This window comes from Phyllobates terribilis, unplaced genomic scaffold (assembly GCF_046119375.1).
Source record: "Phyllobates terribilis strain yellow unplaced genomic scaffold, ASM4611937v1 Scaffold_12__6_contigs__length_324123572, whole genome shotgun sequence".
Lineage (NCBI taxonomy): Eukaryota > Metazoa > Chordata > Amphibia > Anura > Dendrobatidae > Phyllobates > Phyllobates terribilis.
This window is the reverse complement of record NW_027362772.1, coordinates 31,763,953-31,836,041: the sequence shown is the minus strand read 5'-3', so window position 1 is coordinate 31,836,041 and position 72,089 is coordinate 31,763,953.

Genomic DNA, 72,089 nt, shown 5'->3' with positions numbered 1-72,089 from the left:
TTTTATTGCATCAAAAAATTCCATGCAAATCAAATTTCTCTTCCAATTTTGAGTAGTGATGAGCGAGCACTAAAATGCTCGGGTACTCGTTGCTCGGGTCGAGCAAATTGGAATACTCGGGTGCTCGACCCGAGCCACGAGCCCAATGTAAGTCTATGGGAAACTCGAGCATTTTTCAGGTGGCTCCCCCCGGCGGTCTGCAGAGCGCCTAAAAATTGGCCAAATCGATGGGAACAGTGCTCAAATGACATGGGAACAGCATGGGGAAGACTCCTGGAAGCATCTCTGACACCCAGATCACTGCTATCTGCAACGTGGTCAGAGTATTACACCAATTTTACGGACTCACAATAAAACATACAAAAACGAAACCAAAATGGATTTTCCTGGGAAATATGTTAAGGAACATCCTTTCCTGGGTAATGACTTGCATATAAGGCAAAATAAATGACCAAAACCAAAAATACTCCTCCACAACTTGGGCTATGTTCACACGTAGCGTTTTTGATGCATTTTTGCACTTTTGAATTGCTTTCAACTAAGACAAATGCATTCACCAGGAAATGTCATTTTAACATTTTACAACCTTATCTGGCCATATGGTGTGTGACACATCATCAGACACATGCATACAGTGCTGAAAAGACATGGGAACAGCATGGGGAAGACCTCTGGAAGCATCTCTGACTCCCTGGTCACTTCCTAAAAGTGTGCCCATCATAAGTGATCCTTGGCGCATGCAAAGATGCCTCCCGCCATGCACCTGTCGTTGCAGACTTGCAACAATCACCATCCACGTCCTTGTCCCACTGCAGCGTTCAGTTGTTCCTACCACATTCCTTGGAATGCAAGCACAAGTATCCAGGCAGCCACCCACCCACCATCAGGCTGCAATACTATATTGCCAAATTTTTGACAGCTGCTTGCACTTGAAATGTGGCCTTTTAGACTCGAGGAGGCGGAAGCTTTTCACAACCTTATGCCGGCGGCGGCCGAGTGTCCATACTCGGTCCCCAGCCGCCACTGTATTTCCCGGTAACGCCTCCGCCTTCCAAAAGCACGGGTCCCACAACATTTCCCGTGCCCTCCGCAGTGCACTTACTGGGAAGGACCGCCTAACCACAAACACGTGGACAAGTGAATGTGGCCAGGGACGGTGCGGAGCCAGTACACAACTTTTTTTGCTAAGAGTTGTATTTAGCTTGGTGAAAGGACTGTCATAGAGGGAATCCGTATGTACCCTGTATGTCATTTCTCCCAGGAAGTCCTGTAATTGAGCTTGTTGCAGAAGCAATGGCAGCCTGTCCAACATCAACTCGCACTTGTCGGTGGTGCTTTGACACACACACACACATCTTTCTTTGCGCATTTAATTTCTTGAATACAGAGTTGGACAATGGCCTGATCTGTAATACGTTTTGAGAAATAACATGCATAAGCATGGCCGATCCACATTAAAAAAGCAGCCATAGAGTGTCGGGGAACCTTCCCCCACACTTTTCTTAGCCAGGGCTGCTTTCCGGCAGGGTTGGACGGGCTCATCAGAGAACCAGAGACTCCTCCGGCGGGCCCTGGCTTCTCCTTCAGGAGAGTACATAGTGCCGAGGTGAGGCCATGATGATGATAGAGGCCACCATCTGCTTAGTTTTCTGTTACTTGGACTGCAAGTGCAAGTATGCAGCCAGCCACTCATCCACAGGCCACAACACTAAACTTCCAGATTTCTGGGCAGCTCTTTGCACTTGAAATATGGCCTTTTAAGCTCGTGGAGGCGGAAGCTTTTCTCAACCTCATGCCGGCGGCGGCCGGGTGTCCATACTCGGTCCCCAGCCGCCACTATATTTCCCGGTATCGCCTCCGTCTTCCACAAGCACGGGTCCCACAACATTACCCGTGCCCTCCTCAGTGCACTTACTGGGAAGGACCGCCTAACCACAAACACGTGGACAGGTGAATGTGGCCAGGGACGGTATGGAGCCAGTCCACAACTTTTTTTGCTAAGAGTTGTATTTAGCTCGTTGAAAGGACTGGCATAGAGGGAAACCGCATGTACCTTGCGTGTCATTTCTCCCAGGAATTCCTGTAATTGAGCTTGTTGCAGAAGCAATGGCAGCCCGTCCAACATCAACTCGCACTTGTCGGTGGTGCTTTGACACACAAACACATCTTTCTTTGCGCATTTAATTTATTGAATACAGAGTTGGACAATGGCCTGATCTGGAATGCGTTTTGAGAAATAACATGCATAAGCATGGCCGATTCACATTAAAAAAGCAGCCATAGAGTGTCGGGGAACCTTCCCCCTCACTTTTCTTAGCCAGGGTTGGTTTCCGGCAGGGTTGGACGGGCTCACCAGAGAACCGGAGATTCCTCTGGCGGGCCCTGGCTTCTCCTTCAGGAGAGTTCATAGTGCTGAGGTGAGGCCATGATGATGATAGAGGCCACCATCTGCTTAGTTTTCTGTTACTTGGAATGTAATTGCAAGTATGCAGCCAGCCACCCACCCACAGGCAGTAACATTTAACTGCCATATTTCTGGGCAGCTCTTTGCACTTCAAATATTTCCTTTTAAGCTCATGGAGGCGGAAGCTTTTCACAACCTCATGCCGGCGGCGGCCAGGTGACCATACTCGGTCCCCAGCCACCACTATATTTCCCGGTATCGCCTCCGCCTTCCACAAGCATGGGTCCCACAACATTACCCATGCCCTCCTCAGTGCACTTACTGGGAAGGACCGCCTAACCACAAACACGTGGACAGGTGAATGTGGCCAAGGACGGTACGGAGCCAGTCCACAACTTTTTTGGCTGAGAGTTGTATTTAGCTTGGTGAAAGAACTGGCATAGAGGGAAACCATATGTACCCTGTATGTCATTTTTCCCAGGAAGTCCTCTAAAGCTGCTTGCACTTGAAATGTGGACTGAACATTACTGCTGGTACTTTTCTGTGGGAATTTGCTTGCCTCCTACCAGCCTGGAATATTTCCAGCAAATTATGGTACGACGCCATGGTATTAGCACTGCCCCCAGGACCAGTAGCGAAGCCATCCCCAATTTCCTTCTCAGGAATTTTATTTGGTAGACTGAGTGGCAACCCAAATGCATTTTCTCACAAAGGAGCTGAAGATAGACTGGCAGTAGGTGCAAGTTTCTCCAGCCTGTTAGATATTAGAGGGTGAACGGCAGCACATTGGACCAGTGGTTAGCACTGGAATCCTGGGTTCAAATCCCAGCAAGAACAACATCTGCAAGTACTTTGTATGTTCTCCCCATGTTTGCGTATGTTTCCTCCTCAGTAAAAAAGAAGCCACAGAGTGTCCAGGAACCTTCCCACACACTTTTCTTAGCCAGGATTGCTTCTCAGCAGGGTTGAACGGTCCCACCAGAGAATCCTCTGGTGTGCCTTGGCTTCTACCTCAGGAGAGTTCATGATAGCTCTAACTTTGCAGCTGCTATGGGGCTCTTGAGCGTGTGAGAAAGGTTAGCCCTGAGAATCAAATCCTCTGGTGGGCACAATGTTTTTCAATCTGAAACAGCTTCTCAGTGGGAGTTGTATTTCACCACAGCCATATTCTTTAGCTTGGTGAAAGGGCTGGCATAGAGGGAAACCGTATCTACCCCGGCTGTCATTTCTCCATCACCAGGTTCTGCCCATTGTCACACACGACCATGCCTGGCTGTATGTTCAGCGGTAAGAGCCACAGATCAGACTGCTGTGTTAAAGTTTTCAACAACTCTGCAGCACTGGGCGGTTTGTCAATTAAGCATTAGGAATGTTATCTTCAGCACAGCCTGCTGCCGCTTGGCCAAGGCAGTGCTGCAGTGCTGTCATCTTGTGACTGATGAGATCATGTCGGAGATGGAGGAGGAGGTGCATGAGCTGAACAATGATTACATTGAGGTTAAATTGGTGACGCTGTTTTTTATACTAAAGAAAGATCCTATTGTTTTGTTTTTTTTACGTTATTTTTTAAGACAAATGCATTCACCTGGAAATGTCATTTTAACATTTTACAACCTCATCTGGCAATGTGGTGTGTGACACCTCATCAGACACATCCTTTTTTATTTATGATGGAGGGACTCTGAAAGTCATAAAGCCTATTTTTACAGGGATATTAGACGGCCCTTACTATTCTTAAAAGGCCAGCAGTCGGCCCTAGCTATTGTTAGAGAGCCAACAGCCGGCTATTCTTTGTTGTTCCCATTATTAACAAGTGGGTCTCCTATACTGTTATTATGTATCCAGTGACTGCAAGGGCTTCCAAAAATTTGGACGCAACCCAATACCCCTTTAAAGAGACATAGAGGAGGGTCTCAGTAAAAAAAATGTTCCCATTATAAAGGAGCGGGTCTCCTATAGTGGTAATGCCCATGCTGTGACTGCAAGGGCTGCCAAAATTTGGGAAAAACCCCACTAAGAGTTTAAGGACACATAGAGCAGGGCCACAGTAACAAGGTACGACATGTTCCCATTAGAAAGGAGAGGGTCTGCTATACAGTTATAGGGTTTGCAGTGAGTCCAATGGCTGACCAATTTTAGGAAAAACTCCACTAAGAATTTAAAGACACATAGAGCAGGGTCACAGCAACAAGGTACGACATGTTCCCATTAGAAAGGAGAGGATCTGCTATACAGTTATAGGGTATGTAGTGAGTCCAACGGCTGACCAATTTTATGAAAAACCCCACTAAGAATTTAAAGACACACAGAGCAGGGCCACAGTAACAAGTACGACATGTTCCCATTAGAAAGGAGAGGGTCTACTATACAGTTATAGGGTATGCAGTGAGTCCAATGGCTGACCAATTTGAGGAAAACCCCACTAACAATTTAAAGACACACAGAGCAGGGCCACAGTAACGACAAATTCCCATTAGAAAGGATAGAGTCTCCCATAGTGTTGGTCTATGCAGTGAATGCAAGGGCTGCCAAAAATTTGGAGGCACTTCAATGCCCCTTGGAAGATATGTGGAGCAGGGCCTCATAAAAAAATGTTCCCATTAGAAATGAGCGGGCCTCCTATACTTTTAATGCCCATGCACTAACAAGTGGGGGGTATAAATGAACATACTGTATAAAAATTTTTTTACACGGTCATCATAAACACCCTTTAAAAAAATGATGAGGGTGTTACATCACGGACCACGGTCACCCTGGTGATATGGTGGTGGAGGATGAGGAGAAGGAGGAGGACAAGAGCAAATAGACAAAGTCAGGAAATGTATACCCATGTATGGGTGTAAAAAGATGCATGCGAATACACCTCCCAAGAAAAGACACTGGATTTGAGTTTATGTTACACTGCTATTATTTGGTGGTGTTGAGAAGTCTGGCACAATCCAGCCCTTGTTCATTTTTATAAGAGTCAGCCTGTCAGCATTTTCAGCTGACAGGCGGTTGCGCTTATCAGTTATAATTCCACCAGCGGCAATAAAAACCCGCTCTGATAAAACGCTGGTGACAGGGCAGGCCAGGACCTCAAAGGCATAGAGAGCCAGTTCATTCCATGTATCCAGCTTGGATACCCAATAATTATAAGACACAAAGGAATCACAGAGGACGTTGGTACGGTCGGCAAGGTACTCCCTCTGCATCTTCCCAAACTTTGCACTCCTTGTGAGAGTACACCGCACCTCAGGGCCTGTGAGATGGGAGGGTCTGAGTAAACTCTCCCAGAACTTTGACAGTGTTCCCCTGCCTCTGCTGGATTGAAGTTGTCTCTCTCGCCTGTTGTCATTGGTTGTCCAACGAAGTGTGCCCTCTGCTGCCAGCATTTTCAGATGGGAATTTTTTTAATAGTTCCGCAACAAGGTCCTTCTGGTACTGCCCCATTTTTGTAGACCTGTCCGCCTCAGGAATAAGAGATATAAAGTTCTCCTTGTAGCGTGGGTCTAGAAGTGTCATCAAACAGTAATGACTGTCACCCAAAATTTTGAGAACGCCAGGGTCATGGGAAAGGCAGCGTAATATAAACTCAGCCATGCGTGCCAGACTACTAACAAGCAAGACTTCTGTGTCTTCACCAAGAGGATGACTGACCATGCTCTCTTCCTCCTCCTCTCTGTCCTCTGGCCATCCACGCTGAACAGACGGTATGACAGCTGTGCAGGTAGTACCGCCTATAGTGCATGAAACTAGCTCCTGTCCTTCCTCCTCCTCTTCCTCATTGTCACCCAATCCACATTGGGATGAAATGAGGCTTGGCTGTGTGTAATCACCCGGTATGGTTCCTTGCTTCATCTCATCGTGCTCGGCCTGCAATTCATACTCTTTGATTGTGAGCAGAGAGCGTTTCAGAAGACAGAGAAGTGGGATGGAGACGATAACCATCTTGGTGGAGTCCTCAAAGTTTTGGTGAATGGTACATATGTCTGACATCCATGTCCACTCCTGATGTCTTATGTGTGGAGTCTGAACTGCACACCGACGGCCTTGTTGATGCTGGTACTCAACAACTGCCCTCTTTTGCTCACAAATCCTTCCCAACATCTGCAGTGTAGAGTTCCAATGTGTGGGGACATCACACACCAGTCTGTGAGCCGGAAGCTGCAAATGCTGCTGAAACACTGCAAGGGCGGCGGAATCTGTAGCTGACCTTCTAATATGGGCACACAGGCGGCGTACTTTAACAAGCAGATCCGACAGCTCCAGGTAGGATTTGAGAAACAGCTGAACCACGAGGTTAAGTACATGGGCCAGGCATGGTACTTGTGTGAGCTCGCCTCGCCTCAGAGCCGCCACCAGGTTCCGGCCATTGTTACCCACGACCATGCCTGGCTGTAGGTTCAGGGGTGTGAGCCACAGATCTGCCTGCTCTTTCAGAGCTGTCCACAACTCTTCAGCATTGTGCGGTTTTTTAGCTAAGCATATTAGCTTCAGCACAGCCTGTTGCTCCTTGGCCGAGGCAGTGCTGCAGTGCTTCCAGCTTGTGACAGATGTGGTCATTTCAGAGATGGAGGCTGAAGAGGAGGAGGAGGCTGAGTAGGATGAGGTGCAGTATCTGTAGACCATGGGGGATACCCTGATTGACCTAGGGCCCGCAATCCTTTGCGTCTGGAGGACGTGTTCCGTCCCAAGGTCCGACTGGGTCCCAGCTTCTACTATGTTAACCCAGTTTGCCTTCACCGAGATGTACCATCCCTGCCAACAAGCAATTATCCACGTATCCGTGGTTAGGTGGACTTTACCGGTAACTGCGTTGTTGAGAGCACGGCTAATGTTTTGGGACACGTGCTTTTGTAATGCGGGGACGGCACACCGGGAGAAATAGTGGCAGCTGGGGACCGAGGGACGGCCACCGCCATCAGGTTGTGGAATGCTTCCATCTCCACGAGCCTAAAAGGCAACATTTTGAGCACAAGCAGTCGTGAAATGTGAGAATTTAGCAGTGTGGCCTGTGGGGTGCTGGCTGCATATTTGCGCTTGCGTTCCAAGGACTGGGGTATGGACAACTGAACGCTGCACTGGGACAAGGACATGGACGTGCTTCCTGATGCTGCTACTTCAGAGTGGGCAACGACAGGTGCAGGGCAGGAGGCGTCTTCGCATGCACCATGGACAGGGGATTGGCTTGCATGCACAACAGCTTAAGAAGCAATGGTGCCACCAGCAGACACTGTATCTGGACACTGGGGTTCGGCCCACAAAGTCGGGTGCTTTGGTTCCATGTGCTTGATCATGCTGGTGGTGGTCAGGCAGGTCGTTTTGCCACCCCTGCTGATGCTGGCCTGGCAGGTGGTGCAAATGGCCATTTTGGGGTTATCGGAAGAGCCTTTAAAAAACAACCAGACTCGGGAAGACCTAACACTTGTACTGGCAACTTCCATCGTGTTGGTGTTACGGGGAATGATTGCCTGCCTTTTGTCTGCGGCCACCACACTGCTTCTTCTTGCCTATTGGGGTACTCTGCCTCCCTCCCCCTGTGTGCTGCTATCCTCGCTCCGCATGTCCTCCTGCCAAGTTAGGTCAGTAACTATATCATCCACCACCTCGTCTTCCACTTCCGCACCCTGGTCCTCCTCCTGACTTTCTGGCAATTGTGTCTCATCATCGTCCACCTCTTGTGACACTTTCCCACCGTCGCCTTCGTGTCACCGTGGCTGCTCAAATATTTGGGCATCGCTACACGCGATCTCCTTTTGCCCCGCTTCAAGTGGACCGGGCGAGAAACCCGAATCTATAAATGGAAAAGTGAACAGATCTTTAGAGTGTCGAAGTGTGGGATCAGTTGTCTGTAGGTACTCGGCATGGTGGGAGGAAGGAGGATCAGGGTGAGGAATATGCGGTCCAGATTCACGGCTACTGAGACTTGACTGTGTGGAAGACAGTGTGGTGGTGGTGGTGGCTAAGTGACTGGAAGCATTATCCGCTATCCAACCAACAACCTTTTGACACTGCTCTGGGTTCAATAGTGGTTGTTACACACACGCCCGGACTGACTGGTGTGAGCGTGGTTAGTGATCCCACTGGACCATGAACCGAGGAGTGCCTGGAGGGGCGTGACTAAGTATCAACTCGGTCCGGCTAAGGTCACACAGCGGCTCAGTCAACTCCGTGAACCAGGGAGAAACTGAGCAGAGAAACCAGGTGCTACTCCAGGTCAGACCCCGGTCACAGCTGTTGACCCACACCGGGGAATACAGGAACAGGCCGGTTAGGCTGGCATACTGACATATGGGCACTGGCAGACACGGCTGGTATGCAGACAGGTGGGTACTGGCAGGCCCGGCTGGTATACAGACAAGTGGGTACTGGCAGATAGGAACGCAGGCAAGATAAGGGCCAGTACAGACTGGGATACAGGAACAGAGCCACAGGTGCGGCAGACAAGAAAATCAGAGCAAAACCCGCAGGTGCGGCAGACAAGCAGAGCAGAGCAAAACCCACAAGTGCGGTAGACAAGCAGAACAGAGCAAAACGCGCAAGTGCGGTAGACAAGCAGAGCAGAGCAAAACCCGCAAGTGCGGTAGACAAGCAGAACAGAGCAAAACCCGCAAGTGCGGTAGAGAAGCAGAGCAGAGCAAAACCCACAGATGCGGTTGACAAGCAGAGGAGAGCAAAACCCGCAGGTGCGGTAGACAAGCAGAGCAGATACACACAAGTTACTTACAATGAAGTAGCGAGTGGACACTAAACTCACTTACAGAAGTACAGAGACAATGTGTTAGAGTAAGGTGCAGGTTCAGACACTGCAGGAAAAGGGAAGATACGAACATAGAGACAAACAAGTAACGGGCTAGGACACTGTTCAAACAGAAACTGAACCAGGAACAAGATACAGGAACGAACCTGGGAACTCAGCCCCCAGGTGGCGGAAACAGACTAAAAGTCACAGATACAGGTAATGGGCCTGGGTATACAGCCCCCAGGGTGGCGGATCAGACTAGAAGTCAAAGATACAGGAAACAGGCCTGGATACTCAGCCCCCAGGGTGGTGGAAACAAACAAGATGCAGGACAGGACCTGGCAACTCAGTTGCACAGAACACATTGAAAGAAAGTGTTGCTCAGGCCCCACCTACTGGGTGGAGGGGGTTTAAGCATCCAGTGACTCACAACAATAGGCTGGGGACGCATTAGGAGTGCGCACACAGTAACTATAAGAATCAGACAGTAACCGCGCCGCCGCCCTAAGCAATCAGACAAGAGACATGCAAACAGCTGGTATTGGAGCAAAGTGTGCAGCCAGTCCTGATAGGTAAGGTGGCGGTCTTGCATGGTGGGAGGTGGTAAGCCATGCCAGCACACCGCCAGGGATGTTACAGTGGTGTGCTGCGGTCCCCTAGAAATTGGGACAGGAAGGTCAGGCGAGAAGATGTTGATGTTTGCTGTGGCACAATTTCGGCTTGCCCACGGCCTTATCCTCGGCCTCTGCATGCATCATCACCATCACGTCCAGTTCCCCATCCCTTGCCACGTGTTTTGCCCATTTTAAATGGAGGACAGTATCTTCCACGCTCACCACAAATGACTGAGTTTGGAGCGAACTTATATGTGATCCGTGTGATAGAGAAAACAGAGTTTTAAATACCTGGCCTGTAGGTAAGTAGTTTGAACAGCAAACTGCGGTGAATTGCTTCAATGACACACTAAAGGAAATTTTTAATGGAGGCCAGAAATGGCAGTATTTTCTGACAACGTACAGTGCCTACAAGTAGTATTCAACCCCCTGCAGATTTAGCTGGTTGACACATGCGGAATTAACTTGGCATTGTGACATTTGTACTGTAGATCAGCCTGGAAGTGGGAAATGCACTGCAGCAAATTTTGTTTTTGTGTTTTTTTTTTGTTTTTTTTTAAAACATTAAAAGTTAATTCAGAGTGTCATTTATTATTCAACCCCTCAAACCACAAGAATTCTGTTTGGTCCCCCTAAAGTATTAAGAAGTAGTTCAGGCACCAAGAATAATGAGCTTCACATGTGTGGATTAAAGATCTCTTTTGCCAGCCTTTTCTGACTATTTAAGATCCTCCCCAAACTTGTGAACAGCACTGAGACATGGTCAACATGGGAAAGACAAAGGAGCATTCCAAGGCCATCAGAGACAAGATCGTGGAGGGTCACAAGGCTGGCAAGGGGTACAAAACCCTTTCCAAGGAGTTGGGCCTACCTGTCTCCACTGTTGGGAGCATCATCCGTAAGTGGAAGGCTTATGGAACTACTGTTAGCCTTCCACGGCCTGGACAGCCTTTGAAAGTGTCCTCCCGTGCCGAGGCCAGGCTTGTCCGAAGAGTTAAGGCTAACCCAAGGACAACAAGGAAGGAGCTCCGGGAAGATCTCATGGCAGTGGGGACATTGGTTTCAGTCAATACCATAAGTAACGTACTCCACCGCAATGGTCTCCGTTCCAGACGAGCCCGTAAGGTACCTTTACTTTCAAAGCGTCATGTCAAGGCTCGTCTACAGTTTGCCCATGATCACTTGGAGGACTCTGAGACAGACTGGTTCAAGGTTCTATGGTCTGATGAGACCAAGATCGAGATCTTTGGTGCCAACCACACACGTGACGTTTGGAGACTGGATGGCACTGCATACGACCCCAAGAATACCATCCCTACAGTCAAGCATGGTGGTGGCAGCATCATGCTGTGGGGCTGTTTCTCAGCCAAGGGGCCTGGCCATCTGGTCCGCATCCATGGGAAGATGGATAGCACGGCCTACCTGGAGATTTTGGCCAAGAACCTCCGCTCCTCCATCAAGGATCTTAAGATGGGTCGTAATTTCATCTTCCAACAAGACAACGACCCAAAGCACACAGCCAAGAAAACCAAGGCCTGGTTCAAGAGGGAAAAAGTCAAGGTGTTGGAGTGGCCTAGTCAGTCTCCTGACCTTAATCCAATTGAAAACTTGTGGAAGGAGCTCAAGAATAAAGTCCACATGAGACACCCAAAGAACCTAGATAACTTGGAGAAGATCTGCATGGAGGAGTGGGCCAAGATAACTCCACAGACCTGTGCCGGCCTGATCAGGTCTTATAAAAGACGATTATTAGCTGTAATTGCAAACAAGGGTTATTCCACAAAATATTAAACATAGGGGTTGAATAATAATTGACCCACACTTTTATGTTTAAAATTTAATAAAATTCAACTGAGCAACATAACTTTTTGATTTGTAAGATTTATGCTTCTGTTCATAAATCCTACTCTCGTTTGCAGTTTGAAGGCTCTAACTTATTTGCATCTTATCAAACCAGCTAAATCTGCAGGGGGTTGAATACTACTTGTAGGCACTGTATATGTGATCCGTTTGATGGAGAAAACACAGTTTTAAATAGCTGGATTTCTTGCGCTCTAATATGGAAAGGACCTGGCTGTATTCTGCAGTGCCAACAAGCAATTGGCTCAGAAAAATGGAGTTCTCTGAATTGCTTTTTAAGCAAATAATGAGGATTAAGATCCAAAGAAAAGTATTCCTGGCCCCTGAGACCTGGGCCTTTATATAGAAATATCTAACAGCAGCAGAAGGCAGAATTGGAATGGAGCCTCTTGTGCTATATGCACTGCAGTCTGCTATATACACTGCCTGAGAAAAGAATGTATGAAAAAAATAAACAGCGTAAAATCCCACAATATGAATCAAAAAGTATAAAAATAGAAATCTTTATTGAATTTGTATATAAGTAAAAATTCATAAAATTACATACAGAGTATGAAGACACAAAATGATCATGTGCACCATTGAAAGAGAACAAGGGACACCACAAAATCCACGGCAAATACAGCAATAATTGCTTAAGGTTCAAAAATATGATAAACAGTTTATATGTAATTATTAGTATAAACTGGGTCAATAGCCAAGGAGGACTGCCATAGGTAGAGATGTGCAAAAGGTAATTTAGAACAAGGCTCATATATACATACAATGTGAGTAGTATAACTACACTGTGTTCCAAATTATTATGCAAATAATATTTTCTCAGATTTTCCCAAATTACCTATATGAATTGCAGTCATTGTAATTTTATAGTCAAATAACTATTAGAGTACAATTGAAAGGTTTTTGTACAAACTGCCTATGATAACAGTATATTTTTTAAAAAATAAAACACTCAAACTGCACTCAAAATGCATGTTCCAAATTATTGTGCACCGCAGAGTTTTCAACCTTTTCATTTTAATAAAGAACAAAAAAATGGTCATTTTTGAAATTATAAGCATTAGCAGGTTATTACAAACTGAAATCAAACAGTTTTCAACTCAAAACTTTATTCTAGGTGATGTAACATTTGCACATAGGACCCCTTGTTCGAAAGGAGCTTCTGAACTCTCTCATTCATTGAATTTGTCAGGTTTTGGATGGTTTCTGCTTCAATTGTTTTGCAAGAGGACAGAATACCCTCCCAGAGCTGTGGCTTATATGTGAACTGCCTCCTGCCATCATAGACACTCCTTTTGATGATGCTCCAGAGGTTCTCAATGGGGTTGAGGTCAGGGGAGCATGGGGGCCACACAATAAGTTTGTCCCCTTTTATGCCCACAGCAGCCAGAGATGCAGATGTGTTATGTGCAGCATGAGACGGGGCATTATCATGCATGAAAATGATCTTTCTGCGGAATGCACGGTTCTTCTTCTTGAACCATGGCAGGAAGTGCTGTTTGAGAATCTCAACATACATTATGGAGTTCATCTTTACCCCTTCAGGAATACTAAAAGGGCTGACAATCTCTCTCCCCATGATTCCAGCCCAAAACATTACTCCACCTCCTCCTTGTTGGCGCCGTATTGTGGTACTGTGGTGTGCTATTTGAATATGCCTTACATATGCTTTGTTACATGGTGCTATACATGATTTAGTAGCCCACTTTAAATTGGAACATGTGCTCTGTCTAAATTTACACTATATATACTGCCTTACTTGGCGGTTTTTTATACACTGTGTTCCAAATTATTATGCAAATAATATTTTCTCAGATTTTCCCAAATTACCTACAGTCATGGCCAAAAGTTTTGAGAATGACACCAAAATTATATTTTCACATGATCTGCTGGCCTCTGGTTTTTATTAGTGTTTGTCTGATGTTTATATCACATACAGAAATATAATTGCAATCATATTATGAGTACCAATAGGTTATATTGACAGTTAGAATGAGTTAATGCAGCAAGTCAATATTTGCAGTGTTACCACTTCTTCTTCAAGACCTCTGTAATTCTCCCTGGCATGCTCTCAATCAACTTTTGGACCAAATCCTGACTGATAGCAGTCCATTCTTGCATAATCAATGCTTGCATTTTGCCAGAATTTGTTGGTTTTTGTTTGTCCACCCGTCTCTTGATGATTGACCACAAGTTCTCAATGGGATTAAGATCTGGGGAGTTTCCAGGCCATGGACCCAAAATCTCTATGTTTTGTTCCATGAGCCATTTAGTTATCACCTTTGCTTTATGGCAAGGTGCTCCATCATGCTGGAAAAGGCATTGTTGGGCGCCAAACTGCTCTTGGACGGTTGGGAGAAGTTGCTCTTGGAGGACATTCTGGTACAATTCTTTATTCATGGCTGTGTTTTTAGGCTAGACTGTGAGTGAGCCGATTCCCTTGGCTGAGAAGCAACCCCACACATGAATGGTTTCAGGATGCTTTACAGTTGGCATGAGACAAGACTGGTGGTAGCGCTCACCTCTTCTTCTCCGAATAAGCTGTTTTCCAGATGTCCCAAACAATCGAAAAGGGGATTCATCAGAGAAAATGACTTTGCCCCAGTCCTCAGCAGTCCACTCCCTGTACCTTTTGCAGAATATCAGTCGGTCCCTGATGTTTTTTCTGGAGAGAAGTGGCTTCTTTGCTGCCCTCCTTGAAACCAGCCCTTGCTCAAAGAGTCTCCGCCTCACAGTGCGTGCAGAAGCACTCACACCGGCCTGCTGCCATTCCTGAGCAAGCTCGGCACTGCTGGTAGTCCGATCCCGCAGCTGAAACAGTTTTAAGATGCGGTCCTGGCGCTTGCTGGTCTTTCTTGGGCGCCCTGGAGCCTTTTTGACAACAATGGAAGCTCTCTCCTTGAAGTTCTTGATGAGGCGATAGATTGTTGACTGAGGTGCAATCTTTGTAGCTGCGATATTCTTCCCTGTTAGGCCATTTTTGTGCAGTGCAATGATGGCTGCACGTGTTTCTTTAGAGATAACCATGGTTAACTGAAGAGAAACAATGATACCAAGAACCAGCCTCCTTTTAAAGTGTCCAGTGATGTCATTCTTACTTAATCATGACTGATTGATCGCTAGCCCTGTCCTCATCAACACCCACACCTGTGTTAATGGATCAATCACTAAAACGATGTTAGCTGCTCCTTTTAAGGCAGGACTGCAATGATGTTGAAATGTGTTTTGGGGGTTAAAGTTCATTTTCTGGGCAAATATTGACTTTGCAAGTACAGAAATTGCTGTTAAGCTGATCACTCTTTGACATTCAGGAGTATATGCAAATTGCCATTACAAAAAATGAAGCAGTAAACTTTGGAAAAATTACTATTTGTCTCATTCTCAATACTTTTGGCCATGACTGTATATGAATTGCAGTCATTGTAATTTTCCTGTCAAATAACTATTAGAGTACAATTGAAAGGTTTTTGTACAAACTGCCTATGATAACAGTATATTTTTAAAAAAATAAAACACTCAAACTGCACTCAAAATGCATGTTCCAAATTATTATGCACAGCAGAGTTTTCAACCTTTTCATTTTAATAAAGAACAAAAAAATGGTCATTTTTGAAATTATAAGCATTAGCAGGTTATTACAAACTGAAATCAAACAGTTTTCAACTCAAAACTTTATTCTAGGTGATGTAACATTTGCACATAGGACCTCTTGTTCGAAAGGAGCTTCTGAACTCTCTCATTCATTGAATTTGTCAGGTTTTGGATGGTTTCTGCTTCAATTGTTTTGCATGAGGACAGAATACCCTCCCAGAGCTGTGGCTTAGATGTGAACTGCCTCCCGCCATCATAGACACTCCTTTTGATGTTGCTCCAGAGGTTCTCAATGGGGTTGAGGTCAGGGGAGAATGGGGGCCACACCATAAGTTTGTCCCCTTTTATGCCCACAGCAGCCAGAGATGCTATGTGCAGCATGAGATGGGGCATTATCATGCATGAAATGATCTCGATGGTCCAGATGGATGGAGTGGAGGATGGCTGGTTGATGGACACCCCATGCAAACACGGCTACGGTGCCAACAAGGAGGAGGTGGAGTAATGTTTTGGGCTGGAATCATGGGAAGAGAGATTGTCGTCCCCGTTAGGATCCCTGAAGGGGTAAAGATGAACTTCATAATGTATATGTAGTTTCTCAAACAGCACTTCCTGCCATGGTTCAAGAAGAAGAACCGTGTATTCCGCAGCAAGATCATTTTCATGCATGATAATGCACCATCTCATGCTGCACATAACACATCTGCATCTCTGGCTGATATGTGCATAAAAGGGGACAAACTTATGGTGTGACTCCAATGCTCCCCTGATCTCAACCCCATTGAGAACCTCTGGAGCATCATCAAAAGGAGTGTCTATGATGGCGGAAGGCAGTTCACATCTAAGCAACAGCTCTGGGAGGGTATTCTGTCCTCATGCAAAACAATTGAAGCAGAAACCATCCAAAACCTGACAAATTCAATGGACGAGAGAGTTCAGAAGCTCCTTTCGAACAAGGGGTCCTATGTGCAAATGTAACATCACCTAGAATAAAGTTTTGAGTTGAAAACTGTTTGATTTCAGTTTCTAATAACCTGCTAATGCTTAGAATTTCAAAAATGACCATTTTTTTTTTCTTTATTAAAATGAAAAGGTTGATCGAAGAGTGTGGGGGATCTAAGTGTGTGGGGGATCTAAGAGTGTGGCAACCCAGTAGTCAGGATTATTTCGAATTCTGACAATCTGAGGGTCATGTTGCAGGTAGTGCAGCAAGAAGGCACTCATGTGTCTTGCGCATCTAGGAGCCCCAAAATTATTTTCTGGGCTAGATGCAGCTAAAAATTATTATTAATTTTAAATCTGGTGGAGCTAAGTATAGATGGCCTAATAGAATCAGTACTGCAAACTGCTACAAGGCCCAAATTATTTTCCAGCCAAGATACAGATAAACATGATTAGTAATTTTAAATCTGGAGGAGTTTAGCATAGATGGCCTAATAGAATCAGTACAGCACACTTCTATAAGGCCCAAATTATTTTCCAGCCAAGATACAGATAAACATGATTAGTAATTTGAAAGCTTAAAATGGTTGGTTAGATGATTTTAACAAATCATCAAGCTTTTACTCTCCTCAGGATGACACAGGGGTAGAAAAGTCGTTTCGGATCCATGATTTGTTCATCTTTATGAACGTGATTCTGTCTACATTATCAGTGGAGAGGCGCGTGCGCTTATCTGTCAGCACACCACCAGCAGCACTGAACACACGTTCAGACAGAACGCTAGCTGCGGGGCATGACAAGATCTCCAAGGCGTAAGTGGCGAGCTCCGGCCATTTATAAAAATTGGAAGCACAAAAAGAGCAAGGGTCCAGTGATACAGTCATGGCTTCAATGTTTGCTTGGATATACTCCTGTACCATTGTCTCTAGGCGTTGACTATGTGTCAGACTTCTTGTCTCCTGTGGCCTTGGAAAGGATGGGCTAAAAAAGTGGTGAAATGATTCCGCAAAATTGATGTTACCAGCAGATACTGTGTTTCTGTTACCTTTTGAGTGCAGAACACCCGACGGTCCCACGATTGGCAAGTTGGAACTGTGAGATTCACTACGTGCACCACTAGTGTTTTGTGGAAAAACACATGTAAGATTCTGCAACAGTCTCTGCTGATACTCCTGCATGCATGCATCTCTTTCTATGGCAGGAATAATTTCTGCAAATTTTCTTTTGTACCGGGGATCTAAGAGTGTGGCAACCCAGTAGTCAGGATTATTTCTAATTCACACAATTTGAGGGTCATGTTGCAGGTAGTGTAGCAAGACTGCACTCATGTGTCTTGCGCATCCAGGAGCACCAAGTCCCTGTTGTGTTGGTGGCGAGGTAACAATCATGCATCCTTACTCTGCCCTCTCCCCCCAACCTCGCACAACAGAAATGTGATCAAGGTCTCCCTCATCTGATGAGTCTTCCATCAGTTCGTCCTCCATTTCTTCCCCGGCTCCTGCACCTTCCTCACTAGTTTTGCCTCTACCATGCACCCTGGTAAAACCATTTCCCCCACCCTCACATGCCTGCCGCCTTGGTGCTGCCGACCGTCTGGACCTTGCAGATGTTAGCCCTTCCGCATACAACTCCTCCTCCTCTACTTCCTCCACCTCCTCTTGTGCCACCAACTGACTCCGAATTCTATTTAACATGTGCTCCAGCATGTAAATCACAAGAATAGTCATGCGGATAATGGCATCGTCACCACTAAATATCTTCGTCGCCATTTCAAAACTGTTCAGAAGGGTGCATAGGTCTCTGATCTGAGACCACTCCTCCAGCGTGATTTGCCCCACCTCTGAATCTCGCTGGCCCCAGCTATACATCAGAACGTATTGCACCAGGGCTTGTCGGTGCTGCCACAGTTGCTGCAACATGTGCAGAGTTGAATTCCACCGGGTAGGCACATCGCATTTTAGCCGGTGAAGTGGCAGCCCAACGACTTCTGTAGAGATTAGTGTTGAGCCACCGCCGTAGTGTTCGAGTTTGGTTCGGTTCGTCGAACACCCGTGTGTTCGCCGAACTGTTCATCGAACTGTTCGTCGAACACCTTCGAACACCGTTAAAACCAAAGGCAGGCAAACAAAAACACATAGAAACATATAGAAAACACCTTCAAAGGTGTCCAAAAGCTGACAAACTGCTCAGAAGACACAACTAACACATGGAAAAGTGACAACTACATATAGTCATGCGAAAAGAAAAGAGGTGGAGGAGTAAAAGGAGGGGGAGACACAGATATAGGCATGTCATGCCCTTCTAAAATCCAAAAAGTGAGAAGCCGACACGTTCAGTCCGCTCCTGTCCGTGCCACCTCCGTGTCGCCAGGTTTGTGCCAGAGCCGCGGTGAACCCTGACGGCCAGCCCCCCTCTCCCAATACTTGTGCCTGTCCGCTGGTGGGTCGAGCGAGCCCCCCTGTGGTGGAGGCAGCTCTAACCTTTTTAATTTAAATTGTCTCTCTAATTTGAATAAATACACTTTAAATCCATTTACAAGGATCTATTGGAGGGCAAGTCTCATGCTAGCAGCCGCGTAATTCCAGCTCCAGTAGCGTCCACTAAAGCTGCTGCAGTTAAAAAGCTTTTATAAGGATCGAGCTCGGCTGTCCACCGCAAGGCATCCTACTGCCAGTCCAAGCCCCTATGCCTTGGGGTGCCTCCTGATGCTCTTCACTGAGTATCCCGTGGTCCCGAAGCATTTCCTTTGAAAAAATGAAGTGTCCAAACTACAGGTGGTGTAGCTTGCTTAACAGCCGGGATAATCCGCTGACTAGCAGACCCTGCTACTAGGCACAAAGTATTTCCTGGGCTAGATGCAGTTAAAAATTTGTAATTAGATACTCTCGTTGGATGCTGAGAAAGCATTCCATAGAGTCTCCTGGCACGCCATATATGATTCTATTAAAAAGCTTGGGGTAGGGGTCTAGGGGACCCTTTTATAGCCAAAATCACGGCCCTGTATCGCAATACGTCACCTAGGCTGAAGATAAATGGAACTGTAGCAACCTGAGGGCTCGGTTGCTACAGAGGTATTGCACCTCACCCAGAGGTGTGATATCTCACTCTCAGGTAAGGATGTAGTGTGGATCAGGACCCGACACCTGCATGCATTACACCACATTGCCGTGGGGCAGGGCGACCAATATGCCCCTGAGATGGGCACGACAGTCCCTGTCCCTGGCTGGAGTGGGGGGAGGGAACACTGAGGAAGGGGAACCCTGTAGTGCAGGAGCAGGGAGGAAGCAGTTCCTGGGTGCATTGAGAAGGGAGTATAAATGGTGGGCACCATCTTAGTTCAGTGCAGAGAAGTCTGAGCAGAAGTGGCAGGGAGTAGGGGCTCTGCATGAGCTCTGCTCCGGAGGCGGGCCTAGTAACAGAGGCCCAGGCCTGGAAGAGGGAGAAGGAAGGAAGAGGAGCGGAGAAGGCTCCAGGAACGAGGAACGAAGGGATCTCAGGGGTGCGGACGGGCGAGTCGCCACCGCACGCCCGAATCCACCTGCGTGGAGGGGTCAGGCCAAAGGGGGAGACCGGTCCCCGAAACTAGTGGAGGAAGGAAACGACCCTCAGCTAGAAACAGGAGGCTGTGACATTTTATGTGGCGCAGCCCCTCGCTACACCCGCTAGGAAGGCACCACATAGGGTCAGGGAAACTGGCGCCAAGTTTACCAAGAGGAGGCCCGAGGCAGCCGGACAGAAGGGTTGGTAAGAAAGGCCAGACAAAGGACACACAAAGGGGGTCCTGTGAAGCACTCCAAAGTTATCTGGGAGTTGTCTGAGCCCCTCACCTGGTGAGCACAGTACGACGTGGGCAGCCATTACCTGCAGACGTGGTCTGGATAATAAGAACTGTGAGTAAAGGCCCTGGACTGCATCACTGACTCCGTGTCATTACTGCTGCTGCCCTGCACCATCACCCCCATCCTCCGCATACACTGCCCTGAGGCTATACTCCTCCCGTGGGGAGTTATGCTACGCTCTGCTGCACCCACAACACCAGCCTCAGCGGTCTGCCCTGGAGCGGCGGTTCACTCTGACCGCAATCCACGGGTGGCGTAGTCGGACATTTAAACATCAAAACCACATAAATAGTTCCGCCACTGGTTTGACCGCCCTGAGCCACGGAACCGGGTTGCCGCCACGGAGACTACAACCACCAGCATCCACCAAAAAGGGTCCGGCTGCGGGTGTCCCAAGGCCCAGGGGGCGCGTCAGAACATTTTCATCACCTTTCACAATCACCAATGGGACAAGGCAGGGATGTTCTCTTTCCCCTCTCTTATACATCCTAGTGACCGAGCACCTGCTCTCATCAATTCGCCATAACCCCAATATTAGGTGGATTGAGGTGGGAGGCACCGAGTACAAGTGCTCTCTATTTGCTGATGATGTCCTAGTATATATCACTCAATCACATATATCCATCCATGCTGTTATGGCTGAAATAGATCACTTTGTTACATGGTCAAATTTTAAAATCAATGCAGCGAAGTCTGAGGCCCTCGATGTCTCCCTCCCCAAATCCATATAGGATTCCATCTAGTCCAACTTTCCCTTTGCCTGGCCCTCACAGGGTATCAAATACTTAGGAATTCCTATTCATAGAGACCTCTCCCATCTATGTTATCTTAATTTTGGGCCCTTTATTGAACAACTCCATACAAACCACGGTTGGCAAGTTAGAACTGTAAGATTCACTTCGTGAACCACTGGTGTTTTGTGGAAAAGCACATGTACACTGTGTTCCAAATTATTATGCAAAAAGTGTTTAGGAGTGATAAGGGAAGAATTTGTTTGTTTGTCAGTTAAACTCATTGATGGTGATGTGTGTCAGGGCTCTTTATATCACTGTAAGCAATTGCAGACACCTGTGCTAATTAGTTTGGCAGGTGTGTCCAATGAAAGGCAAGACTACTTAAGAAGGCTGTCCCACATTATTAAGCAGCCTACATTTTCTGCCAAAATGGGAAAGAAAAAGGATGTGTCGGCTGCTGAGAAGCAACAAATTGTGGAGTGTTTAGGTCAAAGCATGACTACAATCAACATTGTGCGATGATCAGGATGAAGTGTCTTGGCAATCAAGAAGTATGTAGCTGATTCACAGTACACACGTGTGCGTGCTGATAAGGGCAAATTGAGGACTCTTTCCTACAGGCAATTACGTCAGGTTGAAAGAGCAGCGGCAAAAAAGCCTTGTCATAGCAGCAGACAAGTTTTTGAAGCTGCTTGTGCCTCCAACGTCCCCCGAACAACAAGATGCAGGGTCCTTCAGAGGTTTGCAGCTGTGCATACGCCATCCTGTCGACCTCCTCTATCCACTTCACACAAGCAGAAACGGCTCCAGTGGGCCAAACATTACATGAAGACTGATTTCAAAGCTGTTTTGTTCACGGATGAGTGCCGTGCAGCGCTCGATGGTCCAGATGGATGGAGTGGAGGATGGCTGGTTGATGGACACCCCACGCAAACACGGCTACAGCGCCAACAAGGAGGAGGTGGAGGAATGTTTTGGGCTGGAATCATGGGGAGAGAGATTGTCGGCCCCTTTAGGATCCCTGAAGGTGCTAAAGATGAACTTTATAATGTATGTGGATTTTCTCAAACAGCACTTCCTGCCATGGTTCAAGAAGAAGAACCGTGTATTTCACAGCAAGATCATTTTTCTGCATGATAATGCACCATCTCATGCTGCACATAAAACATCTGCATCTCTGGCTGATATGGGCATAAAAGGGGACAAACTTATGGTGTGACCCCCATGCTCCCCTGACCTCTACCCGATTCAGAACCTTTGGAGCATCATTAAAAGGAGTGTCTATGATGGCGGGAGGCAGTTCACATCTAAGCAACAGCTCTGGGAGGGTATTCTGTCCTCATGCAAAACAATTGAAGCAGAAACCATCCAAAACCTGACAAATTCAATGGACGAGAGAGTTCAGAAGCTCCTTTCGAACAAGGGGTCCTATGTGAAAATGTAACATCACCTAGAATAAAGTTTTGAGTTGAAAACTGTTTGATTTCAGTTTCTAACAACCTGCTAATGCTTATAATTTCAAAAATGACCATTTTTTTGGTCTTTATTAAAATGAAAAGGTTGATCGAAAAGTTTGGGGGATCTAAGAGTGTGGCAACCCAGTAGTCATGATTACTTCGAATTCTGACAATATGAGGGTCATGCTGCAGGTAGTGCAGCAAGAAGGCACTTATGTGTCTTGCGCATCTCGGAGCCCCAAAATTATTTTCCGGGCTAGATGCAGCTAAAAATTATTATTAATTTTAAATCTGGTGAAGCTTTAGTATAGATGGCCTAATAGGATCAGTGCTGCACACTGCTACAAAGCCCAAATTATTTTCCAGTCAAGATACAGATAAACATGATTAGTAATTTTAAATCTGGTGGAGCTTATTATAGATGGCCTAATAGAATCAGTGCTGCACACTGCTACAAAGCCCAAACTATTTTCCAGCCAAGATACAGATAAACATGATTAGTAATTTGAAAGCTTAAAACGGTTGGTAGGGTGATTTTAACCAATCATCAAACTTTTACTCTCCCCAGGATGACACAGGGGTTGAAAAGTTGTTTCAGATCCATGATTTGTTCATCTTTATGAACGTGAGTCTGTCTACATTATCAGTGGAGAGCCGCGTGCGCTTATCTGTCAGCACACCACCAGCAGCGCTGAACACACGTTCAGACAGAACACTGGCTGCGGGGCATGACAAGATCTCCAAGGCGTAAGTGGCTAGCTCCGGCCATTTATCCAGATTGGAAGCCCAAAAAGAGCAAGGGTCCAGTGACACAGTCGTGGCTTCAATGTTTACTTGGAGATACTCCTGTACCATCGTCTCTAGGCGTTGACTATGTGTCAGACTTCTTGTCTCCTGTGGCCTTGCAAAGGATGGGCTAAAAAAGTGGTGAAATGATTCCGCAAAATTGATGTTACCAGCAGATACTGTGGTTCTGTTACCGTTTGAGTGCTGAACACTTGACGGTCCCACGGTTGGCAAGTTGGAACTGTGAGATTCACTACGTGCACCACTGGTATTTTGTGGAAAAGCACATGTAAGATTCTGCAACAGTCTCTGCTGATACTCCTGCATGCGTGCATCCCTTTCTATGGCAGGAATAATTTCTGCAAATTTACTTTTGTACCGGGGATCTAACAGTGTGGCAACCCAGTAGTCAGGATTATTTCTAATTCTCACAATTCGAGGGTCATGTTGCAGGTAGTGCAGCAAGAAGGCACTCATGTGTGTTGCGCATCCAGGAGCACCAAGTCCCTGTTGTGTTGGTGGCGAGGTAACAATCATGCTTCCTTCCTCTGTCCTCTCCCCCCAACCTCGCACAACAGAAATGTGATCAAGGTCTCCCTCATCTGATGAGTCTTCCATCAGTTCGTCCTCCACTTCTTCCTGGGCTCCTGCACCTTCCTCACTAGTTTGGCTGCTACCATGCGCCCTGGTTAAACCATCTCCCCCACCCTCACATGCCTGCCGCCTTGGTGCTGCCGACCGTCTGGACCTTGCAGATGTTAGCCCTTCCGCATACAACTCCTCCTCCTCTACTTCCTCCACCTCCTCTTGTGCCACCACCTGACTCCGAATTCTGTTTAACATGTGCTCCAGCATGTAAATCACCGGAATAGTCATGCTGATAATGGCATCGTCAGCACTAAACATCTTCGTCGCCATTTCAAAACTGTGCAGAAGGGTGCATAGGTCCCTGATCTGAGACCACTCCTCCAGCGTGATTTGCCCCACCTCTGGATCTCGTTGGCCCAGGCTATACGTCAGAACGTATTGCACCAGGGCTTGTCGGTGCTGCCACAGTCGCTGCAACATGTGCAGAGTTGAATTCCACCGGGTAGGTACATCGCATTTTAGCCGGTGAAGTGGCAGGCCCAACGACTTCTGTAGAGATGTAAGTCGCTGAGCTGCGGGATGCGAACGGCGAAAGTGAGCACACAGCGACCGTGCCCTCTGCAGAAGGCCATCTAGTCTGGGATAGTGGGCTAAAAATTGCTGGACAACCAGGTTCAACACGTGAGCCATACAAGGCACGTGTGTGACATTGCCCCGGCGAAGGGCCGCACCCAGGTTTGCAGCATTGTCGCAACGGGCTTCCCTGGTTTCAGGTCCAGTGGGGACAACCATTCATGAAATTGGTTCTCCAGAGCTGACCACAACTCCTCAGCTGTGTGACTCACATTTCCCAGACATTTCAATGTAAAAACCGCCTGATGACGTTGAGCCCTACTGCCAGCATAGTAAGGAGGTGTGCAGGATCCCTTCTGCGCAGTTAGAAAGCTTGTGGCATGACCAGACAGGCTTTGGGTGCAGGTGGAAAACCGAGAGGAGGTTGAGGAGGCAGAAGCAGTGGAGGAACTTTGACATAAAGAGGATTGACGCACAACTCGTGGGGACGGCAAGACTTGGACAGCAGCCCCTTGTCCTGCTGTCACCATAGTTACCCAGTGCCCAGTCAGCGACATGTAACGCCCCTGTCCATGCCTACTCGTCCAAGTGTCTGTGGTGAAATGCACCCTGTCACACACAGAGCTTCTCAAAGAAGCGGTGATGTTGTGCGCGACATGCTGGTGGAGCGCAGGCACACCTTTCTTTGAGAAGTAGTGCCGACTGGGCATCTGGTACTGGGGCACTGCGACGGACATAAGGTCTCGAAAATCCTCTGTGTATACCAGGCGGAAAGGCAGCATTTCTGTAGCCAAGAACTTGCAGATGGTGAAATTCAACCTCTTCGCTTTCTCATGGCTAGGAGGAAATGGTCTTTTACTTGTCCACATCTGAGGGACTGAGGGCTGGCTATTGTGCTTAGACGGGGTTGATAAGGGTGTCCCCGGCAAACTGCCGGTCTGTGAGGAAGATGCAGGCGGACATGTTAGGTTGCCTTGATCCAAAGGTGGTGCTATCGATGTCGGACAGCGCTCAACACCAGCTGGTGTTACCACCTCCAAAGAAAATGATGACCTGCCAATCACGCTGGCTGTTGCGGGTAAAGAGGTGGCAGGTCTGTGCCCCAAAACAGGTGTGACTGCTGTCCCCCAAGTCACAGAGGATGAAGAGGCCGCGGATGCACAAGATATGGTAGACGGTGGTTGGCCCGGCCGGCTAGGCCGCATTGTAGCACACTGAGCTTCCCACTGCAACTTATGTTTCATGTCCATGTGCCGGTTCATGCATGAAGTACTCAAACTATGTATTTTTTTGCCTCTACTTAGCTTTTGCTGACAAATGTTACAGATAACACGAGTTGGGTCATCTTTATCGATCTGAAAAAATGCCCAGGCTATGCAAGGCTTAGCACCCATGCGATCTGAAGAGCCACCACGACTTTTGGTGAGAGGCAGAGTTGTGTTTGAGGATGCAGTTGTTGACGTGCTTCCAGTACTACGTCTCTGTCCAGGAAGGCGCAACCTGACCTCGTCGTCACTAGCATCTTCCTCCACCTCCTCTGCTGACCTCATCTCTTGGCTGACTGTTGGTTGACAGTAAGTGGTATCTCCAACCTCATCATCATCACCCTGTGCCTTATCACACCCGTCGTCCTCAGAGCCAACCTGTTCCTGCCCTGACAAAAAACTAAAGTTGTCGCTCCAATCAGGTATTTGAGTCTTATCATCATCTTCCTCATTGTCTCCACCAACAGGAGTTACAGTTTGGGAATGAGGGTCTACATTATGGTCAGAACCTTCTGCGTCTGTTCCTGGATCCGACTCATAAAGATTCTGGGCATCAGTGCAGATCATTTCCTCGTCTGGATTCACAGAAGCGCTGGAGTCGACCTCTGATTCCCAGGCTATAGTATGAGTAAACAGCTCTGCAGACTCAACCATCTGTTCTACCTCATACTCAGACGGGCAGCTGGAGATTTGGGATCTGTGAGGAAGCAAGTGCGATTGGGGTGACACCTTTGAGGACTGGAGTATTTGTGATGTTGAAGTTGATGTGGAGGAGAGCCCACTTAAAGGAGCACTTGATATCCGTTGAAGCACCTGCTGTTTTTGTGCCTCATCTGGAATTTGTAGCGATTGGCGTGGCCGTAAGAAAGGGATCTTATCACATTGTCCGCTAAAAGAAGTAGACATTTTAGTTTGGCTGGAAGATGGTCTTTCTTCTGCAGATGTTACTGTTGCTTTAACACCTACCCCACGGACACAACCTTTTTTCCCCTTCCCAACACGCCTATTCCCCTTTCCACCAGCAGCAGGCCTTTTTCCACTCATTTTGGTGGTTAACTAATTAACAACTCTGGAGTTGTTTGCACAAAAAAACAATGGATGGGAACCGAGCAGAGCTGAGTGGCCAAACTGTGGTATTAGGCCAAAACTATTGGCTGGGTTAGATGCAGAAAAAAATTATATTCAATTTGCAACCTGATGGAGGTCAGTATAGATGGACTAATAGAGAAAGTCCCACACACTGCTAGAAGGCCAAATATTTTTTCAGAGCTAGATGCAGAAAAAATATATATTCAGTTTGCAACCTGATGGAGGTCTGTATAGATGGATTAATAGAACAAGTCCCACACACAGCTAGAAGCCCAATATTTTTTCAGAGGTAGATGCAGAAAAAAATATATTCAGTTTGCAACCTGATGGAGGTCAGTATAGATGGACTAATACAACAAGTTCCACACACAGCTAGAAGCCCAATATTTTTTCAGAGGTAGATGCAGAAAAAAATATATTCAGTTTGCAACCTGATGGAGGTCTGTATAGATGGATTAATAGAACAAGTCCCACACACAGCTAGAAGCCCAATATTTTTTCAGAGGTAGATGCAGAAAAAAATATATTCAGTTTGCAACCTGATGGAGGTCAGTATAGATGGACTAATACATCAAGTCCCACACACAGCTAGAAGCCCAATATTTTTTCAGAGGTAGATGCAGAAAAAATATATTCAGTTTGCAACCTGATGGATGTCTGTATAGATGGATTAATAGAACAAGTCCCACACACAGCTAGAAGCCCAATATTTTTTCAGAGGTAGATGCAGAAAAAAATATATTCAGTTTGCAACCTGATGGAGGTCAGTATAGATGGACTAATACAACAAGTCCCACACACAGCTAGAAGCCCAATATTTTTTCAGAGGTAGATGCAGAAAAAAATATATTCAGTTTGCAACCTGATGGAGGTCAGTATAGATGGACTAATACAACAAGTCCCACACATAGCTAGAAGCCCAATATTTTTTCAGAGGTAGATGCAGAAAAAAATATATTCAGTTTGCAACCTGATGGAGGTCTGTATAGATGGATTAATAGAACAAGTCCCACACACAGCTAGAAGCCCAATATTTTTTCAGAGGTAGATGCAGAAAAAAATATATTCAGTTTGCAACCTGATGGAGGTCTGTATAGATGGATTAATAGAGCAAGTCCCACACACAGCTAGAAGCCCAATATTTTTTCAGAGGTAGATGAAGAAAAAAATATATGCAGTTTGCAACCTGACGGAGGTCAGTATAGATGGACTAATACAACAAGTCCCACACACAGCTAGAAGCCCAATATTTTTACAGAGCTAGATGCAGAAAAAAATTATATTCAATTTGCAACCTGATGGAGGTCAGTATACATGGACTAATAGAATGATGCTATGCCCAAAAGATTTTACTTCACTAGGTGCAGTAAAAAAATTGGTATTCTATACACAGGTGGTATATCTTGCAACACAGATAGGCTACTCCACTGACTAACACACTCTGCAATAGGCCAAAAAGGATTAGCTTTGCTAGATTCAGCCAAATGCTGTGAAAAAAACTTGCACAGCACTGGCACAGACCTGCCTGGCAAAAACTGATAGGAACTGATGTAACCTAGTCCTGAAAAGGACTCCAATTACAATTAGTCTTTACTCCCACAATCTATCTATTTAAGAGCACAGACCTGCCTGATAAAAGTCGTAGGAAATGCTGTAACCTAGTCCTTAAAAGGACTGCAATCACAACTATTCCCTACTCCCAAGCTATCTGTAGATTTGTGCGAAAATTGGCTTGAAATTAACAAGGTATAGCGCACACAGCAACAGCGGTGCCGTCTAACACGCAGCTGCAGCAGTGAGAAAATGGTGGCGACGGGGAAAATGGCTTGGTCTTATAGGGCAAGGACATGTGACATACACTGCCAATGACACATGCCCTTGCTTGTGTGAAAAAAAGCACTTCGCTCCGTGTGTGCGCTGCTGATAGGCTGACAGATTGCACCTCCCCACTGTAAATGCGGGAAAGAGAAAAAAAAAATGGAGATCTTCATTGTTCCTGCAGAGATCCATCCCCTGCCCCTCCCCCCACCCCGCTGTACACTCAAACTGCGTATTAACATTAATTATCATCATTACTGAGAAAAAATCCAGTTATGATTTTGGTGCACGAACAGTTATCGAACACAAGCTCGAACAGCCGAATTTTTCTCAAATTGTTCGTGTTTGCCGAACGGCTCGAACACCGCCCAAAACAGCTCGAATTTGAAATTGGCGAACAGTTCGAGTAGAACAACGCTCATCTCTAGTAGAGATGTAAGTCGCTGAGCTGCTGGATGCAAACGTCAGAAGTGAGCACACAGCAACCGTGCCCTCTGCAGAAGGCCATCTAGTCCGGGATAGTGGGCTAAAAATTGCTGGACAACCAGGTTCAACACGTGAGCCATACAAGGCACGTGTGTGACATTGCCCCGGCCAAGGGCCGCACCCAGGTTTGCAGCATTGTCGCACACGGCCTTCCCTGGTTTCAGGTCCAGTGGAGACAACCATTCATGAAACTCGTTCTCCAGAGCTGACCACAACTCCTCAGCTGTGTGACTCTCATTTCCCAGAAATGTCAAAGTAAATACCGCCTGATGACGTTGAGCCCTGCTGCCAGCATAGTAAAGAGGTGTTCAGGATCCCTTCTGCACAGTTAGAAAGCTTGTGGCATGACCAGACAGGCTTTGGGTGCAGGTGGAGGACCGAGAGGAGGTTGAGGAGGCAGAAGCAGTGGAGGAACTTCGAGATAAAGAGGATTGACGCACAACTCGTGGGGATGGCAAGACTTGGACAGCAGCCCCTTGTACTGCTGTCACCATAGTTACCCAGTGTCCTGTTAGCGACATGTAACGCCCCTGTCCATGCCTACTCGTCCAAGTGTCTGTGGTGAAATGCACCCTGTCACACATAGAGTTTCTCAAAGAAGTGGTGATGTTTTGTGCGACATGCTGGTGGAGCGCAGGCACACCTTTCTTTGAGAAGTAGTGCCGACTGGGCATCTGGTAATGGGGCTCTGCGACGGACATAAGGTCTCGAAAATCCTGTGTCCACCAGGCGGAAAGGCAGGATTTCTGTAGCCAAGAGCTTGCAGATGGTGAAATTCAACCTCTTAGCTTTCTCATGGCTAGCAGGAAATGGTCTTTTACTTGTCCACATCTGAGGGACCGAGAGCTGGCTGTTGTGCTTAGACGGGGTTGATAAGGGTGTCCCCGGCAAACTGCTGGTCTGTGAGGAAGATGCAGGCAGACATGTTAGGTTGCCTTGATCCAAAGGTGGTGCTATCGATGTCGGACAGCGCTGAACACCATCTGGTGTTTCTACCTCCAATGAAAATGATGAAATGCCAATCACGCTGGCTGTTGCGGGTAAAGAGGTGGCAGGTCTGCGTCCCAAAAAAGGTGTGACTGCTGTCCCCCCAGTCACAGAGGATGAAGAGGCCGCGGATGCACAAGATGTGGCAGACGGTGGTTGGCCCGGCCGGCTAGGCTGCATTGTAGCACAGTGAGCTTCCCACTGCAACTTATGCTTCATATCCATGTGCCGGTTCATGCATGAAGTACTCAAACTATGTATTTTTTTGCCTCTACTTAGCTTTTGCTGACAAATGCTATAGATAACACGAGTTGGGTCATCCTTATCGATCTGAAAAAATGCCCAGGCTATGCAAGGCTGAGCACCCATGCGACCTGAAGAGCCACCACGACTTGTGGTCAGAGGCAGAGTTGTGTTTGAGGATGCAGTTGTTGACGTGCTTCCAGTACTACTTCTCTGTCCAGGAAGGCGCAACCTGAACTCGTCGTCACTAGCATCCTTCTGCACCTCCTCTGCTGACCTCATCGACTCTCTGACTGTGGGTTGACAGTAAGTGGGACCTCCAACCTCGTCATCATCACCCTGTGTGTTATCACACCCGTCGTCCTCAGAGCCAACCTGTTCCTGTCCTGACAAAAAATGAAAGTTGTCACTCCAATCAGGTATTTGAGCATCATCATCGTCTTCCTCATTGTCTCCACCAACAGGAGTTACAGTTTGGGAACGAGGGTCTACATTATGGTCAGAACCTTCTGCGTCTGGTCCTGGATCCGACTCATAAAGATTCTGGGCATCAGTGCAGATCATTTCCTCGTCTGGATTCACTGAAGCTCTGGAGCCGACCTCTGATTCCCAGGCTATAGTTTGAGTAAGCAGCTCTACAGACTCAACCATCTGTTCTACCGCATACTCAGACGGGCAACTGGAGACTTGGGAGCTGTGAGGAAGCAAGTGCGATTGGAGTGATGACTCAGAGGACTGGAGTATTTGTGATGTTGAAGTTGAGGTGGAGGAGAGCCCACTTAAAGGAGCACTAGATATCCGTTGAAGCACCTGCTGTTTTTGTGCCTCATCTGGAATTTGTAGCGATTGGCGTGGCCGTTAGAAAGGGATCTTATCAAATTGTCCGCTAAAAGAAGTAGACATCTTAGTTTGGCTGGAAGATGGTCTTTCTTCTTCAGATGTTACTGTTGCTTTAACACCTACCCCATGGACACAACCTTTTTTTACCTTCCCAACACCCTATTCCCCTTTCCACCAGCAGCAGGCCTTTTTCCATTCATTTTGGTGGTTAACTAATTGACAATTCTGGAGTTGTTTGCACAAAAAAACAATGGATGGGAATCGAGCAGAGCTGAGTGGCCAAACTGAGGTATTAGCCCAAAAGTATAGGCTGGGCTAGATGCAGATAAACATTATTTTGAATTTGCAACCTGGTGGAGGTTAGTATAGATGAACTAATAGAATGATGCTATGCCCAAAAGGTCTTACTTCACTAGGTGCAGTAAAAAAATTTGCATTCTATACACAGGTGCTGTAGCTTGCAACACAGATAAGCTACTGTTATGATCTGCTACAAGCACTAAGGAAAGACAGGAGATCTGTCCCAACAATAGAACTTAGCTGGATCCCTACTATGTAACGGGGAACCTGATCCTGCGATCAGACCCGCTAAAGTCCTCGGCTAGTCTGAACGAAGACCTATAGATGTGAGGAAGGGATCCCTACAAGAACTAGGGACTGGGAGAAAGATGGACACCTCCTAGCAGAAATTGTAGCAAAAATAAGACAAACAAACAACATAGAACATAGAGGTCCGAAGACCTAGCAAAACTGACTAAGAAAGGAAACAGAGTACCAAGCTAGCTCAAGAGTAGAAATTACAATGCAGTCCAGCAAGGCCAGGAGGGCGGAGCCGGATTAAATAGGCAAAAAAGGTCATGTGACCAGCAAACTAGAAAAAACCTAACAGGAGAGTTCTAACAGTACCCCCTCTTCTAAGAGGATCCTCCAGATCCCCTAGGCCCGGGATTATCAGGAAACCTCCTGTGAAACGCTCTAACAAGTCTGGAAGCAGAAACATCATCCGCCCTCACCCATGAGTTATCCTCGGGTCCGAAAACCTTCCAAGCGACGAGATACTGCAAACTCCCTCTATACCGTCTAGAATTTAGGATGCGGGAAATTTCATATTCCCCGTCCTCCACCACCGGAGGAACAGTGGCAGAGGCGTCACCATCCGACACATCAGCTCTTTTGAACAAAGAAACATGAAACACCGGATTAATCTTCCAGGAGGTAGGAACCTCCAACCTAACAGCAGATTGGTTAACTACCTGAAGCACCTTAAAGGGCCCTACAAACTTGGGACCCAATTTTTTAGAAGGAATCCTCAATCGTAGATTCTTAGAGGACAACCAAACCATGTCACCAATAGCAAACGAAACCTCTTGCCGTTTCCTATCAAAGTACCTCTTAGATTTTTTGTTAGCCTCCTGAAGATTACCATGCACATCCGTCCAAACTCTCTCCAAATCACCGGAAAAACTCTCCTCCTCAGGCACAGCCGATACCACTTTGGAGAATGACCCAAAACACGGATGTCTCCCAGAACAACAAAAAAATGGCGAACACCCAGCAGAAGAGGATGTATGGTTGTTAAGAGCAAATTCAGCAAGTGGCAGAAACTCAGACCACACCTCTTGATTGTCTGCCACAAAACAACGCAAGAACTGCTCAACATCCTGGTTCTTTCTTTCTGTCTGGCCATTAGACTCAGGATGATATCCGGATGAAAAAGACAAATGAACTCCCAACCTGTCACAAAAGGCACGCCAAAAACGAGCCACGAACTGAGGTCCCCCATCAGAAACAATGTCAGTAGGAACGCCATGTAGTCTCAGAATTTCCTTGACAAAGGCCTTAGCGAGTGTCTTAGCGCAAGGCAGTTTGAAGAAGGGAACCAAGGGACACATCTTGCTAAAAAGGTCCACGACCACCCAGATGACTGTGAAACCCTCAGAGGGGGGAAGGTCAGTAATAAAGTCCATAGCCAGATGTGTCCAAGGTGCACTAGGAACCTCCAGAGGGCAAAGCAACCCCGCTGCAGGAGTATGAGAAGACTTAGATCTAGCACACACAGTACATTGACGCATCCACTTAATGACTTCCTTCTGCCATCGAGGCCACCAAAAACTGCGACCCACAAGTCTCTTGGTCTCAGAAATTCCTGGATGACCGGCCAACCGAGACTCATGACACTCAACAAACAAATCTCTCCTAAAGGTCCTAGGCACAAACAACCTCCCATGGGGAGTGTTAGATGGGGCATTCTCCTGAGCTTTAAGAATCTCATCCTCCAAAACGGAGTCCAAAGCAGCAATCACAACACCTTCTTGTAAAATGCTCTCCTCCTCCTCAGCACCGACCATGGGAGAAAAGCTGCGAGACAAAGCATCAGCTTTAACATTCTTGGTACCCGGGATGTAAGTAACGGAAAAATTAAACCGCGAGAAAAAAAGTGCCCATCTAGCCTGACGGGCATTCAAGCGCTTGGCAGCATCAAGATAGATCAGATTTTTTTGATCAGTGAAAACCTGAATGGGAAATTCAGCACCTTCCAAGAGATGACGCCAGTGTTCAAATGCGAGTTTAATAGCCAGCAATTCCCGATTACCAATATCGTAATTAAGTTCAGACTCAGAAAAATTTTTTGAAAAAAAGGCACAGGGATGTACTCCATCCTTGTTTTCCTGAGACAACACCGCACCGACCCCCACCGAAGAAGCATCAACCTCTACCAAAAACGACTTAGTCACATCAGGCTGCATAAGGATGGGAGCAGAGGTGAACCTCTCCTTTAGAAACACAAAAGCTTCAATGGCCTCAGAAGTCCACTGAACCGCATTAGCACCTTTCCTGGTGAGATAGGTCAGTGGTTTGACAATAATAGAAATTTTTTTTATGAATTTACTGTAATAATTGGCGAAACCCAAAAACCTCTGTATCGATTTCAAACCAATAGGCCTAGGCCATTCCTGCACAGCTTGAACTTTAACCGGATCCATCTCATAACCTTCACTCGAGATAATGTAACCCAAAAAACTAATTCTCTGTACAGCGAACTCACATTTCTCCAGCTTAGCAAAAAGCGAATTGTCAATCAATAACTGCAATACCTCACGTACGCTCCCCCATTGATACTCCAGGTCAGGCGAATAAATCAAAATGTCATCCAAATACACAACCACATTTTTGCCGATAAAAGGTCTAAGGATGTCATTAATAAGATTCTGAAAAAATGCTGGAGCATTGGTAAGACCAAAAGGCATAACCAGATTCTCAAAATGACCCACAGGAGTGTTAAAAGCAGTCTTCCATTCATCACCCTCCTTCATGTGCAACAAATTGTATGCCCCCTTAAGGTCAATTTTAGAGAACCACTTGGCCCCCATTAACTGGTTAAACAAATCAGGAATCAATGGCAGTGGGTAAGGATTGCGTACAGTAATTTAATTGATCTCACGAAAGTCCAGACAAGGACGTAAACCGCCGTCCTTTTTTTTAACAAAAAAAAATCCAGCAGCCACAGGAGACTTGGAAGGCCTAATGTGACCGGCGGCCAAGCTTGTCTGTATGTATTCCTGCAAAGCCTTTCTCTCAGGAATAGTAAGATTAAATAAACGACTTTTAGGAAGAGTCACTCCAGGGACAAATTCAATGGTACAATCATAGTCTCTATGGGGAGTCAAAATTTGCGATTCTTTCTCAGAAAAAACTTTCCTAAAATCCTGAATAGGTACCGGTAATTCCCCTTTATCCACAGCAGCAATGCGCCCGTTACAACACTTGTCATAACACTTAGGGCTCCTGGACTTAATTTCATTGGTAGACCAATCCAGTACAGGATTGTGCAATTTTAACCAGGGTAACCCCAACACTACTGGAGAAGGCAAATTATTTAATACTACCAAATCCAAATTCTCTTGGTGAATACCATTAATAGTGAGGGGAAATTCACAGACCTTGTGAGTAACACTCTTTAAGGGAGAGCCATCGAAAGAAACCACAGCAATAGGGGATGACAAAGGTTTGGGTTTTAATTTAAGTTTTTCCAAGAACACCCCATCAATCACATTTAGAGTAGAACCACAATCCACAAATACCCGAAATTCAATTAATTCTTCCTGAGCTGCAGTAGTAGCAGAAAGAAGTACACCCTTAGTATTTAAACAGGCAATACGGGCGTAGCTGACCTTTTTTTTTTCTTTGTTCACACGAAGCACACAGTTCCTAATGAAATGGTCAGATCCACCGCAATAAAAGCACAAACCTTCAGAAAATCTGCGGTCTTTTTCCTGAGAGCGGGGTGACATCGCCCCAATCTCCATCGGCTCTCCAATGTCAGTACAGACCCTCTCAAGACTCGGAGCTGACATAGCAGAGGATTTACTCTCATTAACCCTTGCACACAGTCTCCTGTCCACCCGTATAGCTAATTGCATTGCCTCCTGCAAGTTTCCAGGTGAAAGATAAGCAATCAGCAGATCCTTAACTCTTTCACCTAGCCCCGCAAGAAACAAACTTTTCAAAGCAGAATCGTTCCACCCTACCTGAGCAGACCACCGACGGAAGTGAGTACAATAATTTTCCACATTACCTGATCCCTGCCTCAAACGTCTTAATTCAGACTCAGCAGATGAGACACGATCAGGATCATCATACAACAACCCCAAAGCAGAAAAAAAACTATCCACTGATCTAAAGCATGGATCACTAGGTTGGAGAGAAAAGGCCCATCCCTGTGGTTCTTTGCGCAAAAGTGACATTATGAACCCTATGCACTGTGATTCATCACCAGAGGATCTGGGCCTCAAACAAAAATACAGCAAACAAGCATTTTTAAAGGAAAAAAAATCTTGTTGTTCACCAAAAAATAGATCAGGCAGACGTACCTTTGGCTCCACAAAACGCGCTCCAGAACAGCTACTCACATGTTGTTGGAGCTCGGCCACCTCCAGAGAGAGTCCCTGCAAGCGTTGAGCCAAATCTTGAACTGAGACCATGATGGAAACTGGAGGTCTTTCCTTAGAGAAATTTTTTTGGCTGGACTTACTGTTATGATCTGCTACAAGCACTAAGGAAAGATAGGAGATCTGTCCCTACAATAGAACTAAGCTGGATCCCTACGATGTAACGGGGAACCTGATCCTGCCATCAGACCCGCTAAAGTCCTCGGCTAGTCTGAACGAAGACCTATAGATGTGAGGAAGGGATCCCTACAAGAACTAGGGACTGGGAGAAAGATGGACACCTCCTAGCAGAAATTGTAGCAAAAATAAGACAAACAACATAGAACATAGAGGTCCGAAGACCTAGCAAAACTGACTAAGAAAGGAAACAGAGCACCAAGCTAGCTCAAGAGTAGAAATTACAATGCAGTCCAGCAAGGCCAGGAGGGCGGAGCCGGATTAAATAGGCAAAAAAGGTCATGTGACCAGCAAACTAGAAAAAACCTAACAGGAGAGTTCTAACAGCTACTCCACTGACTAACACACCCTGCAAGAGGCCAAAAAGGATTTGCTTTGCTAGATTTAGCCAAATGCTGTGAAAAAAACTTGCACAGCACTGGCACAGACCTGCCTGGCAAAAAGTGATAGGAACTGATGTAACCTAGCCCTCAAAAGGACTGCAATGAGAATTAGTCTTTACTCCCAACCTATCTATTTAAAAGCACAGACCTGCCTGACAAAAGTGATAGGAACTGATGTAACCTAGCCCTCAAAAGGACTGCAATTACAATTAGTCTTTACTCCCAACCTATCTATTTAAGAGCACAGACCTGCCTGATAAAAGTCGTAGGAAATGATGTAACCTAGTCCACAAAAGGACTGCAATCACAACTATTACCTTCTCCCAAGCTATCTGTAGATTTGTGCGAAAATTGGCTTGAAATTAACACTCAAAGTATAGCGCACACAGCAACAGCGGTGCCGTCTAACACGCAGCTGCAGCAGAGAGCAGTGAGAAAATGGTGGTGACGGGGAAATTGGCTGGGTCTTATAGGGCAAGGACATGTGACATACACTGCCAATGACACATGCCCTTGCTTGTGTGAAAAAAAGGACTTCGCTCCGTGTGTGCGCTGCTGATAGACTGCACCTCCCCACTGTAAATGCGGGAAAGAGAAAAAAAAATGGAGATCTTCATTACTTATGCAGAGATCCATCCCCTGCCCCTCCCCCCGCCCCGCTGTACACTCAAACTGTGTATTAACATTAATTTTCAGCATTACTGAGGAAAAATCCAGTTATGATTTTGGTGCACGAACAGTTATCGAAAATAAACTCGAACAACCGAATTTTTTTCAAATTGTTCGTGTTCGCCGAACGGCTCGAACACCGCCCAAAAAAGCTCGAATTTGAGATTGGCAAACCGTTTGAGTCGAACACCGCTAATCTCTAATGATAACAGTATATTTTTTAAAAAATAAAACACTCAAACTGCACTCAAAATGCATGTTCCAAATTATTATGCACAGCAGAGTTTTCAACCTTTTCATTTTAATAAAGAACAAAAAAATGGTCATTTTTGAAATTATAAGCATTAGCAGGTTATTACAAACTGAAATCAAACAGTTTTCAACTCAAAACTTTATTCTAGGTGATGTTACATTTGTACATAGGACCCATTGTTTGAAAGGAGCTTCTGAAGTCTCTCGTCCATTGAATTTGTCAGGTTTTGAATGGTTTCTGCTTCAATTGTTTTGCATGAGAACAGAATACCCTCCCAGAGCTGTTGATTAGATGTGAACTGCCTCCCGCCATCATAGACACTCCTTTTGATGATGCACCAGAGGTTCTCAATGGGGTTGAGGTCAGGGGAGCATGGGGGCCGCACCATAAGTTTGTCCCCTTTTATGCCCATAGCAGCCAGAGATGCAGATGTGTTATGTGCAGCATGAGACGGTGCATTATCATGCATGAAAATGATCTTGCTGCAGAATGCACGGTTCTTCTTCTTGAACCATGGCAGGAGTGCTTTTTGAGAAACTCAACATACATTATGGAGTTCATCTTTACCGCTTCAGGGATCCTAAAGGGGTCGATAATTTCTCTCCGCATGATTCCAGCCCACAACATTACTCCACCTCCTCCTTGTTGGCGCCTTAGCCGTGTATGCATGGGGTATCCATCAACCAGCCATCCTCCACTCCATCCATCTGGACCATCGAGCGTTGCACGGCACTCATCGGTGAACAAAGCTGATTTGAAGTCAGTCTTCATGTATTGTTTGGCCCACTGGAGCCGTTTCTGCTTGTGTGCAGTGGATAGAGGAGGTCGACAGGATGGCTTACGCACAGCTGCAAACCTCTGAAGGACCCTGCATCTTGTTGTTCAGGGGATGTTGGAGGCACCAGCAACTTCAAAAACATGTCTACTGCTATGACAAGGCTTTTTTGCCGCTGCTCTTTTACCCTGACGTAATTGCCTGTAGGAAAGAGTCCTCTATTTTCCCTTATCAGCACACACATGTGTGTACTGTGAATCAGCGATATACTTCTTGATTGTGCGATGATCAGGATGAAGTGTCTTGGCAATGTTTATTGTAGTCATGCCTTGACCTAAACACTCCACAATTTGTTGCTTCTCAGCAGCCGACACATCCTCTTTCTTTCCCATTTTGGCAGAAAATGTAGGCTGCTTAATAATGTGGGACAGCCTTCTTAAGTAGTCTTGACTTTCATTGGACACACCTGCCAAACTAATTAGCACAGGTGTCTGCAATTGTTTACAGTGATATAAAGAGCCCTGACACACATCACCATCAATGAGTTTAACTGACTAACAAAAAAAATCTTACCTTATCACTCCTAAACACTTTTTGCATAATAATTTGGAACACAGTGTACTCTGTATGTAATTTCATGAATTTTTACTTATATACAAATTCAATAAAGATTTCTATTTTTATACTTCTTGATTCATATTGTGGGATTTTTTCATATATCCTTTTCTTGCTCAGTTTGCGATGCCCACTCCATGACTATCCATAAGTCCTTCCACTATGGTTTAACATGTTTTATATGATGTGGACTTTTTTGTGGTACAATATATGTATATACTCTGCCTGCCTATACACCCTGCCTGCCTGATATCTCTGCAGATAGATTAGTCCTCAGAAGGACTGTTTGTTAAGATGGATATGTGTAATGTACGTTTTTTCTCCCTACACTACCTAATACACAAGCAAATCTGTCCCTGACGCAGGAGCACCTCTCCCAAAACAAGCAAATGGCGTAGAAAAATGGTGTTGTCTCGATTGCTTTTTAAGCAAATAATGATTAAGATCCAAAGAAAAGTTTTCCTGGCCCCTGAGACATGGGCCTTTGTATAGAAATATCTCACAGCAGCAGAAGGCAGAATTGGAATGGAGCCTCTCATGCTATATGCACTGCAGTCTGCTATATACACCGCCTGCCTATACACCCTGCCTGCCTGATATCTCTGCAGATGGATTAGTCCTCAGAAGGACTGTTTGTTAAGATGGATATGTGTAATGTACGTTTTTTCTCTCTACACTACCTAATACACGATCAAATCTCTCCCTGACACTGCAGCACCTCTCCCTACACTGTCTGATCCAGAGTGACTGTGACGAGCATGGCGGTGCCAGGTCTGATATAGACCTGATGACGCTGTGCGGCCAGCCAATCACTGTAATGCCCACAACCAACATGGCTACGGCATTACAGTGATTGGCAGGCAATCCCTGCATGTTCATTGGCTCTCTAAAGAGCGCCAAACATGCAGGGAGGGGACCCGAGATCCCGCCCGAGCAACCCGGAAATACTCGGAGAGCGACGAGCATCTCAAGCAGTGATATGCTCGGGCGAGCACCGAGCAGTAGCGAGCATGCTCGCTCATCACTAATTTTGAGCAAATCAGCCAAAATCAAATTTAGCAGATTTGCACATCTCTAGTGCTGAACGTAAATTTATTTTCTACAGTTCCCAACTCATCAACAAATGCTAAAAATATCACCCAACAAGCAAAATAGAAAAGAAAAGAAATAGATAAGAAATATAGAGAAAAATCCCCATAAAGTGGACACACTCTAGAAATGTGGAAATTAAAGGATTGAAGTAAATTTACAAGACTTATTTGGCTGTAAAAATCACCAAAAATATGCACAAAATATACAGTAAGATGGGATCTTGTTCTTTGTCCTCTTTTCATTTTCATATGTTATTTTCTTATCATGGCGCCCTCTATTGGTCAAAATGTACTTTTACTTAAAATTTGTTCTGACAATAGTAGTGACTAGTGTTGAGCGAGCATGCTCGACACTGCTCGGTACTCGCCCAAGCATCACACTACTCGGGATGTTCGGCGAGCACCGAGCATTTCCGGGTTACTCGGGCGGGAGCTCAGGTCTCCGCCCTGCATGTTTGGCGCTCTTTACAGAGCCAATGAACATGCAGGGATTGCCAGCCAGTCACTGTAATGCCACAGCCATGTTGTTTGTGGGCATTACAGTGATTGCCTGGCCGCACAGCGTCACCTCGAGTATTTAAAACCGGGCGCCACCATCTTGGACACAGACGCTCCGGATCAGACAGTGTAGGGACAGCGCTGCTGAGCTAGGGAGAGGTTTTTCCTGTGAAATAGTTAGTGTAGGGTCTGTAAAGGCTGCCAGAACAAACAAACAGTCCTTCTCAGGACTAATATCCATCCCAGATATCAGGCAGGCAGGCTGTATAGGAGACGCAGTGGTTATACCAGCAAATGCTGCATTACAGTCCTGTGTGCTCCTGTTTCTGAAATTGCTGGACTTAGCTGCAGGTCTCGGGGGCAAGTAAAAATCCTTTTTTTTCATCTAAATCCTCTTTTTTTTTCCTTCTACACACTGTACAAATACCCATCTTATTAGCCTATTGGTGTCCCCCCCCCCCCCCCCACAAAAAAAAAAGAAAAGTGTTTCTCTGATTTTTCAGACACAAATATATCTGTTGAACAGAGTCTGGTGTAGGCCACAGAAATAGAAGTGTGGTTTTGCAGTTCCACGGGTAAAATCTCTGTAGTATCCAGTTTTGGGCCTTTGGTATCTAAAAAAAAAACAGTTTGAGTGTGTCGCTCACTGATCAGCCGCAAATCTATATTTTTTAAAAAAGTCTGGTATATACACCAGTAAATTAAAACTGTGGTTTTGCTGTTCCACGGTAAAAAATCTCTATTATCCTGCTTTTCGCATTTTTTGCAGTAAAAAAAACAGTAGGGTCTCCTGAGTGTTCTGACACAAAAATATATCTGTTGAAAATAGCCTGTGGTACGCCTGACAAATCCCAGTGTGGTTTTGCAGTTCTACGGGTGAAACCTCTGTAGAATCCAGTTTTGGGCCTTTGGTATCTAAAAAAAAAACTGTTTGAGTGTGTCGCTCACTGTTCAGCCGCAAATCAAAATTTTTTAAAAAGTCTGGTATATACACCAGTAAATTAAAACTGTGGTTTTGCTGTTCCACGGTAAAAAATCTCTATTATCCTGATTTTCGCATTTTTTGCAGTAAAAAAAACAGTAGTGTCTCCTGAGTGTTCTGACACAAAAATATATCTGTTGAAAATAGTCTGGTGTATGCCTGACAAATCCCTGAGTGGTTTTGCAGTTCTACGGGTAAAATCTCTGTAGTATCCAGTTGTTGGGCCTTTGGCATCTAAAAAAAACCAGTTTGAGTGTGTTGCTCACTGTTCAGCCACAAATCTATATATTTTAAAAAGTGTGGTATACCCCAGTAAACAATAACTGTGGTTTTGCTGTTCCACGGTAAAAAATCTATATTATTCAGGTTTTGGTTTATTTTTCGTAAGGAAAAGCAGTAATAGTTTCTCCCTGCTTGTTCTGATTGTTTAAAAGAGTCGGGTGCAGGCCAGAGAAATAGAACTGTGGTTTTCCTCTTCCACGGTTCTAATCTACTTTTTATTACCCTTTTTCCATTGATAGTGCGAGTGTAAGCTATTTTACTTCCCTTACAATGGGCAAGGCGCGTGGCAAGGGACATGGAACTGGACGTTCAGGTGATGGTGCGTGCAGAGGACGGGACCGTGGCCAAGGTGAAAATGTGCCACAACCAAAAGCCACATCTTCTCGCTCCCACTTCTTGACCAAATTACTAGGGAAGCACAGAACAACACCAGTATTGCAAACTGACCAGTGTGAACAGGTTATTAATTGGATAGCAGTTAATACTTCCAGTTACCTGGGCACCACCACCTCCGGTTTGTCTTCCACACGGTCAACTCTTAGAAGCCGTGAGTCTCGACCGCATACTCCTCCTCACCCTGATGCTCCTTCCTCCCACCATGCCGAGTGTCGTCAGACAGCAATTGATCCCACACTTGGACACTCTGAAAAGCTGTTCACTGGTCCATTTCCATATTTGTGCCCCTCGCCTGCTACGCTTGAAGTGGTGGAAGAGGAGATCCCATGTAGCAATGCCCAAATATTTGAACAGCCATGGCAACAGGACGTCGACGCTGGCAATTTGTCACAAGAGGTGGACGATGACGACACACAATTGCCAGGAAGTGAGGAGGAGCATCGTGGTGCGCAAGTGGAAGAGGAGGAGGTGGTGGATGATCTAGTAACTGACCCAACGGGCAGGAGGACATGCAGAGTGAGGCCAGCAGCACACAGGGGGAGGGAGGCAAAGTACTCCAACAGGCAGGAAGAAGCAGTGTGGTGGCCGCAGACAGAAGGCGGGCAACCGTTCCCCGTAACACCAACACGAGGGACGTTGCCAGTACAAGCTGTAGGTCTTCCAGAGTCTTAAATTTTTTTAAAGACTCTGCTTATTACCCCAAAAAGGCCATTTGTACCACCTGCCATGCCAGCATCAGCAGGGGTGACAAAGCTACCAGCCTGACCACCACCAGCATGATCAGGCACATGGCAGCAAAGCACCCGACTTTGTGGGGCGAATCCCAGGGTCCACGACCAGTGTCAGCGGGTGTCATCACTGCTTCTTCCGCTCTTGTGCGTGCAATAGAACCCCCTGTTGTGTGTGCAAGGCAATCCCCTGTCCATACTGCATGTAAAGATGCCCCCTTCTCTCAGTCTTCACTTGTTATGGCAGTTTCTCAAGAAACAGCATCAATGACCACGTCCACGTCCCACCGCAGCGTTCAATTGTCCATATCCCAGACCTTTGAACGAAAGCGGAAATTCACAGCTAACGACCCACAGGCCACAGTCCTAAATTCGCACATTTCACGACTGCTTGCATTGGAAATGCTGCCTTTTAGGCTGGTGGAGACGGAATCCTTCCGCAACCTTATGGCGGTGGCCGTCCCTCGGTACTCGGTCCCCAGCCGACACTATTTTGCCCGGTGAGCCATCCCCGCACTACACAAGCACGTGTCCCAAAACATCTGCCGTGCCCTCAACAACGCAGTTACTGGGAGAGTCCACCTGACATTGGACACGTGGACAAGTTCTTGTGGCCAGGGATGTTACATCTCCCTGATGGCACACTGGGTAAGCCGGGACCCAGTCGGACCTTGGGACAGAACACATCCTCCCCACGCCGAGGATTGCGGGCCCTATGTCAGTAAGAGCTGCCCCCACAGTGTACAGCTCCTGCGCATCATCCTCCTCCTTCTCCTCATGTTCAGCCTCCATCTCAGATATCACCACATCAGTTACAAGATGGAAGCACTGCAGTACTGCCTCCGACCAAGCGGCAACAGGCTCTGCTGAAACTCATAAGCTTATGTGATAAACCTCACACTGCTTGTGAGTTGTGGACAGCTGTGAAAGAGCTGGCAGATCTGTGGCTGAGACCGCTGAAACTACATCCAGGCATGGTTGTGTGTGACAATGGCCGTAACCTGGTGGCGGCTCTGAGGCAAGGCGAGATCACACACGTACCATGCCTGGCTCATGTGCTTAACCTCGTGGTTCAGCGGTTTCTTAAATCGTACTCCGAGTTGCCAGATCAGCTCATCAAAGTACGCCGCCAGTCAGCCCATTTTCGCAAGTCGGCTACAGCTTCCGCCGCCCTTGCTGTGTTGCAGCAGCGTTTGCAGCTTCCGGCACACCGACTGGTGTGTGATGTCCCCACACTTTTGAACTCTACCCTCCACATGTTGCAAAGGATTTGTGGGCAGAAGAGAGCCGTTGTGGAGTACCAGCTGCAACAAGGCCGTCGATATTCAGGTCAGACTCCACACATAAGACCTCATGAGTGGACCTGGATGTCTGACATATGTACCATCCTGACAAACTTTGAGGAGGCCACCAAGATGGTGAGTGGCGATGACGCCATCATTAGTGTCAGTATCCCACTAGTCTGTGTTTTGCAACGCTCTCTGCAGAGAATTAAAGAGGAGGCATTCCAGCCAGAGAATGATGAGATGGATCAAGAAGCCATAGAGGGCGATTACACACAGCCAAGCCTCATCTCATCCCAACATGCATTGGGGGACAATGAGAGAGAGGAGGAGGAGGAAGAACAGGAGCTGTTATTATGCACTGTAGACGGTAGTACCTGTACAAGTGTCATACCATCGGTTCAGCGTGTGTGGCCTGAGGACAGGGGGGAGGAGGAGGAGGAGGAGGAGAGCGCGGTCAGTCGACATCTTGGTGAGGACAAGGAAATCTTGCCCGTTACCTTTCTGGCACGTATGGCTGACATTATGTTACGCTGCCTTAACCGTGACCCTCACGTTGTCAAAATATTAGGTGACAGTCATTACTGGTTGGTGACACTTGTAGACCCCCACTACAAGGAGAACTTTCACTCTCTTATTCCTGAGGTGGAGAGGTCTACAAAAATGGGCCAGTACCAGAAGGCCCTTGCTGCAAAACTGATAGAAAAATTCCCATCTGAACACGCTAGCGGCAGAGGTCACAGTTCGTTGACCAACCAAAGCGTACAAGCGACAGAGAGGCATCTCCAATCCAGCAGAGGCAGGAGTACACTGTCAACGTTCTGGGACAGTTTTCTCAGACCCTCCCTTCGAACAGACCCTGAGGCGCGGTGTACTCTCACAAGCAGTGGAAAGTTTCAAAAGATGGTGAGGGAGTACCTTGCCGACCGTACCAGCATCCTCCGTGATTGCTCTGTGCCTTTTAATTATTGGGTATCCAAGCTGGACACTTGGAATGTACTCGCTCTGTACACCTTGGAGATCCTGGCCTGCCCTGCCACTAGCGTGTTATAGGAGCGTGTTTTTAGTGCCGCTGGGGAATTATAGCTGATAAGCGCACTCGCCTGTCAATTGACAATGCTGACAAGCTGACCCTTATCAAAATGAACAAGGGCTGAATTGGGCCAGATTTCTCATCACCAGCAAATGACAGCAGAGTAACATAAAGTCAAATCCACTGTGTTATTTCGGGAGGTGTATTCACATGCACCGCTTCACACCAACACATGGGTTTACTCTTCCTCATTTCGGCTGTTTTATGTTCTTCTCCTTATTAGAGATGAGCGTTGTTCTACTCGAACTGTTCGCCAATCTCAAATTCGAGCTGTTTTGGGCGGTGTTCGAGCCGTTCGGCGAACACGAACAATTTGAGAAAAATTTGGCTGTTCGAGGTTATGTTCGATAACTGTTCGTGCACCAAAATCATAACTGGATTTTTTCTCAGTAATGATGAAAATTAATGTTAATACGCAGTTTGAGTGTACAGCGGGGTGGGGGGAGTGGCAGGGGATGGATCTCTGCAGGAACAATGAAGATCTCCATTTTTTTTTTCTCTTTCCCGCATTTACAGTGGGGAGGTGCAATCTGTCAGCCTATCAGCAGCGCACACACGGAGCGAAGTGCTTTTTTTCACACAAGCAAGGGCATGTGTCATTGGCAGTGTATGTCACATGTCCTTGCCCTATAAGACCAAGCCATTTTCCCCGTCGCCACCATTTTCTCACTGCTGCAGCTGCGTGTTAGACGGCACCGCTGTTGCTGTGTGCGCTATACCTTGTTAATTTCAAGCCAATTTTCGCACAAATCTACAGATAGCTTGGGAGTAGGGAATAGTTGTGATTGCAGTCCTTTTAAGGACTAGGTTACAGCATTTCCTACGACTTTTATCAGGCAGGTCTGTGCTCTTAAATAGATAGATTGTGGGAGTAAAGACTAATTGTAATTGGAGTCCTTTTCAGGACTAGGTTACATCAGTTCCTATCAGTTTTTGCCAGGCAGGTCTGTGCCAGTGCTGTGCAAGTTTTTTTCACAGCATTTGGCTGAATCTAGCAAAGCTAATCCTTTTTGGCCTATTGCAGAGTGTGTTAGTCAGTGGAGTAGCCTATCTGTGTTGCAAGATATACCACCTGTGTATAGAATACCAATTTTTTTACTGCACCTAGTGAAGTAAAATCTTTTGGGCATAGCATCATTCTATTAGTCCATCTATACTGATCTCCATCAGGTTGCAAATTGAATATAATTTTTTTCTGCATCTACCTCTGAAAAAATATTGGGCTTCTAGCTGTGTGTGGGACTTGTTGTATTAGTCCATCTATACTGACCTCCATCAGGTTGCAAACTGAATATATTTTTTTCTGCATCTACCTCTGAAAAAATATTGGGCTTCTAGCTGTGTGTGGGACTTGTTGTATTAGTCCATTTATACAGACCTCCATCAGGTTGCAAACTGAATATATTTTTTTCTGCATCTACCTCTGAAAAAATATTGGGCTTCTAGCTGTGTGTGGGACTTGTTGTATTAGTCCATCTATACTGACCTCCATCAGGTTGCAAACTGAATATATTTTTTTCTGCATCTACCTCTGAAAAAATATTGGGCTTCTAGCTGTGTGTGGGACTTGTTCTATTAATCCATCTATACAGACCTCCATCAGGTTGCAAACTGAATATATTTTTTTCTGCATCTACCTCTGAAAAAATATTGGGCTTCTAGCTGTGTGTGGGACTTGTTGTATTAGTCCATCTATACTGACCTCCATCAGGTTGCAAACTGAATATATTTTTTTCTGCATCTACCTCTGAAAAAATATTGGGCTTCTAGCTGTGTGTGGGACTTGTTCTATTAATCCATCTATACAGACCTCCATCAGGTTGCAAACTGAATATATTTTTTTCTGCATCTACCTCTGAAAAAATATTGGGCTTCTAGCTGTGTGTGGGACTTGTTGCATTAGTCCATCTATACTGACCTCCATCAGGTTGCAAACTGAATATATTTTTTTCTGCATCTACCTCTGAAAAAATATTGGGCTTCTAGCTGTGTGTGGGACTTGTTCTATTAATCCATCTATACAGACCTCCATCAGGTTGCAAACTGAATACATTTTTTTCTGCATCTACCTCTGAAAAAATATTGGGCTTCTAGCTGTGTGTGGGACTTGTTGTATTAGTCCATCTATACTGACCTCCATCAGGTTGCAAACTGAATATATTTTTTTCTGCATCTACCTCTGAAAAAATATTGGGCTTCTAGCTGTGTGTGGGACTTGTTGTATTAGTCCATCTATACAGACCTCCATCAGGTTGCAAACTGAATATATTTTTTTCTGCATCTACCTCTGAAAAAACATTGGGCTTCTAGCTGTATGTGGGACTTGTTGTATTAGTCCATCTATACTGACCTCCATCAGGTTGCAAACTGAATATATTTTTTTCTGCATCTACCTCTGAAAAAATATTGGGCTTCTAGCTGTGTGTGGGACTTGTTCTATTAATCCATCTATACAGACCTCCATCAGGTTGCAAACTGAATATATTTTTTTCTGCATCTACCTCTGAAAAAATATTGGGCTTCTAGCTGTGTGTGGGACTTGTTGTATTAGTCCATCTATACTGACCTCCATCAGGTTGCAAACTGAATATATTTTTTTCTGCATCTACCTCTGAAAAAATATTGGGCTTCTAGCTGTGTGTGGGACTTGTTCTATTAATCCATCTATACAGACCTCCATCAGGTTGCAAACTGAATATATTTTTTTCTGCATCTACCTCTGAAAAAATATTGGGCTTCTAGCTGTGTGTGGGACTTGTTGTATTAGTCCATCTATACTGACCTCCATCAGGTTGCAAACTGAATATATTTTTTTCTGCATCTACCTCTGAAAAAATATTGGGCTTCTAGCTGTGTGTGGGACTTGTTCTATTAATCCATCTATACAGACCTCCATCAGGTTGCAAACTGAATACATTTTTTTCTGCATCTACCTCTGAAAAAATATTGGGCTTCTAGCTGTGTGTGGGACTTGTTGTATTAGTCCATCTATACTGACCTCCATCAGGTTGCAAACTGAATATATTTTTTTCTGCATCTACCTCTGAAAAAATATTGGGCTTCTAGCTGTGTGCGGGACTTGATCTATTAATCCATCTATACAGACCTCCATCAGGTTGCAAACTGCATATATTTTTTTCTTCATCTACCTCTGAAAAAATATTGGGCTTCTAGCTGTGTGTGAGACTTGTTCTATTAATCCATCTATACAGACCTCCATCAGGTTGCAAACTGAATACATTTTTTTCTGCATCTACCTCTGAAAAAATATTTGGCCTTCTAGCAGTGTGTGGGACTTTCTCTATTAGTCCATCTATACTGACCTCCATCAGGTTGCAAATTGAATATAATTTTTTTCTGCATCTAACCCAGCCAATAGTTTTGGCCTAATACCACAGTTTGGCCACTCAGCTCTGCTCGGTTCCCATCCATTGTTTTTTTGTGCAAACAACTCCAGAGTTGTTAATTAGTTAACCACCAAAATGAGTGGAAAAAGGCCTGCTGCTGGTGGAAAGGGGAATAGGCGAGTTGGGAAGGGGAAAAAAGGTTGTGTCCGTGGGGTAGGTGTTAAAGCAACAGTAACGTCTGCAGAAGAAAGACCATCTTCCAGCCAAACTAAAATGTCTACTTCTTTTAGCGGACAATGTGATAAGATCCCTTTCTTACGGCCACGCCAATCGCTACAAATTCCAGATGAGGCACAAAAACAGCAGGTGCTTCAACGGATATCAAGTGCTCCTTTAAGTGGGCTCTCCTCCACATCAACTTCAACATCACAAATACTCCAGTCCTCAAAGGTGTCACCCCAATCGCACTTGCTTCCTCACAGCTACCAAATCTCCAGCTGCCCGTCTGAGTATGAGGTAGAACAGATGGTTGAGTCTGCAGAGCTGTTTACTCATACTATAGCCTGGGAATCAGAGGTCGACTCCAGCGCTTCTGTGAATCCAGACGAGGAAATGATCTGCACTGATGCCCAGAATCTTTATGAGTCGGATCCAGGACCAGACGCAGAAGGTTCTGACCATAATGTAGACCCTCATTCCCAAACTGTAACTCCTGTTGGTGGAGACAATGAGGAAGACGATGATAAGACTCAAATACCTGATTTCAGCGACAACTTTAGTTTTTTGTCAGGGCAGGAACAGGTTGGCTCTGAGGACGACGGGTGTGATAACGCACAGGGTGATGATGATGAGGTTGGAGATCCCACTTACTGTCAACCCACAGTCAGCCAAGAGATGAGGTCAGCAGAGGAGGTGGAGGAAGATGCTAGTGACGACGAGGTCAGGTTGCGCCTTCCTGGACAGAGACGTAGTACTGGAAGCACGTCAACAACTGCATCCTCAAACACAACTCTGCCTCTCACCACAAGTCGTGGTGGCTCTTCAGGTCGCATGGGTGCTAAGCCTTGCATAGCCTGGGCATTTTTTCAGATCGATAAAGATGACCCAACTCGTGTTATCTGTAACATTTGTCAGCAAAAGCTAAGTAGAGGCCAAAAAATACATAGTTTGAGTACTTCATGCATCAACCGGCACATGGACATGAAGCATAAGTTGCAGTGGGAAGCTCAGTGTGCTACTGTTATGTTCTGCTACCAAAGCTAAGGAAAGAGAGGAGATCTGTCCCTACTATAAGACTCAACTGAATCCCTACGATGTAACAGGGAACCTGATCCTGCGATCAGACCTGCTAAAGTCCTAATCTAGTCTGTACGGAGACCTATAGATTTGGGGAGGGATTCCCTACAAGTACTAAGGACTGGGAGGAATATGGGACACCTCCTAACAGAAATAGTAGCAGACAGACGAACAAACAAAATAGATAGAACATAGAGGTCCGTAGACCAAGCAAACTAACAGAGTTAGATACAGAGCACAGGCTAGCTAGAAAAAAGATATACAATGAAGTCCAGCAAAGCCAGAAGGGCGGAGCAGGATTAAATAGGCCAACAAGGTCATGTGACCAGCAAAGGAAAAAAAACCTAACAGCAAGGTTCTAACAGTACCCCCCCTTCTAAGAGGATCCTCCGGATCCCCTAGGACCAGGCTTATCAGGAAATCTCCTGTGAAACGCTCTGATAAGTCTGGACGCGGAAACATCATCTGACCTCACCCAAGAGTTATCCTCGGGTCCAAAACCTTTCCAGGCCACAAGATACTGCAAACTACCTCTATACCGTCTAGAGTCAAGGATGCGAGAAATTTCATATTCCCCGTCCTCCACCACCGGAGGAACAGAGGCAGAGGCGTCACCATCCGACACAACAGCTTTTTTTAACAGAGAGACATGAAAGACCGGATTAATTCTCCAGGAGGTAGGAACCTCCAACCTAACAGCAGATTGGTTGACAACCTGAAGCACCTTAAAGGGCCCTACAAACTTGGGACCCAATTTCTTAGAAGGAATCCTCAACCGCAGATTCCTAGAGGACAACCAAACCATGTCACCAACAGTGAACAAAACCTCCTGTCGTTTCCTATCAAAGTAGTCTTTAGATTTTCTGTTGGCCTCCTGAAGATTACCACGCACATCCGTCCAAACTCTTTCCAAATCACCGGAAAAATTCTCCTCCTCAGGCACGGCAGATCCCAACTTGGAGAACGACCCAAACGACGGATGTCTCCCAGAACAACAAAAAAAAGGCGAACAACCAGCAGAAGAAGATGTATGATTGTTCAGAGCAAATTCGGCAAGTGGCAGAAACTCAGACCACCCCTCTTGATTGTCTGCCACAAAACAACGCAAGAACTGCTCAACATCCTGGTTTTTCCTTTCTGTCTGGCCATTAGATTCAGGATGATATCCGGACGAAAACGACAAATGAATTCCCAACCTGTCACAAAAGGCACGCCAAAAACGAGCCACGAACTGAGGACCCCTATCAGAAACAATGTCAGTAGGAACGCCATGAAGTCTGACAATTTCCTTGACAAAGGCCTTAGCGAGAGTTTTAGCGCAGGGCAGTTTGACGAAGGGAACCAAGTGACACATTTTGCTAAAACGGTCCACGACCACCCAGATGACAGTAAAACCCTCAGAGGAGGGAAGGTCAGTTATAAAGTCCATAGCCAAATGTGTCCAAGGAGCACTGGGGACCTCCAAAGGACAAAGCAACCCCGCAGCAGGAGTATGTGAGGACTTAGATCTAGCACATATAGTACATTGGCGCACCCACTTAATGACTTCCTTCTGCCATCCAGGCCACCAAAAACTGTGACCCACCAGTCTCTTGGTCTCAGAGATTCCGGGATGACCTGCCAACCGAGATTCGTGACACTCAACAAACAAATCTCTCCTAAAGGTCCCAGGCACAAACAACCTCCCATGAGGAGTGTTAGATGGGGCATTCTCCTGAGCTTTAAGAATCTCATCTTCCAAAACGGAGTCTAAAGCAGCTATCACAACACCTTCTTGTAAAATGTTTTCCTCTTTCTCAGCACCGACTATGGGAGAAAAACTGCGAGACAAGGCATCCGCCTTAACATTCTTAGTACCAGGGATGTAAGTAACGGAGAAATTAAACCGCGAGAAAAACAGTGCCCACCTAGCCTGACGGGCATTCAGGCGCTTGGCAGCGTCAAGATATATCAGATTTTTATGATCCGTAAGAACCTGAACGGGAAATTCCGCACCTTCCAAGAAGTGGCGCCAGTGTTCAAATGCGAGTTTAATAGCCAATAATTCCCTATTACCAATATCGTAATTCAATTCAGTCTCCGAAAAATTTTTTTGAAAAAAATGCACAGGGATGTAATCCATCCCCGTTATCCTGAGACAATACTGCGCCAACCCCCACAGAGGAAGCATCAACCTCAACCAAAAACGGCCTAGTAACATCAGGCTGCATAAGGATGGGAGCAGAGGTGAACCTCTCCTTGAGATACACAAAAGCTTCAATGGCCTCAGAAGACCACTGAACCGCATCAGCACCTTTCCTAGTGAGATCAGTCAGAGGTTTGACAATACTAGAAAAATTTTTTATGAATTTTCTATAGTAATTGGCGAAACCCAAAAACCTCTGTATCGATTTCAAACCAATAGGCCTAGGCCATTCCTGCACAGCCTGAACCTTAACCGGATCCATCTCAAAACCTTTGCTGGAGATAATGTAGCCCAAAAAACTAATTCTCTGTACAGCGAACTCACATTTCTCCAGCTTAGCAAAAAGCGAATTGTCCATTAATAACTGTAATACCTCACGTACGCTCCGCCAATGAGACTCCAGATCTGGCGAATAAATCAAAATGTCATCCAAATACACAACCACATTTTTACCGATCAAAGGTCTAAGGATGTCATTAATCAGATTCTGAAAAAATGCAGGAGCATTAGTAAGACCAAAAGGCATAACCAGATTCTCAAAATGACCCACAGGAGTGTTAAAAGCAGTCTTCCATTCATCACCCTCCTTCATGCGCAACAGATTGTATGCCCCCTTAAGGTCAATTTTAGAGAACCACTTGGCCCCCAATAACTGGTTAAACAGATCAGGAATCAATGGCAGTGGGTAAGGATTGCGTACCGTAATTTTGTTAATCTCACGAAAATCCAGACAAGGACGTAAACCGCCGTCCTTTTTTTTTTACAAAAAAAAATCCAACCGCCACAGGAGACTTAGAGGGCCTAATGTGACCGGCGGCCAAACTTGTCTGTATGTATTCCTCCAAAGCCTTCCTCTCAGGAATAGTAAGGTTAAATAAACGACTTTTAGGAAGAGTCGCTCCAGGGACAAATTCAATAGAACAATCATAGTCTCTATGGGGAGGCAAAACCTGCGATTCTTTCTCAGAAAAAACTCTCCAAAAATCCTGAATAGGAACAGGTAATTCTCCCCTATCCAAAGCTGCAATACGCCCGTTACAACACTTGTCATAACATTTATGGCTCCAGGATTTAATTTCACTGGTAGACCAATCCAGTACAGGATTGTGAAATTTTAACCAGGGCAATCCCAATATTACTGGAGAAGGCAAGTTATTCAACACTACCAAATCCAATTTCTCATGGTGAACACCATTAATAGTGAGAGGAAATTCACTGACCTTGAGAGTAATATTCTTCAAAGGGGAGCCATCCACAGAAACCACAGCAATGGGGGATGATAAAGGTTCAGGTTTTAAATTGAGTTTTTCCACGAATCCCCCATCAATAACATTCAGTGTAGACCCGCAATCAACAAACACCCGAAATTCGATTAATTTTTCCTGAGCAATCGTGGAAGCAGCTAAAAATACACCCTTGGAATTTAAACAGGCAATACGGGCGTGACTGACCATTTTTTTTTCTTTCTTCATACGAAGCTCACAGCCTTTAATCAAATGACCAGATTTCCCGCAATAGAAACACAAGCCTTCTGAAAAACGACGGTGTTTTTCTCGAGACCGAGGTGCCACCGATCCAATCTCCATCGGTTCACCACTGTTAGTACACACATTATCATAACCAGAAACTGACATAGCAGAGGATTTGCTCTCATTAACCCTTGCACGCAGTCTCCTATCCACCCGTATAGCTAATTGCATAGCCTGTTGCAAATCCTCAGGTGTAGGATAAGCAATTAGCAGGTCTTTAACCTTTTCACTGAGCCCAGCAAGAAATAGACTTTTCAGAGCAGAATCGTTCCACCCTGTTTGAGTGGACCAACGACGAAAATGTGTACAATATTTTTCCATATTACCTGATCCTTGTTTTAAACGTCTCAACTCAGTCTCAGCTGATGCGACACGGTCAGGATCATCATATAATAGTCCTAAAGCAGAAAAAAAACTATCCACTGATCTGAAGCATGTATCACTAGGTTGCAAAGAAAAGGCCCACTCCTGAGGCTCTTTGCGCAAAAGTGACATTATGAACCCTACGCGCTGGGATTCATCCCCAGAGGACTTGGGTCTCAAACGAAAATACAATAAGCAAGCATTTTTAAATGAAAAAAATTCTCGATGTTCACCAAAAAATAAATCCGGCAAACATACCTTAGGCTCCAAGAAATGTGCTCCAGGACAGTTACTCACGTGCTGACGGAGCTCGGCCACTTCCAGAGAGAGTCCCTGCAGGTGTTTAGCCAAATCCTGAACCGACACCATGATGGAACAAAAAAAAATCTTTCCTTAGAGAATTTACTGGCTGGACTTACTGTTATGTTCTGCTACCAAAGCTAAGGAAAGAGAGGAGATCTGTCCCTACTATAAGACTCAACTGAATCCCTACGATGTAACAGGGAACCTGATCCTGCGATCAGACCTGCTAAAGTCCTAATCTAGTCTGTACGGAGACCTATAGATTTGGGGAGGGAATCCCTACAAGTACTAAGGACTGGGAGGAATATGGGACACCTCCTAACAGAAATAGTAGCAGACAGACGAACAAACAAAATAGATAGAACATAGAGGTCCGTAGACCAAGCAAACTAACAGAGTTAGATACAGAGCACAGGCTAGCTAGAAAAAAGATATACAATGAAGTCCAGCAAAGCCAGAAGGGCGGAGCAGGATTAAATAGGCCAACAAGGTCATGTGACCAGCAAAGGAAAAAAAACCTAACAGCAAGGTTCTAACAGCTACAATGCGGCCTAGCCGGCCGGGCCAACCACCGTCTGCCATATCTTGTGCATCCGCGGCCTCTTCATCCTCTGTGACTGGGGGGACAGCAGTCACACCTGTTTTGGGGCGCAGACCTGCCACCTCTTTACCCGCAACAGCCAGCGTGATTGGCAGGTCATCATTTTCTTTGGAGGTGGTAACACCAGCTGGTGTTGAGCGCTGTCCGACATCGATAGCACCACCTTTGGATCAAGGCAACTTAACATGTCCGCCTGCATCTTCCTCACAGACCGGCAGTTTGCCGGGGACACCCTTATCAACCCCGTCTAAGCACAATAGCCAGCCCTCGGTCCCTCAGATGTGGACAAGTAAAAGACCATTTCCTCCTAGCCATGAGAAAGCTAAGAGGTTGAATTTCACCATCTGCAAGCTCTTGGCTACAGAAATGCTGCCTTTCCGCCTGGTGGACACAGAGGATTTTCGAGACCTTATGTCCGTCGCAGTGCCCCAGTACCAGATGCCCAGTCGGCACTACTTCTCAAAGAAAGGTGTGCCTGCGCTCCACCAGCATGTCGCACACAACATCACCGCTTCTTTGAGAAACTCTGTGTGTGACAGGGTGCATTTCACCACAGACACTTGGACGAGTAGGCATGGACAGGGGCGTTACATGTCGCTGACTGGGCACTGGGTAACTATGGTGACAGCAGGACAAGGGGCTGCTGTCCAAGTCTTGCCGTCCCCACGAGTTGTGCGTCAATCCTCTTTATGTCAAAGTTCCTCCACTGCTTCTGCCTCCTCAACCTCCTCTCGGTTTTCCACCTGCACCCAAAGCCTGTCTGGTCATGCCACAAGCTTTCTAACTGCGCAGAAGGGATCCTGCACACCTCCTTACTATGCTGGCAGTAGGGCTCAACGTCATCAGGCGGTTTTTACATTGAAATGTCTGGGAAATGTGAGTCACACAGCTGAGGAGTTGTGGTCAGCTCTGGAGAACCAATTTCATGAATGGTTGTCTCCACTGGACCTGAAACCAGGGAAGGCCGTGTGCGACAATGCTGCAAACCTGGGTGCGGCCCTTCGCCGGGGCAATGTCACACACGTGCCTTGTATGGCTCACGTGTTGAACCTGGTTGTCCAGCAATTTTTAGCCCACTATCCCAGACTAGATGGCCTTCTGCAGAGGGCACGGTCGCTGTGTGCTCACTTTCGCCGTTCGCATCCCGCAGCTCAGCGACTTACATCTCTACAGAAGTCGTTGGGCCTGCCACTTCACCGGCTAAAATGCGATGTGCCTACCCGGTGGAATTCAACTCTGCACATGTTGCAGCGACTGTGGCAGCACCGACAAGCACTGGTGCAATACGTTCTGACGTATAGCCTGGGCCAACGAGATCCAGAGGTGGTGCAAATCACGCTGGAGGAGTGGTCTCAGATCAGGGACCTATGCACCCTTCTGCACAGTTTTGAAATGGCGACGAAGATGATTAGTGCTGACGATGCCATTATCAGCATGACTATTCCGGTGATTTACATGCTGGAGCACATGTTAAACAGAATTCGGAGTCAGGTGGTGGCACAAGAGGAGGTGGAGGAAGTAGAGGAGGAGGAGTTGTATGCGGAAGGGCTAACATCTGCAAGGTCCAGACGGTCGGCAGCACCAAGGCGGCAGGCATGTGAGGGTGGGGGAGATGGTTTTACCAGGGCGCATGGTAGCAGCCAAACTAGTGAGGAAGGTGCAGGAGCCCAGGAAGAAGTGGAGGACGAACTGATGGAAGACTCATCAGATGAGGGAGACCTTGATCACATTTCTGTTGTGCGAGGTTGGGGGGAGAGGACAGAGGAAGGAAGCATGATTGTTACCTCGCCACCAACACAACAGGGACTTGGTGCTCCTGGATGCGCAACACACATGAGTGCATTCTTGCTGCACTACCTGCAACATGACCCTCGAATTGTGAGAATTAGAAATAATCCTGACTACTGGGTTGCCACACTGTTAGATCCCCGGTACAAAAGTAAATTTGCAGAAATTATTCCTGCCATAGAAAGGGATGCACGCATGCAGGAGTATCAGCAGAGACTGTTGCAGAATCTTACATGTGCTTTTCCACAAAATACCAGTGGTGCACGTAGTGAATCTCACAGTTCCAACTTGCCAACCGTGGGACCGTCAAGTGTTCAGCACTCAAACCGTAACAGAACCACAGTATCTGCTGGTAACATCAATTTTGCGGAATCATTTCACCACTTTTTTAGCCCATCCTTTGCAAGGCCACAGGAGACAAGAAGTCTGACACATAGTCAACGCCTAGAGACGATGGTACAGGAGTATCTCCAAGTAAACATTGAAGCCACGACTGTGTCACTGGACCCTTGCTCTTTTTGGGCTTCCAATCTGGATAAATGGCCGGAGCTAGCCACTTACGCCTTGGAGATCTTGTCATGCCCCGCAGCCAGCGTTCTGTCTGAACGTGTGTTCAGCGCTGCTGGTGGTGTGCTGACAGATAAGCGCACGCGGCTCTCCACTGATAATGTAGACAGACTCACGTTCATAAAGATGAACAAATCATGGATCCGAAACGACTTTTCTACCCCTGTGTCATCCTGGGGAGAGTAAAAGCTTGATGATTGGTTAAAATCACCCTACCAACCGTTTTAAGCTTTCAAATTACTAATCATGTTTATCTGTATCTTGGCTGGAAAATAATTTGGGCTTTGTAGCAGTGTGCAGCACTGATTCTATTAGGCCATCTATAATAAGCTCCACCAGATTTAAAATTACTAATCATGTTTATCTGTATCTTGACTGGAAAATAATTTGGGCTTTGTAGCAGTGTGCAGCACTGATCCTATTAGGCCATCTATATTAAAGCTTCACCAGATTTAAAATTAATAATAATTTTTAGCTGCATGTAGCCCGGAAAATAATTTTAGGGCTCCAAGATGCGCAAGACACATAAGTGCCTTCTTGCTGCACTACCTGCAGCATGACCCTCATATTGTCAGAATTCGAAGTAATCATGACTACTGGGTTGCCACTAGAGATGAGCGTTGTTCTACTCGAACTGTTCGCCAATCTCAAATTCGAGCTGTTTTGGGCGGTGTTCGAGCCGGTCGGCGAACACGAACAATTTGAGAAAAATTCGGCTGTTCGAGGTTATGTTCGATAACTGTTCGTGCACCAAAATCATAACTGGATTTTTTCTCAGTAATGATGAAAATTAATGTTAATACGCAGTTTGAGTGTACAGCGGGGCGGGGGGAGGGGCAGGGGATGGATCTCTGCAGGAACAATGAAGATCTCCATTTTTTTTTCTCTTTCCCGCATTTACAGTGGGGAGGTGCAATCTGTCAGCCTATCAGCAGCGCACACACGGAGCGAAGTGCTTTTTTTCACACAAGCAAGGGCATGTGTCATTGGCAGTGTATGTCACATGTCCTTGCCCTATAAGACCAAGCCATTTTCCCCGTCGCCACCATTTTCTCACTGCTGCAGCTGCGTGTTAGACGGCACCGCTGTTGCTGTGTGCGCTATACCTTGTTAATTTCAAGCCAATTTTCGCACAAATATACAGATAGCTTGGGAGTAGGGAATAGTTGTGATTGCAGTCCTTTTAAGGACTAGGTTACAGCATTTCCTATGACTTTTATCAAGCAGGTCTGTGCTCTTAAATAGATAGATTGTGGGAGTAAAGACTAATTGTAATTGGAGTCCTTTTCAGGACTAGGTTACATCAGTTCCTATCAGTTTTTGCCAGGCAGGTCTGTGCCAGTGCTGTGCAAGTTTTTTTCACAGCATTTGGCTGAATCTAGCAAAGCTAATCCTTTTTGGCCTATTGCAGAGTGTGTTAGTCAGTGGAGTAGCCTATCTGTGTTGCAAGATATACCACCTGTGTATAGAATACCAATTTTTTTACTGCACCTAGTGAAGTAAAATCTTTTGGGCATAGCATCATTCTATTAGTCCATCTATACTGACCTCCATCAGGTTGCAAACTGAATATAATTTTTTTCTGCATCTAGCTCTGAAAAAATATTTGGGCTTCTAGCAGTGTGTGGGACTTGTTGTATTAGTCCATCTATACTGACCTCCATCAGGTTGCAAATTAAAAATAATTTTTTTCTTCATTTAGCTCTGAAAAAATATTTGGGCTTCTAGCAGTGTGTGGGACTTGTTCTATTAGTCCTTCTATACTGACCTCCAGCAGGTTGCAAATTGAATATAATTTTTTTCTGCATCTAGCTCTGAAAAAATATTTGGGCTTCTAGCGGTGTGTGGGACTTGGTCTATTAGTCCATCTATACTGACCTCCATCAGGTTGCAAATTAAAAATAATTTTTTTCTGCATCTAGCTCTGAAAAAATATTTAGGCTACTAGCAGTGTGTGGGACTTGGTCTATTAGTCCATCTATACTGAACTCCATCAGGTTGCAAATTAAAAATAATTTTTTTCTTCATTTATCTCTGAAAAAATATTTGGGCTTCTAGCAGCGTGTGGGACTTGTTCTATTAGTCCATCTATACTGACCTCCATCAGGTTGCAAATTAAAAATAATTTTTTTCTGCATCTAGCTCTGAAAAAATATTTGGGCTTCTAGCAGTGTGTGGGACTTGGTCTATTAGTCCATCTATACTGACCTCCATCAGGTTGCAAATTAAAAATAATTTTTTTCTGCATCTAGCTCTGAAAAAATATTTGGGCTTCTAGCAGTGTGTGGGACTTGGTCTATTAGTCCATCTATACTGACCTCCATCAGGTTGCAAATTGAATAAAAAAAATTTCTGCATCTAGCTCTGAAAAAATATTTGGGCTTCTAGCGGTGTGTGGGACTTGGTCTATTAGTCCATCTATACTGACCTCCATCAGGTTGCAAATTAAAAATAATTTTTTTCTGCATCTAGCTCTGAATAAATATTTGGGCTTCTAGCAGTGTGTGGGACTTGGTCTATTAGTCCATCTATACTGACCTCCATCAGGTTGCAAATTAAAAATAATTTTTTTCTTCATTTATCTCTGAAAAAATATTTGGGCTTCTAGCAGCGTGTGGGACTTGTTCTATTAGTCCATCTATACTGACCTACATCAGGTTGCAAATTAAAAATAATTTTTTTCTGCATCTAGCTCTGAAAAAATATTTGGGCTTCTAGCAGTGTGTGGGACTTGGTCTATTAGTCCATCTATACTGACCTCCATCAGGTTGCAAATTAAAAATAATTTTTTTCTTCATTTAGCTCTGAAAAAATATTTGGGCTTCTAGCAGTGTGTGGGACTTGTTCTATTAGTCCTTCTATACTGACCTCCAGCAGGTTGCAAATTGAATATAATTTTTTTCTGCATCTAGCTCTGAAAAAATATTTGGGCTTCTAGCGGTGTGTGGGACTTGGTCTATTAGTCCATCTATACTGACCTCCATCAGGTTGCAAATTAAAAATAATTTTTTTCTGCATCTAGCTCTGAAAAAATATTTGGGCTTCTAGCAGTGTGTGGGACTTGGTCTATTAGTCCATCTATACTGACCTCCATCAGGTTGCAAATTGAATAAAAAAAATTTCTGCATCTAGCTCTGAAAAAATATTTGGGCTTCTAGCGGTGTGTGGGACTTGGTCTATTAGTCCATCTATACTGACCTCCATCAGGTTGCAAATTAAAAATAATTTTTTTCTGCATCTAACCCAGCCAATAGTTTTGGCCTAATACCACAGTTTGGCCACTCAGCTCTGCTCGGTTACCATCCATTGTTTTTTTGTGCAAACAACTCCAGAGCTGTGAATTAGTTAACCACCAAAATGAGTGGAAAAAGGCCTGCTGCTGGTGGAAAGGGGAATAGGCGTGTTGGGAAGGGGAAAAAAGGTTGTGTCCGTGGGGTAGGTGCAGAAGAAAGACCATCTTCCAGCCAAACTAAAATGTCTACTTCTTTTAGCGGACAATGTGATAAGATCCCTTTCTTACGGCCACGCCAATCGCTACAAATTCCAGATGAGGCACAAAAACAGCAGGTACTTCAACGGATATCAAGTGCTCCTTTAAGTGGGCTCTCCTCCACATCAACTTCAACATCACAAATACTCCAGTCCTCAAAGGTGTCACCCAAATCGCACTTGCTTCCTCACAGCTCCCAAATCTCCAGCTGCCCGTCTGAGTATGAGGTAGAACAGATGGTTGAGTCTGCAGAGCTGTTTACTCATACTATAGCCTGGGAATCAGAGGTCGACTCCAGCGCTTCTGTGAATCCAGACGAGGAAATGATCTGCACTGATGCCCAGAATCTTTATGAGTCGGATCCAGGACCAGACGCAGAAGGTTCTGACCATAACGTAGACCCTCATTCCCAAACTGTAACTCCTGTTGGTGGAGACAATGAGGAAGACGATGATAAGACTCAAATACCTGATTGGAGCGACAACTTTAGTTTTTTGTCAGGGCAGGAACAGGTTGGCTCTGAGGACGACGGGTGTGATAACGCACAGGGTGATGATGATGAGGTCGGAGATCCCACTTACTGTCAACCCACAGTCAGCCAAGAGATGAGGTCAGCAGAGGAGGTGGAGGAAGATGCTAGTGACGACGAGGTCAGGTTGCGCCTTCCTGGACAGAGACGTAGTACTGGAAGCACGTCAACAACTGCATCCTCAAACACAACTCTGCCTCTCACCACAAGTCGTGGTGGCTCTTCAGGTCGCATGGGTGCTAAGCCTTGCATAGCCTGGGCATTTTGTTCAGATCGATAAAGATGACCCAACTCGTGTTATCTGTAACATTTGTCAGCAAAAGCTAAGTAGAGGCCAAAAAATACATAGTTTGAGTACTTCATGCATGAACCGGCACATGGACATGAAGCATAAGTTGCAGTGGGAAGCTCAGTGTGCTACAATGTGGCCTAGCCGGCCGGGTCAACCACCGTCTGCCATATCTTGTGCATCCGCGGCCTCTTCATCCTCTGTGACTGGGGGGACAGCAGTCACACCTGTTTTGGGACACAGACCTGCCACCGCTTTACCCATAACAGCCAGCGTGATTGGCAGGTCATCATTTTCTTTGGAGGTGGTAACACCAGCTGGTCTTGAGCGCTGTCCGACATCGATAGCACCACCTTTGGATCAAGGCAACCTAACATGTCCGCCTGCATCTTCCTCACAGACCGGCAGTTTGCCGGGGACACCCTTATCAACCCCGTCTAAGCACAATAGCCAGCCCTCGGTCCCTCAGATGTGGACAAGTAAAAGACCATTTCCTCCTAGCCATGAGAAAGCTAAGAGGTTGAATTTCACCATCTGCAAGCTCTTGGCTACAGAAATGCTGCCTTTCCGCCTGGTGGACACAGAGGATTTTCGAGACCTTATGTCCGTCGCAGTGCCCCAGTACCAGATGCCCAGTCGGCACTACTTCTCAAAGAAAGGTGTGCCTGCGCTCCACCAGCATGTCGCACACAACATCACCGCTTCTTTGAGAAACTCTGTGTGTGACAGGGTGCATTTCACCACAGACACTTGGACGAGTAGGCATGGACAGGGGCGTTACATGTCGCTGACTGGGCACTGGGTAACTATGGTGACAGCAGGACAAGGGGCTGCTGTCCAAGTCTTGCCGTCCCCACGAGTTGTGCGTCAATCCTCTTTATGTCAAAGTTCCTCCACTGCTTCTGCCTCCTCAACCTCCTCTCGGTCTTCCACCTGCACCCAAAGCCTGTCTGGTCATGCCACAAGCTTTCTAACTGCGCAGAAGGGATCCTGCACACCTCCTTACTATGCTGGCAGTAGGGCTCAACGTCATCAGGCGGTTTTTACATTGAAATGTCTGGGAAATGTGAGTCACACAGCTGAGGAGTTGTGGTCAGCTCTGGAGAACCAATTTCATGAATGGTTGTCTCCACTGGACCTGAAACCAGGGAAGGCCGTGTGCGACAATGCTGCAAACCTGGGTGCGGCCCTTCGCCGGGGCAATGTCACACACGTGCCTTGTATGGCTCACGTGTTGAACCTGGTTGTCCAGCAATTTTTAGCCCACTATCCCAGACTAGATGGCCTTCTGCAGAGGGCACGGTCGCTGTGTGCTCACTTCCGCCGTTCGCATCCTGCAGCTCAGCGACTTACATCTCTACAGAAGTCGTTGGGCCTGCCACTTCACCGGCTAAAATGCGATGTGCCTACCCAGTGGAATTCAACTCTGCACATGTTGCAGCGACTGTGGCAGCACCGACAAGCCCTGGTGCAATACGTTCTGACGTATAGCCTGGGCCAACGAGATTCAGAGGTGGGGCAAATCACGCTGGAGGAGTGGTCTCAGATCAGGGACCTATGCACCCTTCTGCACAGTTTTGAAATGGCGACGAAGATGTTTAGTGCTGACGATGCCATTATCAGCATGACTATTCCGGTGATTTACATGCTGGAGCACATGTTAAACAGAATTCGGAGTCAGGTGGTGGCACAAGAGGAGGTGGAGGAAGTAGAGGAGGAGGAGTTGTATGCGGAAGGGCTAACATCTGCAAGGTCCAGACGGTCGGCAGCACCAAGGCGGCAGGCATGTGAGGGTGGGGGAGATGATTTTACCAGGGTGCATGGTAGCAGCCAAACTAGTGAGGAAGGTGCAGGAGCCCAGGAAGAAGTGGAGGACGAACTGATGGAAGACTCATCAGATGAGGGAGACCTTGATCACATTTCTGTTGTGCGAGGTTGGGGGGAGAGGACAGAGGAAGGAAGCATGATTGTTACCTCGCCACCAACACAACAGGGACTTGGTGCTCCTGGATGCGCAACACACATGAGTGCCTTCTTGCTGCACTACCTGCAACATGACCCTCGAATTGTGAGAATTAGAAATAATCCTGACTACTGGGTTGCCACACTGTTAGATCCCCGGTACAAAAGTAAATTTGCAGAAATTATTCCTGCCATAGAAAGGGATGCACGCATGCAGGAGTATCAGCAGAGACTGTTGCAGAATCTTACATGTGCTTTTCCACAAAATACCAGTGGTGCACGTAGTGAATCTCACAGTTCCAACTTGCCAACCGTGGGACCGTCAAGTGTTCAGCACTCAAACCGTAACAGAACCACAGTATCTGCTGGTAACATCAATTTTGCGGAATCATTTCACCACTTTTTTAGCCCATCCTTTGCAAGGCCACAGGAGACAAGAAGTCTGACACATAGTCAACGCCTAGAGACGATGGTACAGGAGTATCTCCAAGTAAACATTGAAGCCACGACTGTGTCACTGGACCCTTGCTCTTTTTGGGCTTCCAATCTGGATAAATGGCCGGAGCTAGCCACTTACGCCTTGGAGATCTTGTCATGCCCCGCAGCCAGCGTTCTGTCTGAACGTGTGTTCAGCGCTGCTGGTGGTGTGCTGACAGATAAGCGCACGCGGCTCTCCACTGATAATGTAGACAGACTCACGTTCATAAAGATGAACAAATCATGGATCCGAAACGACTTTTCTACCCCTGTGTCATCCTGGAGAGAGTAAAAGCTTGATGATTGGTTAAAATCACCCTACCAACCGTTTTAAGCTTTCAAATTACTAATCATGTTTATCTGTATCTTGACTGGAAAATAATTTGGGCTTTGTAGCAGTGTGCAGCACTGATCCTATTAGGCCATCTATAATAAGCTTCACCAGATTTAAAATTAAAAATAATTTTTAGCTGCATCTAGCCCGGAAAATAATTTTGGGGCTCCGAGATGCGCAAGACACATAAGTGCCTTCTTGCTGCACTACCTGCAGCATGACCCTCATATTGTCAGAATTCGAAGTAATCATGACTACTGGGTTGCCACACTCTTAGATCCCCCAAACTTTTCGATCAACCTTTTCATTTTAATAAAGACCAAAAAAATGGTCATTTTTGAAATTATAAGCATTAGCAGGTTGTTAGAAACTGAAATCAAACAGTTTTCAACTCAAAACTTTATTCTAGGTGATGTTACATTTTCACATAGGACCCCTTGTTCGAAAGGAGCTTCTGAACTCTCTCGTCCATTGAATTTGTCAGGTTTTGGATGGTTTCTGCTTCAATTGTTTTGCATGAGGACAGAATACCCTCCCAGAGCTGTTGCTTAGATGTGAACTGCCTCCCGCCATCATAGACACTCCTTTTAATGATGCTCCCAAGGTTCTGAATGGGGTAGAGGTCAGGGGAGCATGGGGGTCACACCATAAGTTTGTCCCCTTTTATGCCCATATCAGCCAGAGATGCAGATGTTTTATGTGCAGCATGAGATGGTGCATTATCATGCAGAAAAATGATCTTGCTGTGAAATACACGGTTCTTCTTCTTGAACCATGGCAGGAAGTGCTGTTTGAGAAAATCCACATACATTATGGAGTTCATCTTTAGCGCCTTCAGGGATCCTAAAGGGGCCGACAATCTCTCTCCCCATGATTCCAGCCCAAAACATTACTCCACCTCCTCCTTGTTGGCGCTGTAGCCGTGTTTGCGTGGGGTGTCCATCAACCAGCCATCCTCCACTCCATACATCTGGACCATCGAGCGCTGCACGGCACTCATCCGTGAACAAAACAGTTTTGAAATCAGTCTTCATGTAATGTTTGGCCCACTGGAGCCGTTTCTGCTTGTGTGAAGTGGATAGAGGAGGTCGACAGGATGGCGTATGCACAGCTGCAAACCTCTGAAGGACCCTGCATCTTGTTGTTCGGGGGACGTTGGAGGCACAAGCAGCTTCAAAAACTTGTCTGCTGCTATGACAAGGCTTTTTTGCCGCTGCTCTTTCAACCTGACGTAATTGCCTGTAGGAAAGAGTCCTCAATTTGCCCTTATCAGCACGCACACGTGTGTACTGTGAATCAGCTACATACTTCTTGATTGCCAAGACACTTCATCCTGATCATCGCACAATGTTGATTGTAGTCATGCCTTGACCTAAACACACCACAATTTGTTGCTTCTCATCAGCCGACACATCCTTTTTCTTTCCCATTTTGGCAGAAAATGTAGGCTGCTTAATAATGTGAGAGAGCCTTCTTAAGTAGTCTTGCCTTTCATTGGACACACCTGCCAAACTAATTAGCACAGGTGTCTGCAATTGCTTACAGTGATATAAAGAGCCCTGACACACATCACCATCAATGAGTTTAACTGACAAACAAACAAATTCTTCCCTTATCACTCCTAAACACTTTTTGCATAATAATTTGGAACGCGGTGTACATGTGCTTTTCCACAAAACACCAGTGGTTCACGTAGTGAGTCTTACAGTTCTAACTTGCCAACCGTGGTCTGTATGGAATTGTTCAATAAAGGGCCCAAAATTAAGATAACATAGATGGGAGAGGTCTCTATGAATAGGAATTCCTAAGTATTTGATACCCTGTGAGGGCCAGGCAAAGGGAAAGTTGGACTGGATGGAATCCTATATGGATTTAGGGAGGGAGACATCGAGGGCCTCAGACTTCGCTGCATTGATTTTAAAATTTTACCATGTAACAAAGTGATCTATTTCAGCCATAACAGCAGGGATGGATATATGTGATTGAGTGATATATACTAGGACATCATCAGCAAATAGAGAGCACTTGTACTCGGTGCCTCCCACCTCAATCCACCTAATATTGGGGTTATGGCGAATTGATGAGAGCAGGTGCTCCGTCACTAGGATGTATAAGAGAGGGGACAGAGGACATCCCTGCCTTGTCCCATTGGTGATTGTGAAAGGTGATGAAAATGTTCTGACGCACCCCCTGGGCCTTGGGACACCCGGAGCCGGACCCTTTTTGGTGGATGCTGGTGGTTGTAGTCTTCGTGGCGGCGATCCGGTTCCGTGGCTCAGGGCGGTCAAACCAGTGGCGGAACTATTTATGTGGTTTTGATGTTTAAATGTCCGACTACGCCACCCGTGGATTGCGGTCAGAGTGAACCGCCGCTACAGGGCAGACCGCTAAGGCTGGTGTTGTGGGTGCAGCAGAGCGTAGCATATTTCCCCACGGGAGGAGTATAGCCTCAGGGCAGTGTATGCGGAGGATGGGGGTGATGGTGCAGGGCAGCAGCAGTAACGACACGGAGTCAGTGATGCAGTTCAGGGCCTTTACTCACAGTTCTTAATATCCAGACCACGTCTGCAGGTAACGGCTGCCCACGTCGTACTGTGCTCACCAGGTGAGGGGCTCAGACAACTCCCAGATAACTTTGGAGCGCTTCACAGGACCCCCTTTGTGTGTCCTTTGTCTGGCCTTTCTTACCAACACTTCTGTCCGGCTGCCTCGGGCCTCCTCTTGGTAAACTTGGCGCCAGTTTCCCTGACCCTATGTGGTGCCTTCCTAGCGGGTGGAGCAAGGGGCTGCGCCACATAAAATGTCAGAGCCTCCGGTTTCTAGCTGAGGGTCGTTTCCTGCCTCCACTAGTTCGGGGACCGGTCTCCCCCTTTGGCCTGACCCCTCCACGCAGGTGGATTCGGGCGTGCGGTGGCGACTCGCCCGTCCGCACCTCTGGGATCCCTTCATTCCTCGTTCCTGGAGCCTTCTCCGCTCCTCTTCCTTCCTTCTCCCTCTTGCAGGCCTGGGCCTCTGTTACTAGGCCCGCCTCCGGAGCAGAGCTCATGCAGAGCCCCTGCTCCCTGACACTTCTGCTCAGACTTCTCTGCACTGAACTAAGATGGTGCCCACCTTTTATACTCCCTTCTCAATGCACCCAGGAACTGCTTCCTCCCTGCTCCTGCACTGCAGGGTTCCCCTTCCTCAGTGTTCCCTCCCCCCACTCCAGCCAGGGACAGGGACTGTCGTGCCCATCTTAGGGGCATATTGGTCGCCCTGCCCCACGGCAATGTGGTGTAATGCATGCAGGTGTCGGGTCCTGATCCACACTCCATCCTTATCTGAGAGTGAGATATCACACCTCTGGGTGAGGTGCAATACGTCTGTAGCAACCGAGCCCTCGGTGCTACAGTTCCATTTATCTTCAGCCTAGGTGACGTATTGTGATACAGGGCCGTGATTTTGGCTATAAAAGGGTCCCCTAGACCCCTACCCCAAGCTTTTTAAGAGAATCATATATGGCGTGCCAGGAGACTCTATGGAATGCTTTCTCAGCATCCAACGAGAGTATCTACTTACAAATTTTTAACTGCATCTAGCCCAGGAAATACTTTGTGCCTAGTAGCAGTGTCTGCTAGTCAGCGAATTATCCCGGCTGTTAAGCAAGCTACACCACCTGTAGTTTGGACACTTAATTTTTTCAAAGGAAATGCTTCGGGACCACGGGATACTCAGTGAAGAGCATCAGGAGGCACCCCAAGGCATAGGGGCTGGGACTGGCACTAGGATGCCTTGCGGTGGACAGCCGAGCTCGATCCTTATAAAAGCTTTTTAACTGCAGCAGCTTTAGTGGACGCTACTGGAGCTGGAATTACGCGGCTGCTGGCATGAGACTTGCCCTCCAATAGATCCTTGTAAATGGATTTAAAGTGTATTCATTCAAATTAGAGGGACAATTTAAATTAAAAAGCTTAGAGCTGCCTCCACCACAGGGGGGCTCTCTCGACCCACCAGCGGACAGGCACCAGTATTGGGAGAGGGGGGCTGGCCGTCAGGGTTCACCGCGGCTCTGGCACAAACCCGGCGACACGGAGGTGGCACGGGCAGGAGCGGACTGGCCGTCTCGGCTTCTCACTTTTTGGATTTTAGAAGGGCATGACATGCCTATATCTGTGTCTCCCCCTCCTTTTACTCCTCCACCTCTTTTCTTTTCGCATGACTATATGTACTTGTCACTTTTCCATGTGTTAGTTGTGTCTTCTGAGCAGTTTGTCAGCTTTTGGACACCTTTGAAGGTGTTTTCTATGTGTTTCTATGTGTTTTTGTTTGCCTGCCATTGGTTTTAACGGTGTTCGAAGGTGTTCGACGAACAGTTCGACGAACAGTTCGGCGAACACACGGGTGTTCGACGAACCGAACCGAACTCGAACACTACGGGGGTGGCTCAACACTAGTTGCCACACTCTTAGATCCCCCAAACTTTTCGATCAACCTTTTCATTTTAATAAAGACCAAAAAAATAGTCATTTTTGAAATTATAAGCATTAGCAGGTTGTTAGAAACTGAAATCAAACAGTTTTCAACTCAAAACTTTATTCTAGGTGATGTTACATTTTCACATAGGACCCCTTGTTCGAAAGGAGCTTCTGAACTCTCTCGTCCATGGAATTTGTCAGGTTTTGGATGGTTTCTGCTTCAATTGTTTTGCATGAGGACAGAATACCCTCCCAGAGCTGTTGCTTAGATGTGAACTGCCTCCCGCCATCATAGACACTCCTTTTAATGATGATCCAAAGGTTCTGAATGGGGTAGAGGTCAAGGGAGCATGGGGGTCACACCATAAGTTTGTCCCCTTTTATGCCCATATCAGCCAGAGATGCAGATGTTTTATGTTCAGCATGAGATGGTGCATTATCATGCAGAAAAATGATCTTGCTGTGAAATACACGGTTCTTCTTCTTGAACCATGGCAGGAAGTGCTGTTTGAGAAAATCCACATACATTATGGAGTTCATCTTTAGCGCCTTCAGGGATCCTAAAGGGGCCGACAATCTCTCTCCCCATGATTCCAGCCCAAAACATTACAACACCTCATCCTTGTTGGCGCTGTAGCCGTGTTTGCGTGGGGTGTCCATCAACCAGCCATCCTCCACTCCATCCATCTGGACCATCGAGCGCTGCACGGCACTCATCCGTGAACAAAACAGTTTTGAAATCAGTCTTCATGTAATGTTTGGCCCACTGGAGCCGTTTCTGCTTGTGTGAAGTGGATAGAGGAGGTCGACAGGATGGCGTATGCACAGCTGCAAACCTCTGAAGGACCCTGCATCTTGTTGTTCGGGGGACGTTGGAGGCACAAGCAGCTTCAAAAACTTGTCTGCTGCTATGACAAGGCTTTTTTGCCGCTGCTCTTTCAACCTGACGTAATTGCCTGTAGGAAAGAGTCCTCAATTTGCCCTTATCAGCACGCACACGTGTGTACTGTGAATCAGCTACATACTTCTTGATTGCCAAGACACTTCATCCTGATCATCGCACAATGTTGATTGCAGTCATGCCTTGACCTAAACACTCCACAATTTGTTGCTTCTCAGCAGCCGACACATCCTTTTTCTTTCCCATTTTGGCAGAAAATGTAGGCTGCTTAATAATGTGAGACAGCCTTCTTAAGTAGTCTTGCCTTTCATTGGACACACCTGCCAAATAGAGATGAGCGGTGTTCGACTAGAACTGTTCGCCAATCTCAAATTCGAGCTGTTTTGGGCGGTGTTCGAGTTGTACGACGAACCCGAACGATTTGCAAAAAATTCGGCTGTTCGAGGTTATGTTCGATAACTGTTCGTGCACCAAAAGCGTGTCCTGAATGTCTGGCGCTATTTAGAGCACCAATCATGCAGGGATTGTCTGCCACTCACTGTAATGCCACAGCCATGGTGGTTGTGGCATTAGAGTGATTGCCCAAATCGATGGGAACTGTGCTCACAGTGAAACATGAAAAGCCGGCAATTCAGCAGCGGCATACACCGGTACCCGACAATTTAGAACCGAAAGAATAGAGCTTCACACATAGATTAGATAGATAGAAACATGTCAGTCACATATATAAGAAGTACAGTGACAGTGTTGATTACTGTACTTGCCATTTAGTGTAAAGGATTTATAAAAAAAAATATTAGTGTTTTCATGCACCGTCTCTTTAAAAAAGCCGGCCGGCAATTCAGCAGCGGTACCCGACAATTTAGAATAGAAGGAATAGAGAATCACACATAAATTAGATAGATAGAAACATGTCAGTCACATATATAAGAAGTACAGTGACAGTGTTGATTACTGTACTTGCCATTTAGTGTAAAGGATTTATTAAAAAAAATATTAGTGTTTTCATGCACCGTCTCTTTAAAAAAGCCGGCCGGCAATTCAGCAGCGGTACCCGACAATTAAGAATGGAAGGAATAGAGCATCACACATAGATTAGATAGATAGAAACATGTCAGTCACATATATATGAAGTACAGTGACAGTGTTGATTACTGTACTTGTCATTTAGTATTAAAATAAAGGATTTATTTAAAAAAAAATTAGCGTGGGGTTCCTCTTAATTTTAGGCTCTAGCGGAGGTTAAGCAGATGGCTGGGGCAGATGTTTGAAGCCTGGGAAGGGGGTAATACCCATGGAGCTTCCCAGGCTACTAATATCAGCCCCCAGCTGAATGCCTAGCCTTTACTAACTATTAAAATGGGGGACCCCCCAAAAAATTGACGTGGGGTCCCCCCTATTTTAATAGCTAGCAAAGGCTAGGCAGACAGCTGGGGGCTGATATTAATAGCCCAGGAAGGGTGCCATGAATATTGGCCCCCTCCCAGGCTAGAAACACCAGCCGTCAGCCGCCCCAGAAATGGCGCATCCATAGGATGCGCCAATTCTGGCACTTAGCCTCGCTCTTCCCACTGCCCTGTTGTGGTGGCAGTGGGGTAATAGGGCTGGGGTTGATGTCAGCTTATAATGCCAGCTGACATCAAGCCCAGGTTAGTAATGGAGAGGCGTCTATAAGACACCCCCATTACTAACCCCATAGTCAAAGTTAAAAAAAAACACAAACACCCAGAATAAAGTCCTTTAATTGAAATAAAGACACAATTCTTTATTGTTCTAAATTAACCCATACTTACCGTCACGCCCATTCCAGCTGAAGCCAACGATCCCCTGCAATAAAAGAAAAATAATAAAGCAACATCATCCTTACCTTTCCATGGTTCCCACGACAGCTTCAGCTCTGCTACATCGAGATGACAGGCTGTACCGCAGCAGAACGCTGCCATCCAGCCTGTCATCCCGCGGACACTGAGAAGCGCAGGCATGCTTGCGCTCCTCAGCGTCTCTCTGTGACGGCATCCAGATGAGCCGAGGTTATGTCCAATGAACTTGGCTCACCTCATGCACGTCACTGACAGCGTGGGAAAATTCTCACGCTGAAGCGCTGAGTGCAGGAGAATTCTCCCACGCTGTCAGTGACGTGCATAAGGTGAGCTCATGTCCAATGAACTCAGCTCACCTCATGCACGTCACTGACAGCGTGGGAGAATTCTCCTGCACTCAGCGCTTCAGCGTGAGAGTTCTCCCACGCTGAAGCGCTGAGTGCAGGAGAATTTTCCCACGCTGTCAGTGACGTGCATGAGGTGAGCCGAGTTCATTGGACATTAACTCGGCTCATCTGGATGCCCTCACAGAGAGACACTGTGGAGCGCAAGCATGCCTGCGCTTCTCAGTGTCTGCGGGATGACAGGCTGGTTGGCAGCGTTCTGCAGGTCCAGCCTGTCATCTCGATGTAGCAGAGCTGGAGCCGTCCTGGGAACCATGGAAAGGTAAGGATGATGTTGCTTTATTATTTTTCTTTTATTTCAGGAGATCGTTGGCTTCAGCTGGAATGGGCGTGACGGTAAGTATGGTTTAATTTAGAACAATAAAGAATTGTGTGTTTATTTCAATTAAAGGACTTTTTTCTGGGTGTTGTGTTTTTTTTAAATACTTTACTAGAA